Source organism: Seriola dumerili, unplaced genomic scaffold, assembly GCF_002260705.1.
Source record: "Seriola dumerili isolate Sdu_G_001 unplaced genomic scaffold, Sdu_1.0 BDQW01001449.1, whole genome shotgun sequence".
NCBI classification, from domain to species: Eukaryota; Metazoa; Chordata; class Actinopteri; order Carangiformes; family Carangidae; genus Seriola; species Seriola dumerili.
Genome location: NW_019175704.1, coordinates 1,411,328 through 1,483,416, shown reverse-complemented (window position 1 = coordinate 1,483,416; position 72,089 = coordinate 1,411,328). Strand labels below are relative to the sequence as shown.

At 40.3% G+C, this 72,089-nt stretch overlaps 3 protein-coding genes across 6 annotated transcripts in view; 1 reads left to right on the top strand and 2 right to left on the bottom strand.

The window, feature by feature from the left end:
* LOC111238633 (bromodomain adjacent to zinc finger domain protein 2B-like) overlaps positions 1–22,146 on the bottom strand; it is a 66,366-nt gene extending 44,220 nt beyond the window's left edge. For all 4 annotated transcript variants that reach the window (XM_022768231.1, XM_022768233.1, XM_022768234.1 and 1 more), the window contains exons 1-2: positions 21,964–22,146; positions 9,088–9,133 (exon numbers count right to left, since the gene is read on the bottom strand). The gene's annotated coding sequence lies outside the window, so the exon portion shown is untranslated. The remainder of the gene's footprint in view (positions 1–9,087; positions 9,134–21,963) is intronic.
* Positions 22,147–36,155: 14,009 nt separating this feature from the next.
* march7 (membrane associated ring-CH-type finger 7) lies at positions 36,156–45,255 on the top strand. Its single transcript, XM_022768332.1, has 11 exons — positions 36,156–36,196; positions 38,213–38,412; positions 39,605–39,751; positions 39,917–40,088; positions 40,601–40,789; positions 40,879–42,061; positions 42,992–43,161; positions 43,265–43,368; positions 43,884–43,988; positions 44,291–44,339; positions 44,543–45,255. Exons 2-11 carry the CDS (start codon positions 38,227–38,229, stop codon positions 44,632–44,634), a joined length of 2,397 nt encoding a protein of 798 aa, XP_022624053.1. The 5' UTR covers positions 36,156–36,196; positions 38,213–38,226; the 3' UTR covers positions 44,635–45,255.
* A 374-nt stretch (positions 45,256–45,629) lies between these two features.
* On the bottom strand, positions 45,630–70,365 carry LOC111238683 (lymphocyte antigen 75-like). The gene is made up of 35 exons (XM_022768318.1): positions 70,162–70,365; positions 68,615–68,974; positions 67,027–67,200; positions 66,532–66,693; positions 64,825–64,944; positions 63,868–64,008; positions 62,930–63,133; positions 62,410–62,570; positions 62,105–62,212; positions 61,569–61,657; positions 61,196–61,365; positions 60,381–60,580; positions 59,960–60,102; positions 59,384–59,462; positions 59,038–59,109; positions 58,325–58,448; positions 57,960–57,995; positions 56,918–57,087; positions 55,163–55,230; positions 54,909–54,985; positions 53,965–54,101; positions 53,154–53,262; positions 52,795–52,955; positions 52,529–52,658; positions 52,055–52,275; positions 51,812–51,974; positions 51,179–51,343; positions 50,925–51,047; positions 50,096–50,281; positions 49,750–49,973; positions 49,360–49,558; positions 48,941–49,102; positions 48,727–48,843; positions 47,647–47,829; positions 45,630–47,308 (listed from the first exon to the last, which is right to left on the bottom strand). The coding sequence occupies exons 1-35, from the start codon at positions 70,262–70,264 to the stop codon at positions 47,133–47,135; spliced, it is 5,217 nt and encodes a 1,738-aa protein (XP_022624039.1). The 5' UTR covers positions 70,265–70,365; the 3' UTR covers positions 45,630–47,132.
* Positions 70,366–72,089: the final 1,724 nt, after the last annotated feature.

The window sequence follows — 72,089 nt, the reverse complement described above, 5'->3', positions numbered from 1 at the left end:
TAGGTGAATTTCATGATTTCTTCATTTAAATATAGCACCACTGGGTAAAGAAGAATCGACACGCGTACAAAGCCGAACCTTTACGTAGATGTATTGCATAATAACACACACAAAAAAAAAAGCTATTTTAGGGGAATGTGACCTCTAAAAGCACAAATCAAACACCAACACAACATCATCCTACATCCTGTCAGTCAGTGTGGCAGACTTCCTGCTTCCAGAAACCATGTGTCACGAAAAAGAAAACTCACATGCATCTACACAAGAGCATAGCTTTTGTCTATGCTGGCAGCCATGACTACGGGCATCTTTTGTCACTTAAATTTTTTTTTAGACTCTGTCGTCTAACTGGCTGGGAGAGGCAAAATGGTCTGTGTAAGTACTGCGTGTGTGTGCATGGTATGCATGTGTGGCGTGTGTGTGTGTGTGTGTGTGTGTCATAAACAGACACCCTTCACGCTTTGTGGCCCAGAAACAGGATAAAAGCGTGAGTTAACCAGCAGCACACTGATATTTTATCTCTACTTTGCTGTCCTGGAATGCCAGCCTGCTCTGAAACTCCAACTATGTGACGTCCTGTCACACTACATAATGTGTATATGTGTGTATGTTTTGTGTACGCTTGTGTGTGTGCCAACTCAGGAAAGAAGACATAAGTGTGGGTGTATTGCTTTGTCTTTCCACATTAAAAGGTCCAAGGGCAAGTATGAATGTCTAGGTCTTAATACGTCTTCAAATACTAGAGACCGTGAAGCTCACAAGAACTATGAAATTATGTTGGTAAAGAAGTCCAAATCCAAAGAACGAATCAAAAATCACAAACAAATAGCTTTGAAATTACAATCTGTAACAGAAACATGACAAGTGTGTTGACAGAGTCAGTGGATTTATTTTTTTTCTCATCTTTGATCCAAGAAAGTTTGCTCCTGTCCGTGCTTACAATCACTGGGCAAAATAAAGCCCAAGCCTGGCCCTTGTGATGCCGATGAGTCTAACATCCATGACTCAAGGGGTCAGGCAGCCCATCCATGCTGAGCATTAGGGGTTAAGGGGATGAAACCAAGTGTGAAATGTGAGAAGACAAGCCAACATGGTTTCTCAGGCAACAAATAGAAAGGCGACAAACATATCGCTGTGACTGCGAGGAACGTGAGGTATGTTAGGAAGAAAGACCGTCACGTCATCCGTGATTCATACGCGTTTTGAACTGGCTTAGTTTAGACATGTTAATCAGTAATAGCCTGTTGCACTTCAGACAGGAGGAGTGTGAGCATTGGCGTGTGCGTGTGTTTGTGTGCGTCTCTGGCAAGTCCAACACCACTTGGACTTGAGCTGGTTGAGGCAAGAGAAAGCTCCAGACCAAGAGATAATCCATCTGGACTGTTTCCTTACAAAACATATGGAAAAATGCAGAAGCTTTTTTTTTTTTCCTTTTCCGCCCACAATAGCTATTAATATCTTGCACAGAACATTTGCTCATGTCCCACTAAGGGCTGGAATTCCTGCTGAAACACCGTCAACTTGGAAGATTAGAAAGAGGCGGTCAGGCATTTTCACGCACTCAACATATGTATTCTCTGTGTGCAACATTGAGCATATAGTCACTTTAACACACATAGTAATGGGTAAGCACTCAACATATTCCTCCCTCCCCCTCTCTCTCTCTCTCTCTCACACACACACACACACACACACACACACACACACACACAGAGATTTAGGTAAACTGAAGTGACGTAATCTGAACCCTCAGACACGACATGACTTATTCTGCTCAAGTTATTTCAACAAAGATAGCCTTCCTTTGCCACCTTGAAAATAATTCACTCCAATATCAACAAGGACCCCTAAATAATCACACCAACCACCTGACAGGAATTGTCCACAGCAGCGCCAAAAACCTGTGTTAAAATGACAGCGCTGTAAATTGTTTTAATTATAGCTGACACAGATAACAGCCTGTGGAAACATCAACCTTTTCTTCAAGTCTTCTGCAAGATCCAAACATACAGTATTCCCTGGAAAACGCAGTTGTTGTGTGTGTATGAGGGTGAGTGTGTGCGTGCGTGTGAATACAATATTCATTTTGCTGCAGGAGGACAATCTATGCATAACAATGAGAGGCGCTAATGAAATCAGCCATCAACCTGCGATACATACATATTAAAGCAGGACCTCAGAGTGTCATTCGCTTAGTGCATCATTTGTTCCCACTCGTTTTTTTCTCTCTGCCACCTGACCTTTAGAGTATGTGCCCCCCCCCCCACCACCACCCTCTCTACACACACACACATACACACACACTTCCCCACGCTAAAAATAGGAAGTGTACCTGCGGTAGTGTGGCATCACGCATACATGTGTATGTAAATGTAGCATTACACTGTCATGTAATATGACAATACATTTTAGAAATTCATACGGGATTGATTTGCGCTCTAAGAGCAGGAACAATGTGCTCTTTTGGGATTTAAATACAGACAACTAATGTTTGATTGTCTTAAGTTTGTTAGAACTAACAACCACCTATTAAAACAAATGATGTTAAGCATCACAAATGGTAACCACTGTCAGAGCTGTACCTTCAGTATAATGTCATATCATCCCAGCTGCCAGGGAACGACGCCCCTCCCTTCCCTCTAAGCATGCTTCACAGCTCTGGTCTCTCTGTCTCTCTCTCCCTAACCCCCACCCCCACGCTGGCAGGGAAATGGATCCCTCCACCTGACAGTGGCCATTTTGAGCCTTCTCTCCTCTCCTCTCTACTCCTGCTTCCTGGTAAACAATGGGAGAGGGATAATTGATCAAACAGCCAGGGAACCCTCCGAGCAGGGGAAGGTCACCGCCCGCCAGCCCAGCTCACTAAGGAGGGGAGGAAGGGGGGAGATGTATGTGTGTAATATGTGTATGTGCATTTGTCTCTGTGTGTGCATATGTGTGTGTGTGTGTGTGTGTGTGTGTGGTGTGTGTGTGTGTGTGTGTGTGTGTGTATGACCAACTGTGCAAAAAAGAAAAGACACAGAGGTAGAGACAGACAGAGAGTGGTGTGTGTGTGTGTGTGTGTGTGTGTGTGTGTGTGTGTGTGTGTGTGTGTGTGTGTGAGAGAGAGAGAGAGAGAGTGGGGGGTGGGGGTTAGGGGGGGTCTCTCTGATGCTCTTGAGCTGCCATTTTTCTTCCCTGACAAAGACTCCATCTGCCACAGAGCCATTTGCTGCCTCCCGAGTCGGCAGAGCATTCTGCACGCCACGTTCACCTTGATGTCACCTCTACACAGCTCACGCCTTGCTGACGCTGTACACTCACTCACACACACACACACACACACACCCACACACACACCCACACATACACACACATCACACACCACACACCACACACCACACACGTACATACATTTCTTTTCCTCTAGTATATGCACAGACATATATACTGATTGTCTCCCACTCACAGACAAACACACACTTTCAGTTTCTGTCACATACTATCTTTGCACTCTCTCTCTCTCACACACACACACACACATTGAATGTGTATGTGTCTAGGCAGCGGCCCTCCCTTTCCTCTGCATGGCTGATATCACTGTGCAACCATCAGCGCTGTGCATTGTGGGAGTGTCTGTTGGGGCAGAGAGACGCGACAGGGGCTGAGGGATTCACACGCCTCTGAAAGACAGCCAGAGGGAGAGAGAGAGAGAGAGGGAGGCAGGAGGGGAGGGAGGCAGAGAAAGAGAGAGAGATACGGAGGGGGCCGGTAACTGGAAATGAGAGATGGCATTTTAAAGAGGAAGCTGAATTTCACCTGCAATTACCGTAGCTCCGGGGCACATGGCTCGGTTAAGAGACATTTCATTCCAAAGCCACCGCGTATAGCTGCCGCACTGAGCCCTGAGAGGCGCATAAAGAAGGAGGGAGAGAGAAAATAGAGCGGTGGAAAAACTCTCCTCTGCCCAAGATGGCCCTCAGCAGATGCAGTGATGAAAGAGAGGAGGCAGCCAGGGATGTAACTGGTAAATGAAACCCAGCAAAAAAGGCTAGAGAGACTAGAGGAAAGGAAAGGAAAGGAAAGGAAAGGAAAGGAAAGGAAAGGAAAGGAAAGGAAAGACAGATAAAGAGACAGAGGAAAGAAAAAAGGTATCTCATTCAGCAGGCCTGAACTCGGCCATCTGTACACCAGACCAGACAGCTGAACTGGGCCTCAGAGAGCACACAAACATACACACACAAACACATGCACCCGCATGCACACGCTGAACAAAGAACAAATCAAATCCAACAAACACAGATACTCGCCCTCTCACAGTTAAGAACAGGGAATGCTGGACGTGTTTAATGATTAATATCATTCTTAGTATTCGTTGTCCTCTTGGATGAAACCTTGCTCTCTCTGCCTCCTCCTCCTCTCCCTCTCTCAGAATTCCAAATGGAGCCGAAATGGTTTCCCCGAGGCTCAATGTCCTGGCTAGTTTCACCAGGCACGCTGCTGTGTTTCATAGGAGAAGTGTGACTGCACAAATACAGTAATGAGCTCTCACTGGGAGCTGGGGGCCTCCTGGCACTGCTAATGGCTCCTCTGGACTGCAGCTGTATCCAGGTTACAACCTGGCCTGGCCCACAGGCCTTGGGACACACAGGCCCAGTAGGGACAAACTATTCCCAGCCACAGGCACGCACTGTAGTCAGAAAACCAGATCCACAGCAGACTTTGTGTTTGGTGTGTGGGTGTTTGAAGTACGGAGAGGAAGAAAGAAGATCTGGGGTAGGGGGTTAGGGGGCAGGAAGCTGTGAAGGATGTCAAGAGACAAGGGGGCCATGGTAAAGACAGAGACGAAGGAATAAAGACAGTTGAAGAGATTTGGTTTGGCCATAAACGCGGCAGATAGACCCAATAAACCTGGAGGCTCTCATAGGGCAACAGCTGGTGTTGGGCGAGTCTGATGCGTGCATGTGTGTGTGTGTGTGTGTGTGTGTGTGTGTGTGTGTGTGTTTGTGGGGAAAAGAGAGAGAGAGAGAGAGAGAGAGAGAGAGAGCAAGAGAGAGAGAGAGAGAGAGAGAGAGAAAGTGTGTGTGTGGTCTGCTTAATTATCCCCATAAAAGAGTAACCCTGCAACGCTTACATACATGTACAAACTAAGCACAGAAAACAACAACAGCTTGCTAATCGTAACTGGATTCACAGTCATAGTAACAAATTTTGTTAGTCTTTGAAAAATTAAAGCAAAATGTCTTTATTCAGTAAACACAACAATAGAACCGGCAAGGACAACAAACAATAAAATGGAAAATGTCACTTCAGGTTTTAACCTTTGAACCCAATTAACCATGTCATAGATTCATTATGACGATGCATTGTTTGGACAAAGGCTGATCAACCCTAAAGAACTTTATTTTAGCCAAAATAACATGCGTCTCATTCAAGTACCAACAAATGTTCTAAACTGACACTTATCATTACAACAAATCTGTATTTTATGAAAAAGCCAGCAATAGAAAATGATATCTTAGATTTGACATTTCACTCAATGTGAGCATGATGTGACTGGTAGGTTGGTAGGTAAGTGGAACGATGGCAAAGGCTTGACCATCTCCTGTTTTCAAACCTAACAGCGAAATAAGCATTAGGGCTGAGTCCATGGGGCTCAAATTGCAATCCTGTTTGTGTGGGGCTAAAAGGTTTGTGATGTACAGGGCTTAAAGGTCTACTCCTAATGTTTCATAAATTACTGGCATGCAATTATGTTGCATTATGACACCCAAACTCAGCATCGTGTGCCCAACATCTTCCCCCTACTACAACACACATTACAAAACAGATTAACCCACACACACACAGACACAAACAGACCGCTCCTGTTGTTGCCCTCTCTGGGAAATCTCACAGCTTGGGTTCTTTAGCTACTGTTTTGTCTGGCCCTCCATTCAAAATGGCCCCCTCATGACCACGCACATTATCGTCCGGGCAGGCAGCCCCCGAGTGGACTGAGGCTCCCCGGGTGCAAGCAGTGATTCATGGCACAAGGGTCTGTAAAAGAGCAGCCTCGCCCCACGCTGCAGCCCTTCAAGGGGACAAGGAGAGCAGAGGCTGTTTGGCAGTGGGGGTGAATCAAAAGTCTGGCGAGAGGACTGAGCCCTGTTGAGACCACGTGGGCCCGGGGAGGTGTTTTCTTGTGTGTGTGTGTGTGTGCACTCGTGTGTGTGTGCGTGTGCATGTAGAGAGAGAGTTGGAGTGACAGTGAAAGAGAGAAACACGGATGGGTAAACCCAAACTAATGCTGTGTGGAGTGCGTCTGTTGAATCTACGCTGCTCCCTATCCTGAGGACAATCTCGCAGCAGCTTTTTAACAATCTTAGCTCCGAGGCAAGTACAAAGTACTAAATGTTTAGGGGTTATCTCTAACACTTCCCCAATCTAACAGAGCCCCAGTTTAAAGGGCACTGGGAAAAAGACACTGTGAGAAACAAAGAGGGCTCATGAATAAGAGCTGAAAAATGATAGTAGTTCCTAGGATTGATGAAACCCTATCAGGTTTTGTGACAGGCAGCGAGACACACAAATTCTTTCCCCTCAGGCAAGAAGGTGTAATTTCCCCTTCCACTGTCACAAGAGCCTGTAGCTCAATGACTGACTGATTCAAGGTAATTTGTAATGTACAACATGTAGGCACAAATCTATCTATCTATCTATCTATCTATCTATCTATCTATCTATCTATCTATCTATCTATCTATCTCTGTTCTTGCAGATCAAGACACTCAGAATAGAAACACTGGCATGCTGCTCCGTTGTAACACACGGTGGGATGCGGATGAAAATGCTGGCCCCACAGGACACACACGTACACACACACACACACACACACACACACACACACACATACACACACAGATACACACACACACATACATAAAGAGCGGACTGCTGTGGGGCTGACGCAAGACTATCTCTGTCTCACGTGTCTCTCCCCTACGGCCGCCCGCTGCTCCTGACCTTCGAGATGTTTTTCTCTCTCCTTCTCCCTCTCCCTTTATTCCTCTCTATTTCACACTCACACAACAGACACACACACACACACCCTCACTCACTCACTCTTTCTCTCTCTCTCTCTCTCTCACACACTCACACACTCACACACACACACACACACACACACACACACACACACACACACACACACACACACACACACACACACACACACACACACTCCTCCCTTTTCTGCACACCTCCAAGCCACTCAGTATTTTGTCATTAAAAGGCATTGCATTTCAAGCTTGGATCAAGCAGATGGGGCTGCGTAAGCATTGCTGCTCCTTCACACAGCACCTTGGCTTAAGTACAGATAGTCCACATGCATTACAGCACTCTCCCCTAAATACATGCACACAAACACACATGGGAACACACACACACACACACACACACACACACACACACACACACATATGCACACGCACACGCACACGCACAACCTTCCTGGAACCAGAGAATCAGCCCGGTTGTGGATGGCTGCTTCATGTGGGTAGTGTGTATCTCAGCTGTGTAATGCCTAGCTGATGTAGTTGAAAGCCTTAAGATGGGCTCTACAAAACAACAACGCTGAGCAGGAGACAAAGGTATCATCTCTTAGCAGAGAAATGTCCTGGTTAGTCATTCTTATGCTAACATACTTATTAGTCCATGCTGGAGACCAGTGGTTTGTGCCTTCCAATGGCAAAACACTGACAGGAATACTCATAAAGTTCAATGGGTTCACACACACACACACACACACACACACACACACACACACACATATACACATACGTGAATTTAATATAATTATATCTCGCTGCCATTAGACAAATTTCTCTGTCTTTCTTTCATTTTCTCTCACTCTCAACATTTGCATATTCCTTTGGGTGTTTGAGTTGAGCAGCTCTTTCCTTTTCCCTTCTCTTGTCTTCCAAGCAACAAATGTCAGCTAATTACACCATAGCTGTTTGGACGAGCTCCATCTTTCCCTGTGCTCTGCTGTGCTTGTTCTCTATGGGGCTGCAGGAAGAGTCAGGCAGCCAAGACACCAGTCAGTGACAGCCAGCGGTGGGGGTTCAGCTACAAGGCTGCACCCCCCTAGAAATTGATTCCCCAAGAGAGGACTCATCAATACTTATCACAAATGATACAACCAGCTCACACCAACCTGCGGGGGATATAATGTATCATTCACAGCCAGAGATGAAGCAGTAATGGTTAAACCTGATAGAATCAGGTCTGGTAACACACAAGGCTAAAGAGACAGTCACAGGCGAAACAAGTATTTCCCTGAGCTCTGCATTCAGTAAAAACCTTCTCATAAAAGATCCCATTTGATCTGGTGACACACTTGCAGGCACAAGGCCATCAAGTCAGGCAGCAGAGAAAAGTGCAAGTCATTGTCTGTGTGTGGAACAACAAACTGCCACCTTGGTGTGTGTGTGTGTGTGAAGTGAAGCCTTGAGGACGCAGCCGCGCCCCAGAGTACAGCTAGCTCTCAGACAGAAAAGAAAAGAGAAAGAAAAAAGAAAGAAAGAATAGGACGGAGACAGGAGGAGAGCAAAGCTGCACGTAGCAATACATATATGAACAACTAAACACAATCAAAGATCCTAACCTAGAAGCACTGTAGGGCACGGTTAACAACCATTTACATTCGCCGCTGGCTCTGAACAGATAGCAAACTCAAAGGATGTTTATTAGGCGCGTACGTTTCAGACAAATATTCTGATTAGAATGGGAGAAATCTAATTAATTGCTTGATTCACTGAATGAACCCCGAATTTGTAATGTAATCATAACAACTGCTTTTCAAGGGGCTCTTGTTAAATTTAATTGGGGAGAAAAAAAAAACATCCTCTTTCACTGAATGAATGAAAATCAAATTAGGCCTGAAACTGGAGGAGTCTGCAAGTTTGTTCTGGCGTGCCATAAAAAAACTGTAAAAGCAGGAATGTGTGACAATATATATTTTTTAAGTCACACATCAACTATTTTGTAACACGCAAACATACACCGGTGGGATAGAGAGACAAGAGAGAGGAGATGTGAATACTCTTTACTATAGTGGATACTCACTGACGTTAGAGATGTCTTCAGCTCCTTGACATAACTGCTGTAACACCTGGAGAAAAAGCAGAAACAAAAGATCAGTGTGGTTCAGGTCAAAAATACAATCTGAGTCATAGGAATAAAATGTGTCTCCACTACTTGTAAGATAGTCAAATGATTAGATTATATGCATTATATTTGAGATAATGCTGGAAGTTTTCCTTTTGAGAGCCTGAAGAAGATGAAGCCCCTAAAACTACCTGGATATCAAAGTTAAAAGTTGCACAGCTTAGTATTTGTGATTTTCAGGCACATCGGATAAAAAAAAAAAATACAGTGACGTCTGAAACACAGCTGTAGATACACACACACACACACACACACAGTTAGATGTTCACACGCACAAAAAAAGTCTTTCTCCCCGAGCCCTTTCTTGTAAAACCTGTTTGTTAGAAATGGATCTAGACACTGGAGCTTTGAGTGTGAGGATATTTTCCCCAAACACAAGACAGTTCTTGCAGAGAACCAAGCCTTACCAACGTTCTCACGCCCATCTCTCATGCATTGTCTCTAAGGCCCTCCTGTGCTCTTACAGCCTGAGCCTAATCTAAGTAGCTCACCATAACAGATGCCACCCTGCAACATATATCATACTGCATAGACACATAGAAACTTTTATTTACGCTAATATACTCCTATTCTTGAACATAAATACAGACAAATACAAACTTCAAGCCCTCTCATACACGGGGAAGCAGTTTCTTATAGACATTTCCAGACACACCAACACACATAAAGTGTTATAGCGCTTGTGGGTAGCTATCTAACAGGGTTTTGTTGACAGTAAACACGTCCATCTGGTCAACAGCAACAGAATCAAGTCTGGTGGATACTTCATTAGCTCAGATGTGGTCAACTATTGCAATGACATATTTCTCTCTTTCAGTTTAGGGACCAAATCTTACACACAGTTTAAAAAAGCTGTGATTGTCACTGCAGAGTTTTAGTAATTCTTGTAAATGCCACATGTTGGAATGACATGCCTTGATTATGCCACGATTAAAAGAAAATGGGTGTATTGCAGTTTGTGAGCCTAAGTGATTTTGTCTTTTCAGATAACCTCCAGTCATGTCAAAGTCTGTGGCACATAATGCAACACACATCTGTCATTAACGCTCAGTTCATCACTGAACAGAAATCACCTCCACTGCCTCTGTTGATAATAACCAGAATGATCGAACTGAAACGGTTCCCTTCATTATCTTCACTCTTACACAGACAGACAGACAAACACACACACACACACACACACACACACACACACACACACACACACACACACACACACACACACACACACACACAAATACTTTGATAACTCATCTCAGTGATAATGATAACAGAGAGCCAGGTAGGCTGAATTCATCTTCAGCTTTTTCATAAAGGCTTATTAGTGGATGATTAAAGGATCTCTGCTCATAGGGCTTCAGCACAGAAAATGATTTGCCAGCCACGAGGCAGGTGAATTACACTGGATAAGAAAGCCAGTGCTGTCTGCCATCATTTGCCTGACTGAGAATCTGGCTGTTAGTCTATTAACCTCATTTTATTCTAAGATCTTACCAGTTTTACATCAACTAGAGATGGATAAAATATCACAAAAAAACACTCAATTTTAAGGCTGCCCCCAAACAAAGATTTTCCTTGTCAACTGGTAGTCTTTAGTTCAAGTGATCAGTCGACTAGTCATTGCACATTTATGATATCAACGTAATTATTTAGATATGTATTTTTGGGAGGCATCAGAAAATGGTTTGAGTTCCAATAATATTGAAAGCAACGTTGCTGACACTGTGCTACATTACAGAGAAATACAAAACCGTATTAATGAGCCTTTAAAATACAGATTTTACAAGTGAGCAACCTGTTAACAACATTGGCAAAGCGGTAACTACTCTGAATGTGTTGAAACAACCACCACGGAGACTGGACATTTTGATGATGTATTTCAAAAACATCACACAACTTAAGCTTGTAACAACACAATATAGAGAGAAATGCACATTGTGCACAGGTGCACAAACATGGAGTCAACAAGGTAATTTAGCGAGTTAACAAGATAATTTAGCATCTCCCGTCCCCATGAACACTTGGATAAGCCTAATAGTGCCTATTTATCTAAGCTATCTAACATTAATGCAAGTGGCCATGCTAAGTGGCTAACGTTAGGCTACCTACATGTTTCAAATGATGAACCATGTTTATCAGGCCTGTTTATACCTGCAGAGTTTGCATGTCACCTTCTTGGGATCGTCCTTTACCCTCTTGAAATGTTCCCACACTTTGGATTTCCAACCTCACAAATGTAAATACTGTCTAACACAGGGACCAGCCATATACAATGTCTGACTGAGTGACTGAGTGTTGCCACTTCCTTTGGAGTTTTTTTTTTTTCCTGCAACAAACTGACCAATCAAAACTCGGTCGACTAGGACTCCTATCATCAACTAATGTTTGGTGGACTATTAGGAGGGCAGCCCTCCACCATTTCCCTAAGACTTAATTTAAACAATTAATTGACTCATAATTGTTGTATATTATATTTCAGTTGACTGATTTTAGTCTACTAATTGACTACTAGTTTCAACTCGATATGATGAACGTTAAAAAAACATCAAAACATTTTTATCATTGAATAATAGAATTAAATCAAAATCAAAACCGAAACAACTATGAGTATTTTACCATTTTATCACACAAGAAAAAAGAAGGTTCACCCAAGCATTACTTTAATGCAAGAGAATACATGTAATCATGTTTTGGAAAGTGACACAAAGCTATTTGTTATTGCCTATAAGAAAGTGATAAAACAAATTACTGCCCTAAGTTATTAAGTTTAACACTTTTTGAGTAACAACCTAAATGTCATTTTATAATAGCCATCATTACTTACTAATTTCCATCTAATTAACTTGAAAGGCAAAAAAACAAGCAAATGCAAAAACAGGAACTATCTGCAAAGGTATAATTACCTGCATTTACACTCCAGGCATGCTTACACATGGACATTGTACAACCTAACTGTTGTGACGTCTCTCTGAATTGTCTTGTTTGGTTTCCCTAATCTACCCCCCTTCCCTCAGCTACACTGATGTTGACTTTACTTTGGTAGTCACACAGCAGCTCTCGGGCATCTGTACAGGGTTAAATACAAGGGTCGGACTTTTGTATAGCTACAGAAAGAAAGAAAGAAAGAAAGAAAGAAAGAAAGAAAGAAAGAAAGAAAGAAAGAAAGGTCACACATGCTTCATGTGAGTCTTCTCTACAAAAAACTCTCTTGATATTCAAACATAGAAAACAAGTGTAATCTGAAAATACACATATTGAGATTGGCCTAAAATCCCTTGCTTTTTAATATTTGATGCCTTGTTAGAGGAGCGACAGTGGTGAGGTGTTTGTCTCTGTTGTCTCTGTTGATCTCTGGCACACCGGGTCCCTGTGGGAGTGAGCAAGTGAGACTTGGCCGCAGACATTTTCCTGAAGCCCCCAGAACAAAACAGGCAAGTCTTGACAGTCTGTCCGCCACAGAGTCGTCACACAATCAGTTGCAGGAAACCAATCCCTAAATAGCAGTGATTCATCTCTTCATCACACACAATGCCAGTACACAGTGCACAAAGAAGCTCTCTCTTCCTCCCTCTCTCTCTTTCTGTCTTACCCTATCTGTCTCAACCCCTTCCCCCCCAGTATGGTCTCTCATGCTGCTTAAAAATAAGTGCTTCTCCCAGCTTTCTTTGCCCTGTGATTTACTGGCAGTGTTTAACTGCAGGGCAGCATCTTTTATCGTTACATGATCTGGGGCTGAAACCTGACAAAATGGAATCTCTGTGCAAGTACCTTTGTATGTGAGTAAGTGTATGTTCAGGGCAAAGTAGGGAGCGGGTGGAGGAATAAAGAACTTGTGTGAGAAACGTTTGTCTAAGTGCAATTCAAATCCTCCCAGCCTCCCGGTGCTGTGTATGTGTGTGAATATATGTGTGTGTTTGTCATTCCGCTAAATGGTTTCTTCCTTGACTTGATGGAGCAAGTGCCATCTCAAGGGAACGGGTTACACCACACACACACAAAGTAAAGCGCTTTGAGACTGGTGAAAAGCTCAGAACATTAGTGCAATCCACTTTTGAGAAGTAGAATATATATGAAATACCCGGCTTGATTGTGTGCCTCTGTCTTTTTGTCTGTGTATGTACTCATGTTTTGTGTTGCCATGATAACTCTTCTCTTAGTGGCAGAGAGCCCGTTGTTGCATTAGCCAATCCACTTCCTTTTTTGCTTTTTTTTTTTTACAAGATAAACCTGATTCAGATATGCAGTCAACCTGGCCTCGCCGGTGACTATCCACAGATGCATTTGGAACAATGATATCAGTACAGTATGTGACCAGATCATCACCAGTGGATAATCAGGCTAGCACAGGCCTACACAACAGGTTCAGTGTATCGTTACAGCCTTGATGATCCATCAAGATGACGTGTGAAGGTCAGAATAGCCGTGACCAACACAGCTGTCACATCTCCTCCCAGCACCCTCTTGGCTAACTGGCCTTCCAAAACACTCAGCACAAAACATGGCCAACTGGGGAGCACAGGGGCCAAGGCCAACAGAACATGCCTATAACCCAGGCTGGGCTTGTATCATGACATAATTGCCCTCCATACAATAACACACAGTGGTGAAGAGGTGAATCAGAGCTGTTCTGGTGTAATGACATTGCAAATATGAGGAGGAAACTGTTTGAATATCCTGTAATGAAAAACAGTGTGATGTCTATTAGTATTGGCTTTAAAATTTAATTCAACACCCAATATAGCCACAGTTTTAAATGACTACCAGGTCTGTTGTTTGAGCAGAAAAGGCTACAGTGGAGCTGTGTGTGGACAGCAGATGTGAATCCACTTTGATTTCAATGCCCATGTGTGTGTGTGGAGTTTCTATTAAATGGATCTGCTGTCTCCTTGATCAAGGGAGTCAATAAAGGGCCAGTCCTGTCAAACCCTCAGGGGTAAGTGTGTATGCACATATGTGTCCGTGTCCACACGTGTGTGTGTCTGTGTGTGTGTGTTATGGACAGAATTTGAAGTACTCTGACAGGTGAGTGATTGAGTGCTTTCATTTCCCTCCAGCGACAACAAGACATGCACACACAAACACATAAGTAGTACACACACAAACACACACACAAACACACAGTGGAGGATGGAGAGAGAGAGAGCTGTTGTTTCCTAAAGGATGCTGCTCCTGCCTGCATGCTTAAATTAGCTCTAAATGTTTGGATTACACACGGGAGCTCTCACAGAGGATTTAGCAGCCATAGCCTAGAGTCCGGGGGATGTGTTGATGTTTCCATCTACATCCACACACACACAAATGCACATGCACACACATAAAAAGCGTTCTTGTACGGATCACAGACATATGTCACTCAAATATCGCACACTATACAGTATTGTGTAAATCCTTGAGAACATAACATAAATTGCATTAATCTGACCCTGATAAAAAAGACGATGAAGAGATGCTAGAAATTTAAAGTCAAAATGCAACTGTAAATGTAGAAAACCGCAACAGCATCCACTATTTCATTCATCAGGTTTCTGCTATGGGGAGACTGTTTTCACATTACACTTTTTTTAAGAGTGCAGTCCTGGCTGCTGTTGGTGGGGGGAGGATAGGATATGCTAGCAGACGTAAAGACAGGGAGAGAAAAGAGGAGAAAAAGAGAAGGGGAATGAGGGAGGTCAGCGCCCCCAGTCTCAGATAAAGGCCCTCTCCCTCCCTTCTGCCTCGGCTTTCGAAGCCCCTGCCAGGATCGAGAGGCGTCTCACGTTACAGCTGTCTCTCAGTGTCATCGTTCAGAAAGAGAGCACAAGCGAGAGAGAGAGAGACAGACAGAGTGAAAGAGAGACAGACAGACAGAGAGAGGGGGAAAGCGGGACAATGCCACAGACTGAGCGAGGCTAGGCTTTCAGAGCTGGACAAGAGAAAAACAACAGCAGCAGCAGCAGCAGCAGGTTCAACTGGATGAGGAAACCCTTGTGGTTTGGCTGCCCGGTGGTGTTTTTTTTTTTTAAGTAATGTTAATGCAACATAACTTTTCACTATACTGTAGAAGCATTTCAAAATCAGTGAAATGTGCGTTGACCTTTTCAAGACAAATTATTTTGAAATGTAGTGCGAACAGAGCTAGTCAGATCATTTCCTCCATACCATGTGGGACTAACTGACAGTTGCCTAAGAAGAAAAAAGGGAAATACATTTTTAAATACCTTGTTTTGCGTGCAGTGAGAACAGAGAAAGAGAAACACACTATAGTCAGAGAAGAGAGACGGTAATGTCTGTAAGACTACGTGCTATAGGGCTCCTGTGGATTAGACATCGCTGTGTTGCCTCTATACACATGAGTATCCTTTTTTAACCTTAAAATGCTAAAAACAGCAGCTTGTCCCAGGTCCAATAATGACTAATCCAATGGCTGCTAGCGTTTCAGTCTGTGCTGCTAACAAGGTGAGGCCATGTAGGTCAGTACTGAGTTAAGTTCAATTCAGAGTGAATGCCTTTTCTGGAGAGACAGAAAAGGATCCCCATGAATTCCAGATAAAAACTTCATGAAGGAAAGTGTGCTGTATATGCAGATTTTTTTGCCCCATGCTGTAGTGCTTCCACAGTCAACACAGTGAGAGCTGATTGTACCAGTGTGGTTTACATAAAACATAGTCCTGAACAAATACATATATAGCTATTGCACAGCTCAAAACTGCTTTCCTATTTGTTTTTCTCTATCCCTGTCATTTCTCATGCCATTCCGTAGGAGTTAAATATTTAAAATTCTGGCTTAGCTTGGAGCAGGCTTTGCCAGCACAGCTAAAATAAAAAGCCTTTGTGGCAGCAGTGACCAGATTTTAAATGCTGAAGAAGATCAATAAATGGGGGCTGTCGAGGCGCAATCTCATGCATTTGTGTGTGTATGTGCGTGTGTGTGTTCTGTCCCTATGCGTAAATGCCTGTGCTCTGACAGGAAGTGTGTGCATGCGTGTGTAGATGTTTATGTTTGTGTGCGTAGGTGTCTGTGGGTGTGTACATCTGTCTTAACACCCACCGAGGCTCGCAGCTTCCCTGCCTGCTACAAGCTATTCTATAGTATCATCAAGCACCCCACTGACCCAGGAGGCACACCAATAGAAAACCAATATCATTCCCATTCCCACATCCGAAACCTTCTTCCTATTTCTTTTCCATTCCCAGGATCCTTTTCCCATCTGAGCACAGCCAGCATGGGTGTATTCTAGAGAAAAGTGTAAATAGAGGGCCCCCTGCTACAGATTGAGAATGTCAAGGTGTGGTAAACATCAAACTAAATAGCAGGTTTTCCAGACCTCGTCGGCATTTCCATAATCAAGTTCCTTCTGATATAAAATGATGGGCACTTAGACAAGATGGACAGAGGGGCGAGAAAAATGATCGTTTGGTTGGTTTTCTTAGGAAAACAAAATCTGTTCCAATCCAACCTAGTTCAGCGAATGTTAAGAGACTCCCCATTTCATGAAGCCAAATAACACCAAAGCGTTTTCTTTTTATGAAAAGAAATGCATTCATGATGTTGCCATGTTTTTTTGTTTCTTGTCACTTTTGATTTTTATAAAGACCACATTAAATTGATGCTTTCGGCTCACATAAAGTGATAACCTTCTTTGCTATGTCTTTACCAGACGAGTATGTAATGGAGACAATCAGTGAATCACGAGGACTTGCATGCATGCTGCTGTATGGCTCCATAAAACAAGAAGTACATCTGTATTTTCACCTCCTCGCTAATGTACAAAACAAAAACAGCCCTGAAGTGGAAAAATCATCAGGACCTTTTGAGACTTCATTAAAAGAAACTAGCCTGGACTTTCCAAACAAGGCATCTCTTTGGAGGGGAAAATCAACCTTTTCACCTTGCTGGTGGAAAAACAGGCATCCCAACGAGACAGAGCATGCACAAACAACCTTGACTTTCATCAAGGAAATTCTCACATTGAATGATAAATAGAGGCCCAGGGGACGAACAGCAAAGAAGCAGCTTATCGCCTTTCCCTCCCAAATTTGGCCGCTCTGTCTTCTGTCTCCTGAAAGTCAACACGGGGTGACCCACTTGCACTTTACTGCTTATTGTTTGGTAATTAATCCACCATATGTAATCCACACAGAAACGCACAGAAAACTAAAATGGGTGTTGATTTGTTTAGTCTTAATTAACAGTTGAGCTTGTTCATGTGTTTCTACAACATGAGGCATATGTGCCCAATCTCATTAGCTTAGTTTACAGATGCATTTCTCATTATATAGACAGAAACACAGGCAGACACTTCTGGTTAAACATAGCCACGATATTTGAAAAGGCTCATGTTAAAATCGTCTGTCACTGAGCATGCACTTTAGACAATTATTTGTGTACCCTGATTATTATCAGGACATCAAGTGAAAATGCAGCGTTACCAAAATAGCAAGGTAACATAAGGTTAGGTAGATCATCTGAGAGCTAACCAACTTTCCAGCTGAGAGGACATTAACCTGCAAGGCCATGTAAACACGTATCAATAAGTGAGCTGCCTGCACGGGCCTGTAACACAGCAGAAAACAGTAGGCCAAGACAAACACACAGCAGCACCAATTTGATCTGTAACAATAAGAGGCATTATCAATCTAATGCCTAGAAGCTTTTAGGGCTTTTGCTAAAATGCGGCTTCTTCTCAAAGGACCATTAGCCCTTATAGGATTAATGTCTACTTCAAAAACATCTGTTTAAGTCCTCAGTTTCTTGGTACATTATTTAATTTGTCATTATTGTTTTCTGTGTGTGTGCATGCACATTCATATGTAAATGGATGACTGATGGGGAAAGATTAGGAAATACGATCAGGACTCTGTCTAGCATTAGTTCTTGAATTATTTGGTTAACACAGAGCAGACCTCTACTTCCTCTCTAAATTTCACAGCTTTGTGTCAGCACTAACATGCAGAGATTTGACAGGGCTCCCAGATGGCCATTATTATCAATAGACTGTTTGTAGGTCTGATTAATCTCAGTCTAAATATAAAATACTGACATCAATTCCATGAAATATTTAGGTTAGGACTTACCCACAGACTGACACTGAAGCACTTGATATAGACTATTAAAATGTGTCTTAGTTTGATACATTTACATGATTATGGTAATGCAAATGTTTAATTTTTCTGTCAGTATCAATTTAGAGTCCTATCATGCCTAAAGCATGTACCATTTACATTCTGATGTATCTTGTCACAGAATCTACAGTACACACTGTGGCCCAGGGTACAGTCAGAAATCAGTCAGGCTTAATGAGTGACAAACTCACTCATAGGGGTGCACAACATTGCACTATGTACTAGAATTTCCAATAACTGATCATTTCAATGGCCAGTTTCAGTGTGATCCTTGGTACGGATGCAAACCCCTCAAACATTCATGCAATACTTTTAAGGTTTGTATAATCAGTCAAGGGAATGAGCACAGTTTAGGTACAGCATTTACTTTTTTACGTTTTTGTATTTTTCTGCAGCAGGTGAACCTTTGAAAGCAGACCATCAGACAGTCACCACAAGTGAAAACAAGTTTTGGTTATTATCAAAATGTGGAACTAAGCTCTACTGAATCATCACAAAAGTTTTTGGAAACACAAGAAAAGTGTTACCTTTGTTCTTACAAAACAGACTAGTGGTTGTTGCATTTAAAAGAAGCAGTGTGTTATGGAAAAAAATAACTCAGTGCATAATTGTAATGCACTTGTAATTAACAGATGAATCATTCACATGTCCAATACACTGGACATAATTTTGATCCCAACACGATGTGATACTGCAACACATTTTTAAGCAAGCGTTGACTCATAGTGACGACTTGACCGACATATATTGCACACCTGATAAATCTCGCTTCACTTCACAAACTATGGGTTTCCTCAAAAAAAAAAAAAAATGATAGCCCCATATTCAATACTAAAGGATTATAGAGAATACAGAATTGTGTGCACATGGGATTGTCTTTTCAAAAGCTGTCCAAGTTCTGTCAGATTCAGCACCCCCCGACACAGAGCTCGTGAACCTAATTTCACCTAATCAGCTTAGTCAATAGCAACCGTTTGCTGTGACTTTGGTAGACATGCAAATAGGGCTTAACTATGTCTATCCTTAATTCCTGAATGTTCAAGTCAAGCGGAAGTCCTCCTTTATCTCTTCAAAAACAACAGTTCCAATTTGAGAGAGGGAAAGAGAAGCAAAGAGAGAGAGAAAGAGAGAGAGAGAGAGAGAGAGAGAGAAGAAAACTCCAGCCGAGAGTTGTTGTTTTTTTTTTTCTTGGCCTGGCAAGGAGAGACATCTCTGATTTGAGTGTGCTTGAGGTAGCACAGTGTGCTTTCATTTCAAACCAACATGGCAAACAAACTCTGACAGATTTGTTCCCCTTTTTTCACTTTTGCTCTTGCTCACTCTCTCTCAAATTATGGGAAAACACACTGCACAAATATATTACTACTTCTTGTTGGTTTGTATGTTCAGCTCAGCTGCAGCACTTGTAGGCTGCATACACACGAGTGCATGCACAGACGCACTCATATTCAAACAAATCTGCAGAAAATGACGCTAACAATAGACAGTTGTAATAGTGGTAGAAAACTGGGAGACACTGTTCCGTTTCAATTCACTGATACCACTAATGGCTTCTTAGCAGCTCCATGAAATCAAGCAGCTGTCATATAGATGCATCAGCAGTGAGAGGAGGGAAAGCCATCCCCATAAGGACAGAGGCACCGCGCCTTCATGTTTGGCTAAACATCTGCTCCTCTGCACTCCAGCTTTGCAGCAATAAACGGGCAAACAAAAGAGGTGGGAGGTGAAATGATCAGATTTTCCATTTCAAAGCATTTGTTCGGTTTGTTTTCTTTTCCCCTCCTCTTCCTTAAACTGCTTTCAGGACATGGGGAAGAAAGTGAGATCAAGTTTTAACTCTGACGGAGAGAGCAAATGCATGGGTTAAAATAACACCTTTTGTAAGATGGATGGCAGAAATTAAATAAGGTCACCATTTTCCATTCACTGGATAATTCTTTCAGGGAAGAGTCTCCCGTCTAAACTGTTGCAAACCGGTATTATGGCTCATCCAGGGGTGAATCAAACTGTGCGTGTGTGCACATGTGCGTGTGTGTGTGATGATAAGAGATGCATGTGTGAGTGTGCACGTCCTCCAACTTGTCAATCCTAAAAATCTATCAATCACAATCACAATTCAACTTTGCGTAAACAACAGTGCACCATTTGCCAACTTACCAATAAAGGTTTCTTTAAAGAGCAATAAATACCTTTTTACCATCACATAATTATTTCAAACAACTTTGTGATTCAAAGGATGACAGTATTTGGCAGTGACATCCAGTTATATTTTATTTTTACTGTTCTTCCCTTAATGGGATTCTTGGTAATTAATATCCTTCCTTCCTTTCTTTCTTCCTTCCTTCCCTCCTCCTCCCTCCTCCATTCATTCATGTTCAGTTGCAAAGACAAACATATAGCAGCTCCCTCAAATCACATTTAACAACATTTTCGCTTGAAAATAGCGTCAATGCTTAAGTTTAAATGCGGCTGTACCAAAATCCCACCATATCCACCTGTCTCTCCAGAAATCACAATACTGACCCGTAACACAACCTCACTTTATATTTGCTTTTTAAAGCAAACGTCTCGACCTCAAATACAAACTGCTCCTCTTTGGGACAAAACTGGCTTCAAATCATCGCTCACAATCTCATCAGTCGCCTTAAAATTCTTTTTAAAATCACACACAGGACGCGAACCACCGTGTCATTTTTTTCTAACAAGTGTAAAACTTTGGTAAAACTTGCGAAAAAAAACGTGGATCCATTTCCTTTTAAAGTAGCCAGTGTGTTTGTGTGTATGTGAGAGAGGGGAAAGGTAGGGGTGCTTGGGGGACGAATTTAAAATAACCAAGATGGCGAGAGGCTTGTTGTTTTGGAAGGGGCAGAAAAAATGGAGGATATTGTAATATACACAAAGGGATAAATTTCAACAACTCGGCCAAGCGGCTGCTAGCTTGCCTGCACGCCTCTCGGTTTGAGGAAGCGACCGCGATAGCAGCTACCCGGCAGGCTGGCCAGCAATACGAGTAACAACACGAAAAGCTCAAACTCTCAACCCGCTGTGGAAAAAGAATATTATACGTCCAACTTAATCTGAACCGAAGGGGATATTTATGTATTTGTCGCTAATTGTTTTATTTTCGGGTCGAGGGACTATTAAACTGGATGGATTTTAACGGACGGACAGCGAGGACCAACGGCAGTCCAGTGTCTCGCAGTTTCCCCCTTTACGTTGACGGTTACAACTATGCACCCAAAACCCGACAACTGTACATTTACACGATTGTTACAAGCAAAACAGACAACAACACAAATCCTTTTAAACTTTAAATTCTCAACGATTTAACAAGTTATCAGATACGACAGCCTGGTTGAACGGTGCGAGAGAAAAGGAGAGAGGGACACAAAGACGATTCCCACTATCAGGTCACCACTCAGAAGAGGAAAAAAACACTTCGTCTTTATATAAAAAGAGAAAAAACTTTACGGATTCGACCAAATCTTCCACTGTCTATGTGCGGGATACACCGACTGAATGAATTACATCGTAACACAAAAACAAGAAACTATAAACCAGTTTACACAAGCTGGAAAAAAGCTAAGAAACTAGAAACGAAGCCAGCTCTACGCAGCTCATCGCTTGTTCTGTGATGGGGGTAAAACAGCGTCAGTGAAATAAAACACTTACCTTTTTTTAGTTTCGACACTTTACTTATTTCCAACGTGGGTTTTTAGTTCAACTAACACTTCGGGTCGGTCTTCTTCTCGCCTCTTTTTTTCCTTGGTCGGTTTTGGTTATGAAAGAGGTCGGGGACGAATGATAAAGAAGGGAATTGGGCAGTAATTGAGTCTCGGTGTGTGAGTGTGTGTGTGTTAGTTACTAACAGCAGATTGAAGGAGACTCTTCTCAAGGTTTATTCAGCTCCACTTCAAGGAACCGACCTGACGTCAGCTCACTACTGCCACACAAAGAAAACTTATTATTTGTGCAGCGGCCGTAGTAAAGAAGGATACAGCTATTGACCGTTATTACTTTAAATGCGACACTGTCATTGACAGGGATGTAGCGGTAACTTTATTTATCATGTTAGTTGCATCTTAAGCCATGCACCTCTTATGGCGATGATCGGCCACTAGTGTAAACAAATAACATTAATAAAGAAACAGGCTGCATTTTAAAAACATTAATTTATGGTTTTTTCCTATTAAAAGTCCAAACTTTTATAGAACTTTGATCACTCTGATTAATTATTATGATGTCGATTATGGTTTGAATTTCTGCTTTACAAGGCGGATTAAAGAGTTTATACTAGAGCTTCAACAATTAATGAATTAATTGATTAGTTGATTGACAGATAATTCATTTAGCTTTTTTGACATTGTATAGACAAACTGATTAATCAAGAAAAAAATTGGCGCATTAATTAATAAGACAATATTAGTTAGTTGCAGCCCTGTCTTCAATACATCAAATCATACCTCATTTGATATACTGCAACTTGGAGAGGAAAGGAAAGGTGTACAGTCCTTCATATTTCAGACAACAATACTTGATTTCTTTAAGGATTTATTTTGAAAGGTGCTATATGAATAAAGTTCAGTATTAGTATAACCTGACCCCAGAGAATATTTGGCATTTTTTCTTGGTAAATGACTACACAGTTGTCAAATTAGTTGTTGATTCATTTTCTATTGATCAATTATTCCACTAATAGTTTCAACTCTAATTGGTATTAAACTGAAGGCTGAGTTGATGTTGGACTACGGTGGAATTATCAGTGATTGAATCTGTTTTAAAAGCCTGAATGTACTATTATCATCCACACATTAGGTATATATGTAGGCTAATCGTGTATTTAACTAGTTAAAGAATAAATCTTCAATTTTCCTCTAGGATCTAGATCTATCTATTTAGCATACCTATCAGTAAAATCATGTTTCATGAATTAAGTTACAGTCATTTATCAATACTGAGTCACTAAAATCCCCCATGTGTTCCACAGAAAACTGACCAAATGATGATCTCTCAGAAGATGATACATGATCAAACAAATACAAATCAGACAGATAACACAGGCTCTAAATTAGAAGGCATTTGCCAAACAAAAACAGAAATGGGACAGATCTTCCTCAGGATAGGATCAATACATTGCCTGGCAAAGACAGCCATCTGTGCCTAATTGTATGCTTTACCTCCTCTTCTGAGCACACAATAAGCAACAGGCTGAACGCAGGCCCTCTGACCCAGACTGGGTTTCCAGACGGGGGAAGATTATTTCATTCAACTGGAAAACAACAAGGGGGTGGGGTGGAGGAGTGGTGGTGGGGAGTTTTTGCAGATGGAGTGGGCAACTGTTCTTATATGCCCCACCCTGTTGAGGATGAGGATGGGTCACAGAGCCAGAGCCAACTGGTGTGTCTCTATGCATGTCATATCACCACTGGTTGTATCCATTTTAACTGGTATTATACGGGATTAACAAACTGTTCACTGTTAGTTTATAGACACCTCATAAATCACACACAAACAATGAACTCATTGTTAGCAGCGTGATGGAGTGTTGGTTTACAGGCACATTCATATTAATGCTTCATAAACATTATAAATGACCATAAATGTATCCTATTTCTTTTCTCTCTCTCTCCCTCTCTGCCGTAACGTCACCACATCCAAAAGTGTCACCCGAATGTTTTTGATGTTATTGCAAGAATTGCAAAGCTGTTATTTGCATATCAGTCATTTTTACTTGTTGGAGAAAAAAAAGAAAAGGTGAGATGGGGGTGTCTGTTGAAACATTCATGATCACCAGAGTTTGGAGGATGGACACAGAACCCCTTATTCAGCTTGTGGTGTTCAGTTAAAGCCATTTTATAAGCTTGCTCTCCATGTTCTTTGGTCATTGATTTTTCTCTCTGCCCCTTTCCATTACCTGTTGAGTGGGGGGGGGGGGCGGTGCTCTTAACACACACACACACACACACACACACACACACACACACACACACACACACACATACAAAATCCTCCCTATCTGTCTCTCTAGCCACTGGCACCCTGGTGTATTTCTCCATCTCCTCCACCTCTTGTAGCAGGAATGACAGGCCATGAGGAATGACAGTGGCTCTGTTTGTCATACAGTAGCAGCAAGAAGTAAGGGTTTTTAATTGCATTGGAGAATCTTCATTAAAGAGAGCACATGGGGGCGGGAATAGGGGAGAGGGCTGCGTGGGGTGGCGTCGCGGGGCACTCTGAGCATCGTCATTAGGAGAAGGCACTAGCAGCATAGAAGGGTGGGCCCTCTTTGCATGCACACTGAGAATGCCTGCCGTACCTCGGTCATTTGTAACATAATAAGTGCCAGCACAATGACTGCAATGCGAGAAAGCACACCACAGGGAAGAGAAGGGGGAAGGGAGACAGCATGTCTGTCTAAAAGAGGGACTTTTTTTTGTCTTGATTAGAAAGTATAATGAGCCACTAAAGAAACAGGAAAAAAAAAAGATCTCTCCTGAGACTGATGGAAAACAAATTAATCTGGTGATTTGGATTTAATTATTATTTTTCTATTAGTTCACCATGCAAAGACAGGGACAGCCGTCAGAAGCGAGGAGCTGTGCTTGCATTTATTGATTTTTGCCCAGACACATTCAGGGAATACAGATTCATCTGCTCTCCTCCCCACACAGTCCACTATGTGGGATTCCATTAACACAAGAAGCTTCCAGCAACTCTGAGATGTTTAATTTGAACACCATAAATGGAGCTCAAAATAGTGTTCACACACAAGAAAAGTGGCCTAAGGAAGTCTTTTTATGCAATTGAATTAGGCCTCACTTATTGTTGTGACCTACATAATAAGTATTAAATAAACACCCAATAAATTAAATTACGACAATGTTCTGCTGTATAGAATGAGTCGAGCACTATTGTTCTACTCTGCCTCCGACATCTTACACTGGTATAATAGTTGAGTTTAATTTAATCTTTTGTTTTGGATTAATGTAAGAACCCTGCAAACGGACCGTAATTATTCTTCCCGTCCATGTAGTATCTTCTCTTTGTAGCAGCCTTTCAATACATCAGTAGTCTTCAACACAATGCCTTGTGAGATGTAATGATTTGCAAAGTCAATGATTTGAACTGCCTGTGTGATTAAAGCACAAGGGACCAATTTGTGGCTGCTATATGTAGAATATTGGTGTGCCTCAAGTAACACTCTCTCACTGACATAAAATTCAGCAATTATGGCATATGAACACTGTTATTGATTGGTATCTTACTATCCCTTACTGAAAAAGGTTTGCAATATGTGTAATGGCTTCACATGTGTAGAGCCAGTTACAGTTATTCTGAAAGCTGAACCACGCCTAATGGCATATGGGAATCCATGTGACAGTGAAATATGCATTAATCCTTGACCTTTAACCCCAGAAGCATCCACAGGAGGCAGGTTAAGGGACGTTCAAAGTGTTTTTGCAACACAAATGTTTCTAGCCATCCAAATGCCAGCCTTATGATTCATTTTCAGCTTTAAAAACATTGCACTTTTCGGTAAATACAGACAAAATGAACTAGATAAAAAGTTATTTGGGAGATCAACTAAATAATGTTTTCCATGCAAGGCTGACTAATAAACCCCTGCACGGCCTAAATGAGTGCACTCAGATAGTGTTTATTGTGGTGAATGTAACTGAGCAGAACCCTCTGTTGCATGATGTAATACACAGAAGGGAGAAATCATCATAATAGCAGAGTAGTAGAGTGAGTCATTCGTCGATGAGGTACATTCACACTGTCATTCAATGAGGAGATGCAGTCTGTGTGCACATGTTGTCAGTGTGTGACCGATGGAGAGAGAGAAAGAGAGAGAGGGAGAGACAGAGAATTAGTATGTTCCTTTTCTGGGAATGAGGAGTCATTTGTGCCAGGAAAGTGGAGAAACAAGTCCCAGCCCTTCAGTGATGCATCTCTCCATGAAGAATGAGATCACAAGCAAATGTCACCCCAACCTGAGCAAAGCTAAATGACCTTGAATCAAACAGAAACACATCTTTACCCACATTAGTGTGTATACACACACCGCACAAAATGTCAGCACATTTTCCATTTGCTAAATCTGCGCCTAAGTGCAGGGGTTTAGCTAAGGTAATCAACCTAGTATTTTCCTTCAAGTCCATACGAATATCACCCTGGAGGAACCATGCTGTTAAATACAGTTAACTATAGTTAACTGTGCACTTAGTTTTATAATTTAATCAACTTCAAATCAAAGTGGCATAAAATTTCCAACACTCATAGGACCAATACTTAATAAAAAAGACAGAAAAGACAAACAGATGCACACACAAAAACTGACGTTACTTAGGTGACTGCAGTTACTTATTGTGCATTTTGTGACAGATGAAGCTGGGGGGATTTTTCAAAGGAAATGACTTTCACAGTTGAAGGAATTTCAAGCTTCAATGCATTACTTTATCATAGTTTACATATAACAAGCTTTGATTTCTGTCCACTGCAGCTAGCATATATCTGTGACACAAGAGAACACTTTGATAGATAAGCGAACGTCCCTTTTTTTTCCCCCATTATCATAACTTAGGTTTTGCTGTATTCATCTCTCTTCTCTGACCCACATAGAAAGCATGGTTTTAGTTATCACTGTTGTGCAGTTGTTACACCAGTCACCAGTTTGTTTTATTTTTTGATTTTCTTACAACAAAGTGTACATGGTCTTTTATACATAAATACGCAGACATTACTTGAATGCATGGTCATTACCTGGAAAATAAGAAACCTTATTGTAATTCCATGGAGACCTAAAACTACTTCTATTAAGTCACCCACTGGTGATTTGTAATACAAAGGTAAACTACCTCTCATGAGATTCCACTCAAATGCTAATCTGCAGGAGGCTCTCAGCTCATATTGACAGACATCATTGCTGGAAAAATCAGTTTTTACATTGTTTAGTGTATGCAGGCAGAATTATTATTTTTTCTCTTTTTAAGCAGCAAGTTTGGCAGAGAGTTCCCTGAAATTTGGATCAAAGCATGGAAATGGAATACAGTTATTTACACTGCACTGTACTGAAAGTGGAACTCGTAACTAATCTCAAATTAGCTATGCTTTGCGGTACATGATCAGCATTTAGTGTGAACACCAACTCTTTAAGGACATACCAAACTCATGTCATTTGGCACATTTTCTGAAGGGATATGAGCCCTAATAGTGCAACAACTCCAGGCAATTATAAAAAGTGAATCATTTAATATGAAAAAAAAATTAAAGACAAGTCCCTGGTATAAACAACATTTCAGACATGTGATGTGTCTTGTGCTCTACACTAACTTAGACACCCTGGAAATTCAGAATTGCAAGAGTCATGTTGAAACTGCAGACAGGCTTTCTCAGATTTTTTTTCTTAATTGTGAAATTAATCAGTTCAGTTCCTTGTCCGTTGAAGAAACCATCATTCATGAAGAAAGGCACTTCTAAAATTCTAAAGGACATCTTATATTGAAACTTAATTTGGTGAAATAGAAAAGAGACACGAGAAATAAAAGTAGTGTAAGTGTTTGTGTGTGGAGATTAGTGTTTTGACCACAGAAAAATAATTAGAATAAGATAATTAAATTAAACTGCACAGCAGGAAAGTGGGTAAACAGCTATATGAATGTTTCTTTCCCTTTGAACGTCTCTGTTCAACTATATTCTGACCGATAATGTCTTATATATATTATATTAAAATTGTTATTGTTGTCACATACAACCATACTGTGGCTTCGGGATGATGTTTAGCGAAAGTGAAATCATTAGTCGGATCTGACATATGTTTTGTGCCTGTGATTAAATAAGATGCCTGGTTTCAGCACCCACACATAACCACATGTGACAGAAAGTACCTGTGTGTATCTTGATGTGGATACCATAAAGAAAAAATCTTTGCATTCAAGATACCGTGAGCCTATATTTGTGAATTATGCTTTGGGTTTCCATATATGTTGATTCCCAGAGCTATTTATTTGTACATAAAACCAGAGAGCACTAAAAACTAATCCGAAGTAACATTGATGCCACGACGATGTATCAAAAATTGTCTAATTATAGACCTTAAAGTCTAATTTAAATGCGGAAAAAAGGTCCAGATATACCATACGAGCTATTTTCAGAGTGTCAAGGCCATCAAAAATCCATTTATTGAACAAGCTTTCATATTCATTCTAGAGGTGTTTGAACTGCGTATAAACCCTAAGAGCTATTATAAAATGTATGAAAACAGACCTCCCTGCAGATATATATTTCCACGTACATAATGCTGGCCAACGTCTGTGCACTTTTTAAATCAGTAAATGCATAAAATAAGACAAAACGTTCAGGACAGTGGGTTATGGTTTTAGTGTTTGGAGGCGTCTGAGTCACTGTAACATGTGAGGTCATATGCTTTTACTAAACTTCCCTTTATAGTAGTACTGAGAAAAAGGAGCAAGTTTTACACCAAGATTGATTGTTTGATATGAAAAATTTAAGTTTAAATAAGCCATATAGAAAACAACTTTATCCGCAAGATATATCAAACACTATAACTCAAAGCAACTAATTTTAAGAAGAATCACCATGATGCAAAATTAGAAAACGTGTGTAAGAAATAGCTGTGAAATGAGAAATATTAATGTATTTTTGTTTCGTTGAAAACAACTTAGATTTAGTCCGAAACTTCGGTCATTTCAATAAATGTATGTGATCTAAAAATTTGTCTTCATTTATGTTTTTAATATTCAGCAGATCAAACAGACCTTTTAGAGCCCTTCCCACATTTTAAATGAATTTTAAACTAGAGTGCTCAAAGATACTTTAAGATTTTTGACAATCTTTTCACTCCTCAGACTAGTAACAGTTTGCTTTATCTGCATCATGAGTTGACATTTGCCTCGAGGCCTTATTCCAAAAAGCCCCAAAACTTTGTGTTTAACGGCACACTCAAATCCCCAACGTACTTCAGCTCGATGCTGATATTTTGAAACTCAAAACATCAACAGTGAGCTCAGAGGAATGTTGAGAATTTATAGCTGTTATTGGTCACAATAACAAAATCATGGCGTGCATCTTTACAGACTTATTCACTGGTAACCTCTCAGATCCTCATCGGAGTAAATTATTTATGAAAGGCAGGTGCAAGGAGAACTTCAACAATTAAGTCTACAGTATTAAAAACGCGACAAAATATGCACCATACTGTCTGTGCGCTTAGAGTGACAGAAATCTGGAATACTCATGTCAGAATGTGTTAACATCTGTCAGTCAGCCTGACACCTGTATGTTTGAAAGTTTCATTTTGAATAATTGCTGGCAAATGAGGCCTTAAAGTGTGATAAGTATGATAATGTCAAAGAGAACATAGTCGCTGTGAAATTAAATGCACGTTTGGTGCACAACGATGATTTCATTTACAACGATACAACTCTTTATATGCAGATCTAGCCCATAGAATTAGTAGAATTTAGACTAAATAGACACTTATTTATTCCCTGCAGCAAATGTGTGCATTTCTATTAACGTCACTGTGCGTATTTGTATTAATTTAATAATTAATAGTCTCTATTAATTTCTTTGATTGGAAAAATAAATTATTCAACATTGGATAATTCATTGACATGTTCACATTGAACTGGAGTGTTAATACAGCCGGACTGGACTAGTTATTAGTCACTGAATAACAATATGAAAAGCATTAAGTTAGAAATTATTAAAGATAAATACAAATCTTGTTTAATCTCTTTAAAAAAAACAGTTCTCCATCAGCAAATGCATGCATGTATGGAGTAGATAGATAGATAGGGATTTACTATAAATAATGAATGAATCATTTATAAGAATGAAAGACGAAACTGACTAAAACAAAACAAGAGTCAGGACCATGAGGTTAAGAGCACATCCTCAAACCTTCCTCAGACTACTCAAATGATCTATTTGTTGACGAGTATCTGAACATAGACTTAGGTGGGCCTGCATGTGGGGGTGGTCTTAAGAGGGTTTTAGGACTAATGAAAACCGGCCCTGTGTTAATTAATACTGGCAGGCCAGTGTTCCTCCTGGCAGTGTGCAGGCAGACATTCTGGCCTGCCCTCAGTGACGCCTGGTCAAAAATAGGGCACCACACAGCACAGTAATGATCACAATGGTGACATCATCTTTGCCTTCAATGAGCTCTCTCCTCAGAGCTCTTCTGAACAAAGAGCAGCAGGCATGCAGGGAGGGAGGCAGATGTCACTTTGTGTCTGGGGAACATTAAGACCAACAAATGTTCTTTGAATCCTTGAAAAAGCCTTTTAGTGGTTGCGTGGGGTAAAACATTGCTTTGCTAAAAGTCACTAACTGAAAAATGGGCTCCCTCTCATCCCGAATCAGGCGCATGATTTTTTTTCATTTTGTCTGCAACACATTTGAATTGAAAATAAAACATTGACAATGATAGGATATGTATTCACTGACTGCAACAGAGCAAACCTATGGCTAGAGAAGAATGTCCACAAATAGCTCACAAGCATTTCAGATGGTGCCCCTCAAACATGTGACCTAAAGTGTTAACACATGTGGCCCTGCTTTTTCACAATTGTTACTCATCTGTTCAGATGTATGTTTTCATTCCTGTGTTTGAAGCAGGTTCATACACACTTTAAATACGGCCTCATCAAGTGAACAAAGAGTTGCTAAATTATCTTGTTCGCTGCTCGGCCACAACACCGTCCGCATTGTTGATTTGCGGATAGAGGACGCCTTCCTCGATGCAACCCTGGGTTTAGGAATCGAACCGTCAACCCAGGGATCATCAGCCAATCTGCTCTGCCACCTGAGCCATGAGGCCCTAAAGAGTTCCTAAATTATAAAAACGCCTGTCCCCAAGTTGCCGTGAGATCATCATCAGCGGAAATACTGCACTGTAAGCGCACAACACAAATCTTTGGCCGCATTTAGCCTGCAGTTTGTTGTTCTACACAGTTGTCATCTCTTGGTAGGAAGATTTCTGAAAGCAACACAACATAATAAAATTCCCCTGGGACAACAACATGTGCTTATGTATGTGCTTCGTTCACTCAACTCTGCTGTGTTGCGTGTTTGTTTCCACGAATCTTCTGTTTGATTTACACTGGAAATAACTCACAACCTTTGCCTGGATGTTCCTTCCTAGAGGTTTCTCAGAGGGCATAGACTCTTGCTCTTTGTGCTCCTGAAGACACTGAGCTTGTATTGTAGTCCTCCTATAAACCAGCCTTTGTGGTATTCATGTGTCTCCACAAACAGAGAGAGGGAGGAAGGGAGACAGAGGGAGGGAGAGAGAGCAAGAGGAAACAGATTCTCAAGACCTGGACAAGCCGTGGGAAAAGAGGGGTCTTGTAGAGGAAAAGCAGAAATGTCTCAGGACATTCCTTTGTGATTACACAGTGCTGGACAAATCCAGACATTCTTGCAGTTTTTTCTGTGTCTTAAGGCTCGAGTTAAAGTCAATTTAGTGAGCAGAGTGTCAACATAAACACCACTGTATTCCTATAGATGGCCTTAAACATTGTTATATTGCAAATATTGTTTCTGAGTGATTTTCCCCAAGCAATTTGATTTTGATGAGCACAGTCCAGCTGAAACCCGAGAGAGAAATCCAGCAGCTGGAATAAATGAACAACAGCTCAGAGAGACAGGTACGTATCCATCTCATATCCACAGCACATAAATAAGAGAATTTGAGTGAGAGGACGGCACTGTGTGCAAATCTCAGGTTACATGTCCATATTCTTAGCTGAGACAGTAAACAGCCCCCCCAGTGGAAAAAAAAGCATGTTCCTCCCTTGTCACAGCTAGCATGAATGAGAAACAACCCCAAGGAATGCTCCATTATCGTCCCATCAGCAGCACTGGGGGAGGAGAGCTTGTAGTCCCTCTTCACGTAGCAGTGTGCAGAATCATGTGTCTGAAGGGGGGGGGGGGGGGGGCAGTGGCATTGGCCTACAGACCCACAAGTGGGTTGAGCAGCCTCCTCCCCAACTCACCAGACCTTGCACTTCCTCATTTGTCTAGGTCATGTGTCCTTTTTGTCAGCAATTAATCTGCAGCACCGCCCTCCTATATTTATCCCTTTCTCTCTCTGTTTCTCCTTCACCTCTTGTTCCGTTAGCCTTGGGTAGATTTACACTTGGTTTGATCACTGTTCACTGTTGTATGAATGCGACTAATAATGGATCGCTGGGCCTGTTAAGTGCTACATTTTACCAAGCATGATGAGAATCTTGTTGACCTTCACATTATTATGCATCTGCTGTGTAACAGTGCTCCCTCTCCGCTCCAAACTGACCTTCCTGGACCCACACACACTTAACATGAATTCAGTGTGTTACAGTTTTAGATGGTAAATTAATTTCAGTCAGTAGAAAAGAACATAATAATGCCTAGATCTGCAACATGAAAACAAAATGAATTTTAAAAAAAAAAGTATGTGTTCAGACTTATCTGTGATCAATGCTTCCTGAGGTCTACTAAATTAGATGTTGAGTTAAAGAATGCAAATCAAATGAATGCTCCTAATCCTGGATTTACTGTGATGATGGGATCTACGGTGCCTTTCAAAAACAATTATTCAAATCAATCTAATTAAACCTGTTGAAATTGGCTTTAATTGCCTCCCTGACTAAACAAACACCACCAAGTTCTGGCATGCAAATAATAGTGAATCTCTACTGCGTCCTCCAAGGATGTTGGGAGAAAAGTGTGAACTACAGTGCCTCTTAGTGGCTATTAGCTTCCTCTCTCCTTTCATAATGACGTCACCCCTGGACAATACTGTGTATACACCGTGTGTGTGCGTGTGTGTGTGTGTGTGTGTGTGTGTGTGTATATGTGTGTGTGTGTGTGTGTGTGTGTGTGTGTGTGTGTGTGCGCGCTACCTTTGTTGCAGATGACCCAGATTCTGATAATTGTCAAGTGAACTGAGATCATCATCAACAGCAACAGTATTAACAAGTGCAGCAAATGAAAAAACGAGCAACAGCAGCATCAGCATACACTATATTACAATTTAACAGGTGCATGCTGATGAACCATACCATTTTGTATACACAATGTCTATATTTAGAGAAAAAGAAAATAAATGCTCCTTTTTGGAATTAATGGCCTTTTGAGGACTGAGTCTTTGTTACATCTTTACTATTGTCATTTTGTTTCTTTTACAATATCTGTCAGTAAAGTTTGCAGCTGCAGTCAGAAGTGTCATGCCAGGCTGCAGTGGTCTGTTTACATGCAGTCAACCCTATGACTGTCACCTTCATGCACAATCAATTAGCAAGTTAAATAAAAAATTTAATTGAATTATTAAACTACAGAACTTGTAATGATGATTGACCCATGCATTTACTTATTTACAATGACCATTACATTTCAACTCCAATATGTTAGATTACTGATATGATTTGCTGTCTAAACTGTTAAAGGGTAGGTTTACCCAAAATTCTAAAAATAATGTTGTTGAACTTTTGGTTTTACTTGCCCAGGATTTGAGATAGCCATTTCTGAGATTTCTGCATCCATCCCAATAATGGATGTAATTTCATTCGTGCTGGTAAAAGCATCAAAGAGTCAAATTTTTAAAAAAGCAACAACTTTTTCCAGAAACAAAGTTATTTTAGTCAGTTCACAAATAATCCACAGACAAGTGTGAACATTTGTCATTAAAAAAAAGAAAACTTGTGGCAAAGAAATAGTCCCTACAAAGACAGTTCACAGTGTTTTCCGTGGATGATGTTATCACTCCTCTCTAAATCCTTTGTCTTTAGGAGGAGTTGAGAAATTATGAGATGTGTCTTGTCATGTGTTTGGCATTTGTTCAGTGCTGCTGGAAAGCATCTAAGTAGCTGTAAGAAAGGTCTTCACTTATTAATTTTGACTTTTATTTACAATTTTTTCCTTGGGGCAGTTTTCTGAAAATGTCAGAATGCTATGATGCATCACATGCCCCAGTTTAGTCAAAATCCAATGACTGGTTTGAGTGAGGTATTTTACATAAAACATAATTGAAACCTGAATCTAATAAAAAAAGTGACATTAAAATCCAAGCAAATACATTCAATTTAAAACTGCTACAATTCTGATGTTTTAAGGAATTTATTCAACATTTTAATGGCAGATAACACAATTTTTGCTGCCTCTCTTCCCATATCATGATGGCTAATATACTCCTTCATCACATGAATTGTATAAATTGCTACACCCTCTCTATTCTCATTCTATCTACTAAATTCAAAGTCATATATTACACGTGTCCTGGACTTCATTATTTTTCCTCATGTCTTGGCTGCCCCTCACATTTGGAAGTTGACTAGTGTCTGGTTTATCAATCGGCCATAATCATCATAATTAGATGTCAAACAATGATGGAAAGAAGATCTCATTGCTGTATCACACTGTAAAACACTTAATTACAAGTAAATGTCAATTATGACTTTACTTAAGATAATGTAGAAGTATTATCAGCAACATGTATGGAAATATCAGAAGTGAAAAGTGCTAATTATTCATGACTGCAAAATGACCCATTTACATGATGTTATGATATTTTCACATTGAATTTTTCTTACTGTTGCAGATATTTAAACTGCATTTTAATATTGATTGATATTTTGTGTTTGTTGTTGATGTGTATTGATCTTTGTATATTTAGGATGTAAATCTTAATCTGCGGAGTAACTTTAACCAGTTGTAAAATAAATGCAGAGGAATAAAAAGCAATACTTCCCTGTGAAATGTTGCCAAGTAGGAATATAAAGTAGCATTAAATGTAAAATACAATGTAAAATGAAAGGAAATGAAATGTCTGAATGATCATTTCAGAGGGGGAACTGCATCCTTATATAGTACACAAGGTCAGATAGTTACAGACAGCCAACTACACAATGACTTTAAATCCCAAATGGCATATTTTATTTCCACCTGGATTCCCTGGCTGATGTTTTGGGCTGCTTCAGGTGCAGCCTTTGCTAGTATCTCAAACTCAAAATCTAATGACGCTACAAACCATGGCACATACAGCACTTTCAACATGAAATACACATCTCTAATGCTGTTAATAATGCTGGCTTGTTGTGACTTTTTACATACCTCAGTTCACAGATGTTGCAAATCACTTAAGTTTCATACCTGGACTCAACTCTTCAGTGAAAAGAAGAACAAGGAGTCCTGCAACAGATGGTATAGCCCCAACAGAGCCTTGATCTCGACATCATGGAGTCTGTCTGGGATTACATGAAGAGAGGGAAGACACATAGGCAGCATAAACACAGAGAAAATATACGTTATTTTCATTTTACTGCATTGTGTGACGTTAATTGATAAATAAAAACAATGCATGGCAATATTTTTGAAAGATCCTTGCCTTTTGCACCTATACTGTATATGTGACATTATTTTAGGAAGGTAGCAGACTTCCATTGATCATTTGTGAAGATAGTTATAGTCACATTATTCCAGAGCTTAATTGTATTGAAGGGGCCACGTTCTGTGCGCTTGTACTGACATAACTCATATACAGTGGTGATGGAATTACTCTCCTTAAAATAAAATATGATTGGATCTCTTGTTTGAGCCACATGGAGACGCTGTTTGGCTTTGACTGGAAATTTTTGTGGTGACAGAGATAAAGTCGGAGTGATTTTTTCATAAATGTGTCTATTATTCTCGGGCTCAAAATTTACTCAAAAAAAAAAACAAAAAAAAAAAACGTGGATGAACCATGTGCCTAAGGATAATTAAGCACCTGAAATCAATCTTCTTGTAAACCACTCCCACCGGGTCATTGCAAATCAGCTGATCCTCTGTGTCAACAGCAGTCACCACAGCCGCCATAGTTCCTGTTGTGCTAAAGCAAGAAAGACTCAAATCAAAGGTGAGGATACGTGCTGACAATGCATTAATATGTTATGGATTTAGTCTCGTTAATTTGTCACTTGTTGCTGAAACTGTTTCAAACGAAAATTACACATCGTTTTTCTTAGCGCTGCTTATTAACGTGAATTTTCAGGACTTTTTAACGTCAGCGTGCAGATGATAAGCTAACCAGCTAGTTAGCTTACAGCTAACTGACTTGCCAGCTCTGCCCAGTCGTCGGGAAACAACAGCCGAACTATTCCGTTAGCGCATCTGAACAGCCAGTGGCCAAGGAGATGGTCAATATTCAATGACAGTTAACTTTGCAAATGCTAAACACTCAAAACGGCCTTTTTTAATTTGTTAGCTAACGTTAGCAGGTCACGTTATTCTGTGGCTGTTGGATATGAAATGTAAGACGCTGCCCAGTATCCTCGGCAAAACAACGGTTATGTTAGTTTTCGAGCAGGAAACGTTCGCGGAAATAACGTTAGGTTAAGGTTAATACTCATTATTACAATCAAATTTATCTAACGCTCGATAATCAGCAAGTCAATAAGATGACTAACATTTTACCTTGTTTGCAATTTGGTTGCGAGAAGATGAATTGCAAATTATCAATCATTTAACAGAAGACGAACAAAATAATGGCTCACGTCGAAAACACAAGACAAAGTTATTTTTTTAAACCAGTGACTTCTCATTTCAGGCTAAGCTGCCTCTGCTGAGACTAAAAAAAAATTTGAATTAAGGTTCTGACTTACCTATATGGTTACTAATCGGTGGTGATGCTTGGCCATTTGCCCAGGTTAGTGTAAGACGCACGAGTTAACTTCCGCCAGTTAGGGGAAACTTAAATGACAAATGTAAAAAAAAAAAAAAAAAATCCGGGCACTATTGTTAAAATGTGTTAGACATCCCATTATCTGATCTGATTGATTTTAATATTTGTGAAAGCTGTATAAATTAATTACTTAAAAAAAAAAAAAAAAATCAGATTTCACTGCCTTTTCCCATCTACACCATATCAGACCAGATGTATTTATCCAAGGTCACATGACACCTTCAAATTGTTGCATAGACCCACATGCTAGTAGTGAACCACAGCAACACGTCTGTAAACACCATATGCAAAATGTTTAGTGCATATCTTGTATTTTCATTGTCCTCTAAAGACTTTTGTTCCATGAAATTGTCTATGTTCGTTGTTTAATAATAAACCCGTTGTGTTTCCCTGAACTTCTTGTGTTCTGTTGTGGGTGCTTAAAAGGTTTGAGTGCTGTGTTAGGGTTAAAAAGGTTTTTGTTATCTGGCCTTATTTACTGCTGTTCATTTCGGTCTGACAGGCTGCTGACTTGCTGAGCTATCTTTGACCACAGGTGCTGTAGCTAATGTCCATGGATCCATATCACTACCAGGGAGTAACTCAAACTGTACCACCTTATGTCAGAAACTCTCAACTCTCCTTTTCAGGTCCTCTGGTATATTTGACTTTCAGCTGATACATCAACTAGCACTTGAGGTTACTTAAAATCTGAGAATGTGTGTTAGATTTAGTAATGTAGCTTAATAATAAATGATCTTTGTATCTTATAACTGGTAAAAAAGCATCTAGCATGTTTAAATGCTCAGCACACAGTGCTGCTGTTTGCTCTTTGGTAGTGTCATGTTCATGTGACAGAGTTCATGGTCCCAAAGATAGGCACTGTGACTTTGATACCAAGACCAGGAAGCAGCATGGAGCAGGTTTTAGTGTTTACAGACACTGTCACGTGTGCTCCAATAACAAATCAGAAGTGCTAGCGCACCAGAGCACCAAGCCTTGTTATTTAACAGAATGAGAGGTTGCAGGCCCTTTTAAAAGTCTGTGCTGCTAGACCTGCCCTGTCTTGTCACTAGATGTGAAATAACGGCTGCATTTAAAAGCAAGTAAACTTCCTGATATCACGCCTCTGCAATATGTTACATTAGGCTGTGATCTCAGATAATGTTACGTTTTGTTCTGAAGTTATATCTTTGGGTTTCATCTCACAAGGTTCAAGGAAATCCATGATGGACTCCAGGTCTCGGAGACTTCCCTTTTGTCTGTCCGGCTCAAGGTCGTCCTACACATCCAGTCCAACAGTCTCCTCCTCATCTCTGGGCTCCAGTAGGTTATACGGTCGAGAGACGGTGCTGAATAATGACCGCTTCCCAAGGGCGTCATCAGCTTACAAAACAGATCTGGAGCAACAGGTAGGCTGATGGCACAGCCTGCAGGCTTGTTGCACAGAAATGCCTAAAGACTAGGATTGATACATAGCATTGCCATTTTATACACAGTGTGAAACCCTTGTTATGAATTTACCTGCAGCATATATAATTCAAATTGACCGCAAATGCTTCTAGTTTCACCTTATGTTCACTTTAGTTTTTTTGATACGTGTTAAGTTTTTAGCTGTCATCATAAACAGCTTCATCTTATTCAGCCCAAATTTACAAAGGCCTTTTACAGTGATGATGTTGGGGAATATTTTTTTTTTAAGTTACTTTAAGTTGGATTAAACGGTCAGGAACAGGAACTATGTTATCCTACTGTTTCTGTGTATCTATTCCACTTGGGACTTTAGTCATGTGCCTTTCTACTGTATTCCTGAGAGGGCATTCAAGTAAGCTTTTTTTTCTGACAGGTTCCCTTAGGACCATGGTACAGTAGCTAACTATGTGTATCAGTGGTGCAACAGCAGACACTTTGAAGGTCTTTTTTTAGGGCAGCCTAGATTCCTTGGCACACGATGTGTGTATTTCAGTCCTGCTGCTCGTCAAGGCCTGACTCAAAAGATAGTGTTACTGTTTGCCTGGGATCTGTATGGTTGTTCCTGGTCTTTCCAGAAGAGTCCAAGCTAGGTGCAAAGACCAAACAATCCACTCACCTTCCATGATTTTATTTATTGTGGATATATATTAATCTATCCAATTAAAATAGTTATATGAGAGAAATCACACCAACCTTTTAAAACCTATTGTTTATCTCTCTATTGACATCAACTCTACCAATTATTTATTTGATCAATCAATTAATCATAATCAATCATGTCTACAAAATGACAGTAAATGAATGTCTGTTATAATTTCCCAAGGTTGCATCTTGTTTTGTCTGCAACCACCAAAGACAGCGTGAAACTGTTGGCAGGAACATGTATCACATCACCCACGTGCTTGTGCCTGTGTTAGCTGAGGATGAGATTCACACAAAGTGGGGAATCACTTATCAAAACATTGCTCCATAGCGCCACTAGTGCCTGTGTGATTCTCCCATCACTAAAAGATGAGAAAAATAACTTGAACAGTATTTCTTTTTTTTCTTTTTTCTTTTTTTTTTGTAATATGCATTTGGTCAGACAAGTACTAACTAATGCTACATGTTTTACCTTCTCTCCTTTTCAAGAACTCTCGTCTCCTGAGCTCATCCAGAGACTACAGCAGCTCTGACAGTCGCTCCACCAGCTGGAAGTTACCCACTTCTCTGACGTCCTCCAGCAGATCTTATGATCGCCCGTGGGTTGAATCCTCTCTGAGCAGCAGGAGCAAACTGGTACTGAAGCTGTACTCTGTCATTTGTTTGTAGCAGGCAAAATACAGTCTGATCAAATAAAACAGAAAACAATATATGATAGAGGTTAGAGGAATATCGGTGCCATTAAAACATATTTATATATTTGTTTTTTTGTTTTTTTTATGTCTGCCTTCTTTTTCCCAGACTGATTCTGAGGGGAGGTTGGGGATGCGCTCAGGTTTGTTGAACGCCAGTGATGATGGTGATTCTAAAAGGGCCAAACTGTCATACAGCAACAGAGGTCTGTACTCAAGGACGCCCAGCACCTCAGTTACAGGATCCACCTATTCCAGCAGTGGGCTAAGCAGTGGCAGAGGTACGTAATACCAGACGTGTGGAGGTCATAAGGAAAACTGGTTCTGTGGTTGTACTAATATTATTTTTATATGTTAGCAAGCTAATGTTAGCTTTATCAGTTGGTTCAGTTAGATAGACAGCAGTTACACCTGGCAATTAACTAGGGTGTAAACATTAAATAACAGCTAATCTCTGTGTAAGAACTAGTTTGTGTGGTGCAACCGGGTTGAATTTAGTGATACATATATCTCTGCTCAGTAAGTACATGCTACAGCTAGGCTAAGCTAAGTAGAACTTACAAACATTTCTAGATACTAAATGTGCTGTAACTTGGGAATGGGTAGTAGTGAAAGCTGAAGCACATGGTCTTTGTCAGCAGTAGATTTAAGTTGGTATTCATATTAAGTTTGATGAAAATAAGTTAAATTCTGATATTAATCAGATGAATATTTTATTAATCTGATTTGGAAAATGAACCCAGCAAATGTCAAAATAGTTTTTCTGATCTTAATTTTTGTTTTTTTTGAACAGGTATAAGTGAAAAACAAAATGACACGTTCGATTCGTCATGGAGCTCATGCCGTTTTCTCTCACGGTCGTCATCATCCTCCTCCTCAAAGCCGTTGTTGTCCAGGAGAGAGCAGGAGACAAAGAACGAGCCCAGTCTTTCAAGTTTGGGAAATGGAAGAATCAGGACGCCTGGAGTGGCTTCCTCCTTATGTATGAATATTTTGTGATGTAGACACACATGCAGAGTACGCAACCTGTCTAAATGCATTGTTACAGTCTCTTCTCTCCCCTCATTTCAGATCAGACAGACAGGGTGACCTCCACATATGCACAGGGAGCTCGGCCTAAAGAGTCTGCTTACTCATCCTCCTCTTCCTCCTCCGCTGCCAGAGAAAGCTCCCTAAATCGCCACCTCTCATCCTCCACCTCGCACCGGTCTTCTCCTCTGGTGCGCGACTTCAGCAGCAGAACCACAACCCGTTACGGCTCATCCACCCTCCACTCATCTCAGGAACAAACAGGAAACCCTGAATCTCCCTCAGATATCTCCTCCTCTTACTCCTCTTACACCCCCTTGTACACCACTCCCCTGGCCAGACCACAGGCGACACTCCCTCCAAGGCCGGCCCCCGAAGGCGGTGAGCCAGAGGGTCGTCGCTCCACGCGACGGCTTTTGTCCCGTCTATTTTCGCGGCGCTCCAGCCAAGACTCTTCTAGTGGCTCTTCCAGTGTTCGCTCGCTTGACGATGACAGTCCGTCAACTGGTGGAGAGTCTGTGGACAGTGATGAGGGAGCCAGGATGTCTAGTCTGGACCCTGACGCTGGAGGGTCAGAGACGACCTTGGGTAGCCTCAGGAATCGTAGAGCAGACCTCGCCCCTATCCAGGAAAACAACAGTGATGGCTATCGTAGCGGCCTGGCTAGGTCCAGAATGGCATCATGGAGAGAGCCTGGTGTTGGCAGTAGTAACACCAGCAGCAGTGGAGCAGGCGGCAGCTCCTCCTGGCTTTCCTCCTCTCTCCGAGGCCGCTGCCCTCCACTACTCGCTCGCCTCAGAAGACATGCAAGGGAGAATGAGAGTGCACACTCAGCCGCAGGCTTAGAAGAAGGCTTCAGCCATCCACAGCATTTACTGAGAAGGTGGGACAACCTTGAGCATAAAGCATCACAGGAAGATGATGATGATGATGATGAGGATGATGAGGACGAGGATGAAGATGAGGATGAGGAGAATGAAGAAGAGGAAGGAGCAGTTGGTTTAGAGGCCTTTGGAGCAGGTCATCCCTGCAGACTGGAGGATGAAACATTACCTGAACTTGAAGATGCCTCAGTTGAATTTTCGCCACGCCACAGAATGGCACTATATGAAAACATTTCAGTTACTAGGGGTCCATTGAGTGGTGTTGAGAGCCAGCTGGACATTCAGAGGGAAAAGCCCATTTCCAGTAGGGATCAAGAAAAGCTGCGCAAGATCAAGGAGAGGTAATGGATTTTGATCTCCCACACAATTTGCATTTATTACCTCTTGACCTTTTTAGAAAACTAGTAAATATTTAGTAATATATAAGGAATTTAGGAAATGTGTTTGATTGCTTTTACAGTACAGGAGTTATGACAGGACAGTATGAATATCAGTTTATTTAGTATTTTCTTGTATAGTGATACGTAGTCTGTGTGATGTATTGAAGCTAGCTTAGCCTTGCTCAGTTAGAGGCGCCTTCCAAAACCTAAAACAGTCTCATTTACATGTTGTATCTTGTGTATTTAACATTTAATAGAAAACAACAGATTCTGGGACTCTTCCAGGCCAGTTAACTATATGACACTAACTGCAAATTTAGAAATACACCTGGGACATTATACAGTTTGTCTTTTCAAGAGACATAGTCAAAATAGCTTTTGCAATTTTGCTCACTTTGGATTCTAACAAATATCATTTTTTATCAGGGTGCACCTTTTTTTAAATACAAATGCACATATTGTAGAATGATCTGAGCCGACAATAAAATAATGAATAACTGTCTCTTTATAATCCATGACCGTATAATTTGTCCAATATTATTTTACATTACATAAATTCTCTAGCAGTGCCTCTTGGGTTTGACTGAAAATCAGTAATTAAGACAAAACACATCCTGGACTGATAGTATATTAGTAACGAATGCACAAAGATGAAACTGATATTAATATTGTGTTTGAGGCAGGAAGTTCTGTATTTTCTATAATTCCCTCAATGTAGTTTTTTGTATTTCTTTTTTTAAGATTTATATATGCAGTTATTAGGTTATAATAGCCACATTCTTAAATTTAAGGTGTTTATATATATGAAACATGAGATGTTTTAAAAAAAAATTTTTTTTAAATTGGTACTTAAGCAACAGTAGAACTAACTATCTTCTTATCCTGCTGCAGACTGCTTCTAGAGGATTCTGATGAGGAAGAAGGCGACCTGTGCCGTATCTGCCAGATGGGGGAGGAATCAGCATCAAACCCCTTGATTCAGCCTTGCCGCTGTACAGGCAGCCTCCAATACGTCCACCAGGAATGCATCAAGAGGTGGCTTCGCTCCAAAATCGGCTCAGGTAAATACAGACCTCTGATATGGCTGCGGCGCCCAACAGCACTATATTTTGTCAACAAAGTCAATGACTTTTTCCTTTTCCTTAACATTTTTTTTTCTCTCAGGCACAAACCTTGAGGCCATCACAACATGTGAACTCTGCAAGGAGAAGCTGCGCTTAAACATAGACAACTTTGACATTCAGGAGCTGTACAGGACACATGTGCAAGTGAGTCATTTCACTTTCCTTGGTATGAGAGTAGAAATGAACCGAGCTCAGATTATACATAATTAAAACAAAAAATGAATGAACTCACATTTCCTTAGGCTGATTAATTTTACATATGGGGATTTTCATAAAGAACACAACTAACTGAACTATAAAGTGTGGTATACTCGAGAGGAATTGTATGATGTGTAATTTTGATGGATCAAAACCATGTTAGTTGCATATATATATAGATGGATGAAAATTAAAGGAAAAATCAGAGTAAGTGAGTGAAACACTGAGAGGTTTGAGTATGAGTATGTGAGTCCTATGCCATGGTGTTTCGCTGTCACCAGATCTCAACCCAAATGAACATCTACAGGACATTTTGAATCAGAAAACCAAATGAGGAAAAGTCTTTTAAAAGAAGCTGTTCACCCCTCCAGTGGAGTTACAAAGACCTTACCAAGGCAATTTTATGTTTGAGTTTCTTGAACTGGACAGTGTGCTAAGAGGGCTTTTTCTCTGCTCTGCAGTCAGAATATGATGAGTTCATCAGCAGCGGTCTCTATCTGGTGGTGCTGCTGCATTTCTGCGAGCAGAGGTTCTCTGATGTCCTGGGAGCCGTCGATGCAGCTGGGGTGAGAACACACAACAGAACACACACATAAATGCATACATACACAACCACACTTCTAGATCTGCCCGTAGTGCTAATTCAGCACCATGGCAGGTCATAGTAAATTAGTGTTTCTCAGATTACATCACAGCATCCAGGGGTTCCTGTTTTTTCTAGTCAGTATATATTCATGTTTCCACATAGCACCACGGATGTTCAAGTCAATACTAATTTAAGCTATTTTACACTTTAAAAATGTTGACGTATTGAATTGTGGTAGACTTCACATCTTGAAAAGAGATAACTCTTCCCTCTCTCACCCAGTTATTCAACCTGGTGAGAATCCTTCATGAACACATGGACAATCTTGAAAGTATGTCGCTCGGCCCTTTTCTCCTATGGTGTTGTATTTGTTGATAGGCAGTCCTGATTTGCTACCAGCGAGCTTTCATCTGTAATTACCATGTTTAAAGCTACCAGCTTTTCAGTGCATTACAGTGTTCTGTAGATTGTGTATTTTCATTGTTATATTTATTACTTGGCTACAGAATTTGACTTGATGTCTCTGGATTGCAGGCCCCCATGGAGAAAGTGACGAGGAGGTGCGAGACAACAGACCGTCGATTGAGTTTTCTGACCTGGATGACGATCTTGAAGAGGAGTACTAATTATGTGAATGTGGTGGAATGAGGGTCAAAAAAGTGGGTCAGATTACCTGAAGTTGCAGGGCTACACCATACCATATGGTAGCTCACCCCGTTTTCACATATGCTTTGACATTGTCACGGTCATCTGAAATGCAAGTGAGAAATGCCAAGTGCACAGAACATGTCTTGCCTTTGTTGCAGGTGGCTTTTGCAAATATGCAAACTTGAATTGAACTAGTGAGTAAAACATTCTGTCTGACACCACTGTATTTCTGTTTCTATGAGTGCACTTTATTCACTTATAATTAAATAAAAATGCAAGTCTTTTTAACTGTTATACCACAAGTGCTTTAATGTTGAAGTAAGGAAGGAATAGAATAGAAGGAACACAGAGGTGAGTGTGGATTTGTACTTACGTTCTGATGGTAAGACGGATGCTTTTGGGAGAGAACAGAAAGAGTGGCGATTATTTACTTTTGTTGTCTGTTTTCCCCTGACTTTTCACACCGAGTTAAAAAGAAAAAAAAAAAAAGAGGACTTACCCATCAACAAATTTTCTTCATCTATGTTTCAGTGTTTGAAATGCTTTATGTATGTACAAATCTAGTTTCATGCCTCTTAATTTTGGGAATAAAGATTGAATGCAGACTGCTTTTTCTGTCAAGTCTTATTTACTATTATATTGATTTTTACTATTATCTGTTGATGTTGCAGGCACAACAGAGTTCATACAGAGGTGCTTCTTGTTAGAATAACATTAGATTTGACTTGTCTGTGCTTCATTCTCTGTGTTAGAAGTGAATTAATACACAGGAGTCAAAACATGCAGCACTTGTAAGATGCTGCCTCCTCTGATATAGAGGCAATTCTAAAGTAACCTGGTTCCAGACCTGAGTTCAGTGTGATCGTCAGGCAACAAACTTCAATAAGAATATTCTAAAGGCAGAAGAGAAAAATCCATCCTAAGGCAGAATTTGCATCTGTTTTTATATATAATATTATACAGAGCTCCTCAGCAAGGGTAAGAAATGTCAACAAGATTGAAAAAGACTTCAAATAAATAAAAATAAAAAAAGATTGAAAAGACTAGTTTTTGAAGACAGCTAATTTTATTTGAAGGCTACTGTACCTGATTTGAGCTGATACACGTGTTTAGGAGTGGTGGGAAAGTTAAAAAAAAAACAAAAAAACACCTTTAACATTTGGTTTGCATCTTGGTATGAATGGGTTAAAAAGCCATATTGGGGTATTTCCATTGACTGAAAGGAAGGCTCAGGCTTTTGACATTCAAACAAGTCAGAGCGTCTTTGGTTCATTGTTGTTATAAAACAAAAATCACATATTTACAAAGCCTTTACAACAAACACCAGTGCAATTCAAACATATTTTTTAAAAACTTCTCAAACTTCATTGTGCTTAAACATAGTGGGAACTGTAGCTCCATGACATATTAAAGTGCGTTCTTGATCAGTAGTTAAGTGCATAGTTAAGTCAAACCTAAAAAAGCAGAGAACGTATACAAACAGGTGTCGGATTCATTTTGAGGCTAAGACTCTGTGACATACTGTACTTTTAAAGCAATTCGGCAGAAATAACGTTTTCAACTCTCATCGTTTATGTATATTGACAACTAAAACACATCGCAGGTATTAATAAGTCAACTGAATTAAAATAACCCTCTTCAGTGGATTAAAAACTCAAATTATGTAAAGATGTTAAGAGGCACAATCAGTGAGATGTTCATCCACGAGAAATTTTTCTGCTAATTTAAAGGCACAGTCCATCCAAAAATACTAAATTATTTCCTTTAAAGAGTGCAATCTGTCATTACAGAATACATTTACATGAGTAAATGTTTACACAAGACTTTGAGGTCTTCCTTTTTAGTTTTACTGTATTTTCAGGTGAACTGTCCGATAAAACTCTATGAATGTATTGATTTCTGTTCACCACGGTGGACGGGAATCAAACCATCTGAGGCTGAAAAATGAATTTGGAATAGATTGTATAAATGGTATATATAGTATGAATAAATAACTGCACATTTTGTTTGTGATGGTTTGGAGTCACTCATACATCAGTGCAATTTAACCTTTTAAGGCTGAATGGGAGTGTAAGACAGATTTTGTCGTCAGGTTGCATATTTCTGTAAATCAACTCAAAATCTAAAAAAAAAAAAAAAGAGAAACAACCTAAACTTTACCCATAATCCCACATCTCATTAATGTCAATGATCAACATTCACCAGAGAGAATCAGCTCGAGTATTTACATTAGGTATAACACAAGGATCTAAAATAACTCAAATTAAGAATCTAAACTGGCACATATTCACAATATTTACAGTTTCAAACACGATTCTATGTTTGCTAGTTTGAGCAGGACAAATAAATAATAAAAAAAAAAAAAAAAAAAAAAAAAAAAAAGGGGGGAAGGCCTCATCTGCTCTTGCTTAAAAGCCCTAAAATGCACACAAGGCAGGCACATCAATACTCCCTGAGGCTGATTACTTAAGCAATCTTAGTCAGCATCTGTTATAATACTGGTGGTGTCTGACTCATCAAAGGTCCTCTTGTAGCGGACCGTAGAAGAGAAGTGGGCTCTTTTCTTCTTATAAATGATAAAGCCGATGACTGAAAGGAGAGCGAGGAGGATGACGATGAAGAGACCCAGTGCCACGGGAGAGCCTGCAGACTCTGAGGACACAAAAGTGAAGTTAGTTAGTGAGTTTTTAGAGGTTTTTGTGTTCCCCACTGATCAAGATGGCGTCATGTTTGAGTTCACGCAGCTTCTATCTGACAAACTAAGTAATGTAAAGAATATTTGTTTGGGCTTAGACATGCAAAACCTCTACTGCTGTCAATTAAGTTGCGTAACTTTTAAAAAAGGTGGAGCTTTGCTGATTTTGCTGGCTACAGATACACATTTACCACACAAGCATGAGCGTGGTATCCATCTTCTCATCTAACTCTCAGCAAGAGAGTGTATTTCCCAAAATGTCAAACTATTCCTTTAATGCAGTTGTGACACTTACTTGCATCAGTTTTGCAGACAACACGACTGTGGCTTGACTGGCAGCTAACAAAATTCCAGACTCCTTTTTCTCCTGCCATCATGACGACACAGTCGGACAACGATTTCCTCCCGGTGGCAAAGGCCTCATCTTTCCAGTTAAAATAAACCAGAGCTGAGCCATCCTGCCAGGATACAGGCTTACCTGAGAGGAGGAATGTGGAGATAATAAGGGAGGGGGGACTATCATCCCCAAGGCAAAGCACAAATGTCACAAACAATGTGTTTCTGTATGATAATGACAGTTCATATCTGAATTTAAAAAAGTACACTGACAGATTTGTTAAAACATAATTTCATTTGGCCACTTGGGGCAGTGCAACAAGCCGTAAATGATATTGTTTGATCTGTTTTGTGTTTCTCTCTGCTTAAGAAATGTTACGTCCAGTATTTACTCTCCTTTTAGTTCTGTTTTCGGGTTAGGGTTACTCCTGAGGGGAAAATACCAGACTCTTTACTTGGTAAAAGTCACTAACTCTGTCTGTCTGCTGTTTGGGGGTGGGAAGACTTTCTCGGGCGGTTGGGTGAGGTGGGGGGGGGGGTGCAGAGTCGGGTAATAATTCTCTGTGGGTGTGTCACTATGAGTTACACCTTTCACATCATACATAGTCATTTGATCTCTTTGCTAATAGACAAATATTGACTGCATGGCTTTAAAGGTCCTTGTCATAGTGTGCAAGCTGATGAAGTAAACTGTGGTCACACTGAATTGAATTTGGTGTTTTCAGTCACAAGTTTCCTCATTAAAATGGGGTAGGAATAGTCCTGTGGTCTCCTTTCTGCCACAGGCTGAACACTGATGTAATCACAAGTTAGCTCTGAAAATGTCTTCCTTTGATCTCTTCACATGTAAACAGAAAGGTCAACGAGTTTAGGATTCAAAACAGGATTGGAATCAGCCTTCACTCCCAAATTAATTGACGACTATTTTAATACTCAGTTATCCTCTTCTTACTCAGAATGCTAAATCCAAGTTAATAATGTTTTACTATAATGTTTTACTATATCCTCTATATCTTCTATATCTAATAATGGGGTTCACCTTGAGTATCCAAGTCCATGTTGAGCCATACACGACTGGTGATGAGAGGGTTATCAGAAATGTACTTTGACACAAAGTCGTTCTCCTCTTTGGTTTTTATGGTCAGCAGTTCAGCACCTGTCAACACAGAAAAAAAAGACACAACAACTGATGGACTGCAGTTGCCTCAGGTGAATACTGATCATAACCTTTCATACGCCAAATAACCACTCACTCATGCCCTGACAGATGCTCCTAGCCTGCTGCATGCTGTAGACGCTGTAGTTGTAGAAGCTCATGTTGAAGGCGTAACAGTAATCCTCATGCTGCACCCACTTGGACATACCGTTGGTCTGAGGGCAGTGACTGGCCTCTGGGGTAGCATAATATTTGGCTCCTGATTTATAACAACACAAGAATAAGATGGAGAACTGTCAATGTCACTCAAAAACAAATTAAGTCACAGGTAGATGCATCACTTTTACACAATGGTCCAATTTTGCTGCAGGGATTCAGAGGTGCTATTTTTCTCCTCTGAGCCATGTCTGCACACTGAACCATTCAATACTGACTGATTGCAGTACCCTGACTTTTTCCTACACGATGAAAGAGGAACAATGTGACTCTATATTTCAAAACAGATAGGAGTCTTACTCTGGGAAGTGGTAGTGATGTTGGTGTAGCAGATGGCTCCGTCCCTCAATGTACTGCAGCTGGTCTTCATCCAGTCTCCAGCAGGGGTGACATGAACACAGCTGGCCTCTTGGTTGTTGGATCCCTCCTTTGAGTCAGAGATGGTGACTTTGTAGTCAAGTTTTGTTCCATCAGACCATTCATAGGCCGAGCCGCTAACCTGCATGGAGAGAGAGAGAGAGACGTAGATTGTCATGATGGCACGACTGGCTGGCAGCTTCAGCAAGGAATTTACGAGACACTATCATGTGAAAGTAATCCAAATGAGACGTGCCGTTTCTGGTAAACTCGATTATAATTCATTTTAAAATATTTTATTTGCTCAGATCTTGGTTAAGCAAAAATTCTTACGTCCTGATTTGACAGGCCAATCCAGAGCGGGAAACCATCCGTCTTGGCGAGGAGCTTCACATGTGCACTGTGCTGGACGTCATGGACACTTGCCAGGTGGCCTCCACGCTTACCGCACTCTTCCACAGCCTGGTACCAACTCAACTTTCGGGTCACAACCTCATAAGTTAAGTTACCGTAGTGTTGAAAATCCAAAGCCGACCGGTTGTACTCCTGTTTTGGTTCTTCGGAAGAGGAGGATTTAAAAACATGTAAGATGATTTCAAGCATGAAATATTTCCAGTATTGAGAATAAGAGAGGTGGAGACAGAAGTAAGATTTATGTTGTAAAGTGTGATACACCAACCATTGTCCAGTTTGCAGGTCACAATGGTCCTTTGTTTGAACTCTGAGAAAAGGTTTTTGTTTTGAACAAGAAGCCAGTTGCCTTCAGTGGTGAGACCAGCCAAGAAAGGTTGATCTAGATCTGGTCTGCCATTTGCCCAGTTGGAGTATTGGACATTTGTGCCATCATACCACTTCATCCGGTTATCTACATCAGAACAAAATCACTATTAATCCTGGTATAATGACATAAATACACACACAGACGCGCGCACACACTAAGGACTAATGTCAGTGTTGATGTAATGTAGATTTTTATTACACAAGCCTAAAGCACTGCCTATGGCACCATTATGCTGTTTCTGCACTACACTAACATATAGAAATCAAATAAAGATTAAAAAGGAAAACAAAAAAAAACCCATTGTCAATCATGTGTTCAACATTTCAGCCCTCAGACATTTATCAGGTAAAATTTATTTTAATACACCATATATTTTTACACCACCCAGTAGAATCCCACCAGCTCCTAGCATCCATACTAATCAATCAGTCAATGAGCTCTTTGATGGTACTGGTGATGTTAGTCAGTTTATGATCCCTTCAACGCACCTGTCTATAAGGCTTTTCTGGTGTAGAAGAACTTGGTAGTAAATTAAAAGAGAATATTATAATACTGGTATGGGTCAATATTGGCCAATAACCTGGGTTTAGGTACCAGGGTCTGCATTAGTAGGAAAAAGTGTTGCAAAAAAGGTCGTGTCGTGTAGTGGTCACTGCATGTAGGTAGAGGTACTAACATGCAGTGACCATTAAAAAGAGATTTGTAGTCAAAGTAATAAAATACCAACCGTTTTCATCTTTAAACAGTCCCAGCCATACGAACTGGGCCAAGGTTTGAAACGGTAGCAGCTGCTGCTTGATAAACTCATTCTCCTCTGCATTTCGGATAGTTAAGATGTCTGCGCCTGGATCTGAAACATGAATGCAGCAGCATCAGCAACTTAAGCAACATCAGTAATATAATAAAAAAATTAAAAAAAAAAAAAAAAAGTTTCCGCAACTTCGACATAACAACATGTGTCCCACGCTGTAAAATTCTTACTGAGTTTTTTGCAGGTGTCATAAATCAGTCCTTTGTCGAACTGTTCCCATCTGGAGGCGACCAGCTGGAAGGAGTAGCAGTTGTTCTTGAAGGGGATCCAGTTTGGACCATTAATCTTATGAGGGCACTTCACCGCAACATCCTCTGGTGTGGTGATGATCTCATCTGTAATAAATAAGTTTACGTATTTATTTAGATGCTTTCCAAATGTGAATACTTGCAAGAATACTGATGCATGTCAACTGAGAAGGACATTTGACACAATTTTTTTGACAATCAGGCCAAACAGGAAGCCATGGCTTACTATTCTAGTCTCTAAAGTTCCCCTGCAACAGTTTATACACCCTGTTACCACAGAAAACTTACCAGCAGGGTTGTAATTATAAACAGTACAGTATTTCTATAATATATATTATAACTGTTAAACTCTTTTCTGATTCAAACACCACCCTGTACAAGTGCAACCCCAGAATTCCATAGGTCTTTTATATTATTTACCACTTTTCCTGAGAGAATTTTCCCCAATTTTCCCTGTCTAGAAAAAAATGTTTCATGCAGTAGTTTCATGCAATTAGCAGTATGAGGAAGTATAACAGGCATTTCTGTTTAACTGTATTCCATTTCCCCACTCACTTTGTGATTTGTGGCAGATGGCGCCTCCCAGCTCCTCCTCGCACTCGGTGGCTTTCCAGAAACCATCTGTGTCCAGGTAGACGCACGAGCCACTGGTGACATCAGAATACCACCGACTGAACACAGTGTGGCTGTGGTCTGTCCAGCGGTAGTGGATCCCTTCCTGAACACAAAACGAAACATAAAAGAATCTTGTAGAAATGGTGAAGTTAAATAAATGTAGCCCTTGTTTGGTACACTTACATCTTCACTGAAAAGGCCGATCCACATGGGCATGCGCGCACGGCTCACATTCACAGTGAGGGCGGACTGGAGGGAGGTGTCGGCCACACTTGCCAGGTCCATGTCATTACTTCTGCACTGCTCCAAGGCCTCAAACCAGGTGAGATTTTTGACAAGCAGCTGGAAGGTGTGGTTATTGATGTGGATGGGCTCTGTGAAGACCTGGGGCTCCTCTACTTTATCTGAAACGAGTAAGCCTTGTGTTTAAATGACATCATCTCATGAGAGCTGCAATACCTTGTTTTTTTTTTTCCACTTATTTATCTGGGCATTTGATGCATTTAATTCAAGGGGTTACAGTAGAGGAATGACAGGAAATTAGGGAGAAAGAGAGAGAGATGGGGAACGATATGCAACAAAGTTGTTATGTTAAGTAAACGTATGGTCTGGAGCAAAATCAGGATAATAATGTAGAAATATTAAATGGTGATTTACCTGCATAGTGTTGGCAAATGGCCACATTTTGATATTGTGTGCAGGAAGAATAATCCCAGGTACCCAGCATGGCAGAGTTGGGGTTATTGATCAAAAACACACATAAATCAATACTCTCTGGATCCCATGTCTGATAAAAAAAAGGGAGAAAGTACAAACTGGAAATGACATTGTGACATCACCTAAGGCATGTTTTTTTTAACCTCTGATATGTAAAATTGGTGGAGATTCCCTTTTACACAGAAGTGAAGTAAAAGCGGACTCACATTGATATGTATAGCCTTATGCATGCCCAGAAGCAGTGGGTTAAAGTTCAGGTAGTTGACTGGGGACTTGTCCGCCCATTCTGGGTTGTTCTGCTTGATTTTTAGACCAATCCAGATCCTTTCCATTTTATTCATGCTCGGTAAAAGTGTGTTGATGAAATCTAAAACACACACATATAGTACGACAATTTTTTGTGTTGCATTTTGACTCTGAGAAACTTCCATTTCTTATTTGAGTGGCTGAATTAACAACTTTATCAATCATGAGAAAACAAGTTATCTAATGTCATCCGAGTCATAACAGGCATGTTAACCATGCTTTTCATGTTTATTACACATAGAACTAGAATAATCCTCACCTTGCTCCACCTGATCTGATATAGTGACCAGTGTTCCTTTCACTGACTGGCATGCCTCATTGGCAGACCTGAATGACAAAGACGTCATGTTCCTCATCAGTGTGTAGCACTGAAAAAAAAAAAAAGACACCACCGTTATTATCACTTCAGTATTTATGCTTCTCAGGTCCTGTGTTTTTGTACTACACTGTGTGCCAAATCTAAAAAGTTGTAAATGTATTTTTTGTGACCCTGTATTAAACACCACGCACTACAATTTGTAAGAGGGCTGTCTTATAAGAGATTGTAATTGTCTTGTAAGTGTCAAGAGACTTCCTCTTTTAAATCAAGATTAAATATCAAAACACACAGAGATGTACGGAGGGCAGATGCCACGCAAAAATGTTGAAATGAATTTAGCATTTGCAATCAATTTCTCTAAGTGGACATACTCTCATAATCACCCAGGCGGCAAATAAATGTTGGTGTAGAATAATGATTTTAAAAAGAGGCCATAGCTCTTCAGTTCTGCTGGGATAACACAGAAAATTATATTTAAATTTATTCAATCAAACTTAATTGCTATTGCTGCTGGAAATATCTCAAACTGAGATTGTCTATGTTAAGACATTTTTTCATGGGAAATGCAAGACTTTTCCTTTGAAGTACAAAATTATCATCATCCTCTTTCCTTAGGTTTAATCCCTCTTAGTTTTAAAAGCAACTCCATTGAGTACAATCACTCTAGGGTTGCAGGAGAATGACAACAAGAGCAAGAGGTAATCTGTTTTAAAGCGTCATGCAGTGTTAAGAGATGTAGATGAATGTAGACCTTATTTCTGAAGGACAGAGAGTCCTTTTCACAGGGCAGTCCAATAGGCCGAGGCTCCAGAGGGTTTATCTCCACTGACGTGATGTTGTGTCTCTCACACACAAAGGACAATCGCTGCTGGCAACTGAGTTCATGGTCTAAAAGCAAACATATGACAGTGAATGTGCCTATTATGAATCAAGTCAAGTAATGTGCATCAGAGCTTTTTTGCTCTCCGAGATGATTAAAGCCAGATTAGTTCTAGCTCATTTTATAATGTTATGTGCTGTTCTGGACAATTTTACAAAACATTTTTAAATATTTGCTCTTTTCTGCTGTTAGAGCTGTTTTCCAAGTGAGCACTTTCAAAACAATTATTGTGTAAAAATTACACAGTTAAAGGTAAAATCCAGTTTATTATTAAGTATTTCTGCAGAGGAATAGCCATCACTAAATTGAAGGATTGAAGTTAAAAAAAATTAAAAAAAAAAAAAAAAGAACTTGTGAAGTGAACTTCACCATCTTTCTCTCATCAGAGTTTGACAGCACCTTTTTTCAGCTAAGCCCACTAGCTTCAGATCAGTGAGAAGAGCAATAACTTCATTAACATTATTTTTTATTGTCATTTTATTCTATGGATTTGACCTGCTGGAAGCTGTTAGTCTGGTATGTGTGTTGGCTGAACCAGGTGTTATTTAGGCCAAGAAAACAGAGAAACATTTAACTGTTCTTATTATATATACTGTATATGAAACACATTCTGATTCCCAAATTTGTGCAATACTTACTTTTAAATTGTAGCAAATGTCTGATTACCACATATACCTGTCACCTTCTAATTCATATCAATGGTTTTCCTTTGCTGACTGCGTTTGAGTGAGTTAGGAACTGGTATTAAAATCTAAAGATTTAAAAATATCCTTAATCATATTCAGGTGCATAGAAACACAAAGATGTTTACTCGCCTGGAAAGACGCTTTCAGGAGTGATGGAGATGCATCTACCCAGGAAAGCTGCATGGTAAAAGTACATCTGGGGGTACCTAGAAAACACATTATTTCAATCAACACATTTTTCCAGATATATACAGGCATAAGAGTCATGAATGTGTGTGAGTGTGTGTGTGTGTGTGTGTGTGTGTGTGTGTGTGTGTGTGTGTGTGTGTGTGTGTGTGTGTGTGTGTGTGTGTGTGTGTGTGTTTGTTTGTTTTGGCACTTACGTCATGGGGAATATCCTTCCAGGCTCTTTCATATTGACCCACCAGTTTTGCTTAAGAGAACTTGAGATCTGTTTAAAACACGCAAGCTTAAGTACCACATCATAAAATAATGATATAATCGGCTTTATTACCACTTGGCTCAGAATTTATGAAGTACTTTATAAAAAACAAGAACTTGTCAGACAGAAAATCAGAAGGATGCATCAAGCAGGCAAGGAACTTTTATGGCAGTGATGACTGTACTTTTTAGTGCTTAGCTTGGTGGCAGAATTTAGTGCTATTGTACAATGTATATTGTACTACATTATATATTTTTCTATTCTACTGTTTGACTGCTGTATTCTCATGAAAAAAGCTTTCCATGACCAAAAGATTGTGGAAAGAATTTCCACAGTCATTAGGCTGTACAAATCAATTATAGATTCCCCTGGGGAAAGAAAAATGTAAACAGGGCGAACTGCTTAAAGAGAGGAAAACAAAACAGGGAATTCCAATTTATTCAGTCATCCCTTTTTGCTGTCTAAAATAATCTTAATGTGTTTTTTTTTTTTTTATGTATTGTTAAAAATTAATAGTAAGAGAAAATCTCTTTGGGGAAATATCAGAAATATTCCTGTTTGTCTCAGCCGACTGGAGAGGTGTGTTGGTGTCTGTGTTTGATTGACAGTGACTGGCAGGCTGGCAGAGTGCTGTTGACTCCCAGACAAAGTAAACAAACCTGTGCAGACAGCTTGTTGTAAGCTGGGATTCTGAAGAGTAAGGACCACACCAATCATTCAAGGTACTTTTGAGGTGCAGGACAAGACATGTGTTCATGTTTGTAAGTTAGATAGGAAGGAAACTTAAGTAGGAAAACTGATGTGGGTTGTTGGTCAGAATCTGTGGCTCTTGTGTTGCGTAGGAGTTGCAGTCTGACTCAGTGTAACCATCTGCCCTGCCCATGATACAACACTGATGTCAGTGCTTTATGCAATATTTAATTGAAAAATATCAAAACAAGGTCTATGTAGCCAACACTGGAATGGTATTCTGTCCAATTCATGCAAAAGCAGGGGCGCCTTGACGAAACCAAAAAATATAAATTCAAGATTTTGCATGCATGTTGGAGCAGACAAAACTGCTATTTCAGTTAGACTTTGAGTTTTGTCTCTTTCTTTCCCCCAAACAGTGATTGTCCAATCATAGTAGAGCAGACATGGCAGGCCTGTCAGGACCTCTGGATTTCTTCACAAGCTGTGGCTGAAACACATGGGACTGGAATAAGAGCTATACCTGGTACATATAGAGTTTGGAGTGTGGAAGGTGGTGTTCTTTTTTAGCCTTTTAATAAGCTACATAGGTTAGCATGTCCACTTAACCACTTTTGCCTCAACCTTTTAGCATAATATCATGCATGTGGACATCAAGTGAACATTTAAATGGTTCTTGTTTTAAAATAAATGATCTGGACCATTAAAGTCATCTGGAGGGAGTTTTCAGCCAGCTTGATGAGTTTTAGCATTAGCTCATGCTAGGTACCTAAAACTAACTGATAGTGATAGTGACTTCAGTCGAATTACTGTGAATTTTGAGTCATATATCTGCCACTGTTATCAGTGTAACTTGCATACGTGCTGTCCTCGGACCAAAAGCTAGACAGGTGTAGCAACAGTGACTGAAGGAGATGGGGCTCATCGAACAGTCACTCGGTCTTGGTTTGATAGCACTCTCATGAGCCCATCATTACATGGCCACATATAGTCTTGTCTCACTTACAGTTTTTAGGTACTGGTGGATCTTTATGGCAGCAGTGGAGGTAGTTGGTGTAGCCAGTTTGCTGTCGTTCACATGGCAGAAGAGCTGTGCCCCCTCAAAGGTAAGCTTAGGCTCCTGAACAAACCAAAACTCCGCTCCATCCACGAACACAGACGTCTCATGGTGCCCAACTGAAAGGCACAACAAATAGCTTTAAAATCGTGACACATCTCAGGCTGTGACAACAGACATATCACACCCAGCCACAGACATGCACAGACGAAATTATTCTAATACTGGGTTTCTGCATCGTTCATCAAATCATTATCATTATATATTATTTTTGTCAGTACCTTTCAGCTGTATATTGTTTATATAATTCCTAGTAATATAATTGATCAATAGGATTACTGAACAGGCTTACACGGGCACAGGCCCAGGGGCCAGAGCCTCTGTATGAAGTGACTGTTAATATTTCCTGTTTGAAAGTCACAGAGCTCAGTTAAAAGACTACAGATACAAGCAAAACCACCATGAAGAGACTCACAACAACTACAAATAACGCAACCGCATGGTTTTGTCTCTGTTGGTCCGGGGGTCCTGTATATTTTACTTGTCTATGACCAGGGCCTTATTCTCTCATAATCTCTCCATGCCTGGACCCAGATAAACAGCAGAATTTGATGGATGGATCAACTAATTATAAAGTAAAAAAAAAATGATTTCTTAATTTCTGTTTTTGCTAAAAAATCAACCCATTGTGAGTTGACAAGCTTCTGTCTCAAGAGCCAAAGGTTACAACTATTGTTTCTGTTTACGAAAGGAAAGAAAAAAAATATTTTAATATATAGACTTTTTAATACCTTCTCAGATTTTTCTTTGAGGGTAGTGAACTAAGTGCTTTTAAGACTTTTCAAGACCCTGTGCTAGTAAGTTGTCAGAGAAAAAAAAAAACATGAATAAAAGAAATTCTGGCCTCTGACAGATCTGAGTCACAGTTGAAACCCAGATTCAAAAGATAATCAGACTTTAATCACAAATTCTGGAAAGATTTAGTCATTACCGGGATTGTACCAGTCTGGGATCTTTGGTGTCTTTCCTGTTGAAGCACCAACAAAGAATGAATTAGAAGCAGAATAAATAAACAACACCACGCAAACAACAAGCTAATGTTACATTCCAGTAGATTTATGTATAAGAGCATACGGTTTTTAAATCACATGTGGGAAAATTTGTCTTTACTTCATTATTGTGTTACAGGAAACTGTACAAATAACTCAACTACTGGGTGGTCGCACCATTCTAGCCGCATTACAAAATCCCTAATTAAGCATCTTGATGACAGGTTTTAGCTCTCCACAAACAAAAACCAACCTCTGCTTTGTGCACTGCTACACTACACAGTAGGGATTGTATGTGTGGTCTTACCGCGGGGTATTTGGCAGACCCACTCCAGCCTGGAATCACAGTGAAATGGTGTGGCGTAGAAAGGTGTGGCAGTTAAGTCATAGTGCAGAAGCACGAAAAGGTGCTTCAAGGTGCTCTTCATTGTCTAATGAGGACACACATTGTTGACACAAATATTGTCACAAAGAAAATATACAAGAGACGTTTCATAACTGTGAGATTGCAGATCTTGTTCCTTCCTGCAGCTCAGTGATAGTTTCAGAAGAGACTGTCTGTCTGCCAACACAGTCACTAACCAAGACAATCTAAATACGAGCAAAGGTCATCGTCTGAGCTGCATGATGAAAAAGAACTTCTTAAAACGGAGGGAAACAGCAAGAGACAATCAGCTGGCACTCCGTTCTGTGTGAAACACAGGAGTCAAATTAAGAGAAATGATATTCATGGTCAGCTTGATGAATAATAAATGACAGTTTCCTCATGATGGGAAAAAACAAAGCAGAACCCCTGCTCTGACCGACTGTCTTCAATGAGATTTTGTTTCAACACAGCATGAAATCATGCATGAGTCAAATGGGGGCGGATTTCAGCTGTAGCTCTTCTGTTGAATCCCACAAACAGCTGCTAAATGGCTTTGATTCATAGATCAATCTGGACAGTATGGATAATCCTATCTTACAACACAATAATATAGTAGTATGTAGTATAATGTAGAGTAAACCTATCCAGCCCACCTTGAATGCAGTGCAGTCCCGATTGTATGCATCATCCTCATGGAAATCCTGGTAAAAAACCTCCATAGATACCTGTTGCGAAGACATTGAATAAACACACTTCACACTTGGTGCGATAAGTCTATCTAAAGCAGATATAGTGTGTTTGAGACAAATAAAGGTGCCGTTTCAGCTGCAGGGTTAAAGGCTAGAAATTAGAGTAAATTAATTTGGCCAAGATATGATTCTAATTGTTTTCAATGCACTTTAATTTGTTTGATTTGTTAGAATTCGCCGTCTTGAAAATTGCACTGAATTATCTGACACCTAAAATGTTATACAATACTATACGCTACACTATACTCACAGGCCGGCCATCGCTCCACTCCCAAGAGCGATCAGATGGGTTTCTCCTGTTCAGGCCAACCCAGAAGTATCGATTATTACTGCAACAAGAACAACAGAGCAAACCATCATCACTCCTGACAATAGAAACTCTTCTAATCATTTAAAAATCCTCTTAAGTGCTGAGAAATTTTAACAGCAATGTTGGCATCTTATTCATAGATACAAGATTAAAAGCTTAAAACTGATTCAACCACTCAATGAACATGTGTGAGTTGTGTGTCAGGAGAGGGTCTGTGTTTAGTCTAACGTTCAAGTGAAATGCTGAATGTTGAAGTGAACAAAGAGAGGAAGTGGAACTCTGAGGTATGCGCCCACGAGGACAAAACAACATGTTTAACGTTCATCTCTTTAAGTGACTGTTACTGCCCATCTGATAGGTAATGAGTGTGTCTATAAAAGTTAAAGCAACAACCAGTTTTTATTTGTTCATGTCAGAATGTTACAAAATAAACAATGACAAATTAAGTAATAAAAATAATGCTAATAATGCTTCATAAAAAGAATACATACAGTACACTAATGCATGTGTGTATACCTGATGGTCTCTCTCATGATGCTGTGCAGGGCCCTCATCTCAGCAGTATTTGTGAAGCTGGGCAGGTTGGCTCCCAGAGCCTGACAGAACCTCTCAGCTTCCTCCCAGGAGCGCTTCCTGCTCAGCCTCTCCTCATGAAACACCTGACAAGGTGAAACAACAGCTCACAACAGCTGCCAAAACAGTACCAGTACCTGGTTTCTGTGGCTTCCTCTGAAGCCACAGAAAGCTTTATACAATTTTTTTCCCCCACATACAACATAGTACTCCCCATCCCCTGTGAACAGACTTCGATGTGTAAAACTTTTTTAACTCCTACTACAACCATCATCACCTTTGCCAAACGACTATGGCTTCTAATGGTGGAAACAGTCTACAAGACCAGAGGCATTCAAAGACACAGTCATACACACATACACACCTTGTAGCAGTATTTGATGTCTGGTTTAGACACCCATCCATCAGGACAGGTTGCATTGGGGTTCGGCTCTGGCTCTGGGGGTGGAGGTGGACTGAGGTCTGTTCTACAAATGGAGCCGGCCGTAAAAATGGTACAGTTCTTCACCTCCCACTTGCCCAGGGGTTTCCCGGTGGACATCACTGCACAACTTCCATGCCGAGCTAAAATACACATGAGGATAAAGCACTAAAAAGCTAAATATTATGTGCAAAATCTGTAATATAGTTATTTTTTTATTTTCGTTTAACATATACAATCTAAGTTTTACTTTTACATGAAAAATCTAAAGTGTTTGTTGTTTTTTAAACTCATTAAACATGAAAATGTGGGTCTGTTGTCACGGTATACGGACATTAACATAACGATGATGATAATGATAATGATGTAAACTTTAGTGAGTCAGCAGACTAGAGCTGCAAAAACAACTAGTCATTCCACAGAAAAACAATCAGCAACAATTTTGGAAATATTTATATAATATTTATTATTACATATTTGATACTGGTTCCCATACTGTTTTATTATATTAAACTGAATATCGTGGTATTGGACGGTTCCTTGGACAAAACAGGACATTTGACTACAACACCTTGGGCTTTGGGAAACTGGAATATAATCTATATTCTGCAAACAGAGGTTCAGAATTACATACAGCACATTATAACATTATACTCTGTCATCAACCATGAGTCTTTTATGACAAGCCTAGTCCTCTAGTCTTTGCTATTTCTGCATTAGGGTCTGAGTTGTGCAGAAGCTGTGTTGTTTTTACTAACCTGGTTGAAGCCAGCCCCAGTTAGTGTAGGTAACCAAACCTGGGGACCCATCCTGGCTCAGCCACTGGTACTCTCCTGTGTTCTTAATGTCCTGCAGGCCTATCCAAAAATACTGAGTTTCCTTGCTGATGTGCTCTCCAAGTAGACGGCTGATGAAGGCCTGCTCGAACCTGGAAAGAACGGTCAAATGTCAGTGACTTGACAAAGACCAGCTACAATTATGTTTAAGAAGCATATGTCATGAATCTGCCTAACAGTTAAAAATAGAGGGACCATAGTACCAGAGGTATTCATCAGCAGTAGTCAGCAGCTGATGAGTATCAGTGTCTATTTCTGATCAAAGAGCAAGGTCACCTGCTCAACAAATTCCTACCTGTTTCTTATAGTGATGTTACAGCGATCTTTGAAGGACACTTGTTTGGTGTTCACTTGATAACAGGAGTTGCCGTGTCTCCTCCAACCCTGGGGGATTGACAGCATTAAGACTTCAGATACATTCAAATTACAAAGCAAAAGTGGCCCAGTACCCCAGTTTCTGTTCTGACACACACTGTCCTCTGCGATGGTGCTTTACTGAGATCAGTCATGTGGTTTTTTTTTTGGTTTTTTTCTACCACCACATCTATTTAGGACAGTTTCATTTTTGCATCCACACATCTCTTCCGTTCCTGCAAAAGCTGCCAATACAGCAACAGATCAGCCTTTAAATGACTGACTGTCATCTGACCTCCACAGCCGTAAACACACTTATATGACTATTTCCTTCTTTGTCTCATTTTCATGATGATTGCAAATGTGTGCGTGTAGCCTCGGTCATGCACATTGTGTTGATGTGTGGAAGGACAGATGTCACTTCCAAACAGGGATGTGAATAAACAAAAAGATCACATCTATAGACAACACACTTACATCTTCAAAGCGGCATCCAGCCTGTGTCACTGATTGCTTGACCTCTCCTTTCGTCTGACACATGAAAGGTAGCCTCTGTGTGCAGTTCCCAACCCGCCAACCATGAGACTGTGGAGAACAGGCACAGGTTTGATTTTGCAGGCCTCATACATAAACAAACATGTATAGAAGATCATAAGATGACAAAAACCCAGCCTTGGCAGTACACAAACACACACACACACACCATGCAAAATGGCTGACTACAATACAAGTGGGGTTACAGAAAAATGCATGCCCTCAGAACCACATCAGCATAAAGACACCTCTCCAGAGTAGAAGACGCAGCTGGTGTCCTGAGTGGGCTGGACTGGTTCGTTTGGAGCCCAGTAGGTGAAGGTGACGGGTGCATGGTCGATCCACTTGAAGACCGTAGTGTTCATGTTGGTCCCGGTCAGACCGATCCACACATCCAAAAGCTTGCCGTCTGATGGATCATAACGCAAAAATAAAAACATCACTTTATGGACATATTTAAAATCAAACTCCAACGGTCAAGGCAGGGGTCTGTTGATTCACATTCTGAATTTAATCCTCATTCCCACAATGTTCAGGAGTGCAAAGGAAAAAAATAAGGCAGCAGAGTGTAAATCAGCTTGTTTCATGAAATCCACACGCGAGTGATTACTTTGTCTGTACCGTAAATCAAGAGAAAAGCAAAGAGGCCTCACCCCATTCAACACAATTGTCAAATTTGCGTTAGCAGATATTTCACTTGTTCAAAGAGAAATGACTAGTTCATCGCCAAGACATATTACATTAGAAAAATGAAAATGAGAGTTTGACCTGCGTGGAAATGAGTGCTGATCATCTCTTTGCTGTCGATGGAGTGGAGGCTGGCCAGAAAACCTTCTCCTCCTCCCTCTGCTTTGTTACAGAGCTGCTGGGCATCTGTAAAGTTTTGAGGCTTATCCTTCACTAACTTGTAACACCAGCCATTCCACGGGACCCAACCGTCAGCACACACTGTTTCATTATACAAAAAAGACTCTGTAGAGAGGGAGAAAGACAGGTAGAGGCCATGAAGGGAAATCAGGTCAACCGTATCTCCATATCCCAAAATCACAAAAAAAAGAAGAAGAAGAAGAAGAAGAAGTGGAAGCATCACCTAGTGTATCTATATCAATTTTATTCCCTATTGGTGTGTGTGTGTGGGGCTTCAAGGATCCTGTCACTTCATCCATCAGTTGGATCAAACAAGGCGCTTTGGATGTACTGTATGAAGCTATGGGCTGTTATCGTGTTTTTAGCAACGCAACGGCCTGACTCTATGGATGGCAATATTGTTCCCACCATTTTGGCTCCGAGTCCGAATGAAATATCTCAACAACTACTGAATAGATTGCTATGAAATTTGCTAGTTATTCAACTTCTGACTTTGGCGATCCCCTAATTTTTCCTCTAGAGGAAGAGGTGGGCATTTGTGATATTTGAGTGAAATATCTCAACAACTATTGAATGGATTGCCATGAAATCTATAGACATCCATGTCCAAGTCCGGATGAATTACCGCTATTACTGACATTCCTGTCAGCTTCAGCTGTACTTGATGTTTATTACTAAGTAGCAAGTGTTAGGATGCTAACACAACCATTTAACTCAAAACGCCACTGTGCATAAGTACACCCTTGCAGAGCTGCTAGCATGGCTACAGACTCTCAGTCCTATTTAAATATGTTCAGAAGAAATATTTGTGCAGACAGCGAGGGCACCAGTTCACCTACCTGTTGTTGCTGTGCGAGACGCATTGACACTCTTCTTGCAGATGTATGGCAGCCGTTTGTTGCACGCCTCAGATTCAAAGTTCTGTTTAGAGTTGAGGACTCCACAGTCTGACTCAATAAGTGAGGGGGTGGGTGGCATTCCTGTCAAGCACATTTCCCCCACACACAATGAGTAAAAATAAAATCCCATATTGAATGTGACAGCAGAGAAGAAGAGCGGCATTTAACACTGGGTATCTTTCTCGATTCAGCTTATCGAGGTTTCGTAAAAGAAACGTTTAATGCTGCAATGCTGGTTCGACAGGTTAGACAGTGCTGCCAGCAGCAACACTGACATGTTGTAAATTACAGCAACCACAAAGAGCTCATATCAGTAGAAGGCCAGATGGCTGCAGTATCCTTCATACTGCAGTGTAAGAACAACACCTTCCCCTGACAAGAACAGAAAACATATTACAATAGCTAGAAGCTTTATAAAGCCTTCCATTCAGCACTATTAATGGGTTATTCAGCAACACTAACAATCCCAATGCCACACTGTGTCCAATAACCATGCACAATGAGCTTCTTTAGCTTTAACACTGGCCTCATTGTTTCTCTGACTGACACCAAGTCACAGTTTATAGAAGGGCAGCAACAACAGCCGAGCACAACAGGATGCACGTTCTGGTGTGCTAGGAGAAGCAGGTGTTTTAGGAAACCGAAACTGGTTTATTGTGGTGACAACATATGAACTTGCAAAAATCTACATGCATTTTTTTTTTTTTTTTTTTTTATCGAAATGGTTGCACTTTAGCAAAAGTTAGGTTTTTTTACCACCATGCATTCTCACAATCATTGCTGTCATCGACTGAAGGGGCCTGAATTTACGGCGGGATCGCTCGCAGAAACTGAGCAAATATTGAAAAAATAACACAGGGGAAAGACATAAGAGAGAGAAGATGTAATAATCATTGCCTTTTTCCCAGCGCAGGACTGAGAGAGGGGAGCCATCCGACCACTGCCAGCCCTGAGACACGTCTAACTGCTGAAGGCCGATCCACATCCTCTCAGGCATTCTGCCAAGTCCGTCCAGTACTGCACAACACATCACAGCACAAAGGGCAAGTAAATTCAACAAAGGATAATCTAAGTGTATTTCAATATGAACAACATAACAAAACACAAACACGGGGATACACAAAAAAATTGATTAAGAAGGATAGAGAGTAGAAGAGTGGGTGAAAGAGACGACCGTAAAGCCCCAACAGTCCTGGAAAACTGTCAAGAATCTCAAATGTGTCCTGGTGCAACCCAGGCCAATTCGAAATCTATCACGAAGTTGCAGCTTTAAATGTCACTGACAGCAGTTGTTTACGGATGGACGGAGCTGCTGCTGCCCCAGTCACACTTTGTCACATCGATTGTGGTTTTCAACTTCTCAAACTGAGATAGTGTCACAAACACAAAGCAGGACTAGCAACAAATATTTTGGATGGAAGCCATGTGACATTCTGAAAACACAAGAGAGGTTAGATAATAATCACGCACTCTACAAATGTTTAAACAAAAGGCTGTGCTGTTTGCCGTGTCTTTGATATTTCTAAAGAAGTTCTTATGACCCACAAATCCAGAGAAGATATCAAGGACAACAATGCATCTTTCAATCTGCAAGACTTCTGTTTTCTCCTTCTGTATTAATGTGTCACATGACAGTTTGATAAACAGGATTTAAGAAAGAAGAATCAAGAAAGAGAGGAACAAAAAGAAGAAAAGAAACTGTCTCAACATCCACACTTGCAGTATTTGCCAGTAGTCAAGTGCCACCTTGTGTAACAAATCTACAGAAATAACCAACAAAACCCCAGACCCCATTTAAACTGAAAAACTGCAGAACAACTTATGAGGAACTTATTTGAAGAGGGGTGGAAGTGATAATAAGCTAATGCCTTTACTCAGCTAAATGAATGAGTCTTAGTCATTTGCGCTTCCCTTTTTTCTTTTCTTTTACTCCCACATAAAAGAACAATGAGCAGGAAAAGCCGAGGAATAATAATGATGGAATCCACCCACGGAAGGTAGAAGTAAAATATTAAATAAAGTAATTTCATGGAAAATTCAGAAGCTGAATTGTACATAAATATCACGCAACACTAAACATTATTTTTGTGTAATGAAACATAACAGAAATGCAATCGGTTTTTATAAAAGATTGTGTATGATATTAGTCATAAAACTCTTGAATCACTGGTTTTGGGCGGTGTGAATAAAACAGATGTTTCTCTTTCTGCTGGGAGCAGGAGTTAAACTCGAAATGAAACTATTTCCTTCAAAGTTCTCAGGCAGTATAAATATTGTTTCTGGGCTGTGAGAGACACAGGTCAGTTGACATATTTAAGATTTATTTTCGTCATTGTTTCTTTTTTTTTTTTAAAAAAAAGCACCAAAAATGTTACAGTAGAGCATTTAAAAGCCCTGCCAACATAATTATCATTATTGCAGTTGTTACTGTTATAAATGAGGCATCCCTGTCATATCAGAGCATTTGATCGTGTTTATGCGGTATTCAGCATGGCAAGCTGATGACTTTGACTACTTGGCATTTTATTTTATCTTATAAATGGAGAGGAAGAAGGAACAGAAAAAGAAGGAGGTGATGGAGCGGTAGTAATAAATCAGTCTTACAGGTTTTGGAGTGGAGATCTTCAGGTGCAGATAGACTGAACAGATCAGCTCCCTGACTGCGACATGAATCCAAAGCTTCCTGCCAGGTCACCGCGGCACTGGAAACAAACTCGTAACAGAATTCCCCTTCTGGCCCGGCAAACAGAGTCTGGCATCCCTCCTCTGCAAAGTCAAAGAGACCGTGTGAGTTGTGTGAGCATGTGCATCTGTGCGTGTTATTCAGTTGTGTAAACGGTGGATGTATTTTATTGTCTTTTATCAAAAAGAGAAAAATGAATTAAAAAGAGAAAATAACTTGCACACAATCAGCTCCTAACAGACATTTTAGGTCAACAATATCACAATTGCTACATTTGGAGACAAATGTTGATTCTCTTAAAGTGATACCATCATTTTAAAAATAGGCAGCTGAATGTCTCCATATTCGATGTCTCGTCAAGTAAAAGGGCCAAAAATGATGAAACTGATGTTTTTAAAAAATAAAGTGCAACATGCCAGGTGTTAGACAGTGTCCCTTTTTTCCATCTTGGTCATAGTCCAAGGAGGTGGCACACCAGGACAGTCCAGGGAAATCTGTGTCAGGGAGGCATCCGTGGTGCCAGCTGCTGTTGTATTTGAAGGGGAACACACAGGGACCGCCGGCAGAGTTCCCATTGGTGGTGTGGACAACTGCACAGAGAAGAGAGGTGAGCAGAGAGCACAGACAAAGACCTACTTCAAGCTTCTACTACTAAGTCATTTCTAAGGAAAAAACCAAAACCATGCTGAAAGTGAAATCAAGTGTTTTGTTCCTTGCACCAAACACTTCCTCTTCTCAGGATAAACAAACTAAGTAAGTGTTTCGTATGAAAAATTGTTGGACAACTTAGTTGGAAAAGAAGGTTTTATATATTGAGGGCAATAAAACCACAAAGCCAGTAGACCATTAGACACAGATAGTTCAGTGTTCAGATCCTGTATATTGGTAACAAAAAAACAAAAAAACAATGGAATGAATGTGAAAAAGGAGAAATAACGTTCTTCAAGAAAAAACTAGTGAGTGAAATAAGAAATTAAATCATCCTGGTGCAGAATACATCGTGGAATATGTGACAATGTGAGTTTGTTGTTTCACAGACAGAAAGTGATGGAAGAGAAATAAATTGTTATTGAGGGAATACTATTTGAATTTTGACAAGTCCAAATCTTAGATTTAAAATAGCTAAGAAAAGCAGCATGAGGATGCATCTTTACACCACTCTAGAGCCTTTCCATTTCAGTTTTTTTCCTTTTTAATTTATGCTTTATTAAAAGAAAAAATACAAAACTATTTTTCTGGGTCATCTGGATATACATCTAAACAAGTGCTGTTTTACTTGAAAAAACCACTCTCATTTTAAAAATGTGCATGATCTAATATTATTCAGCAGTGAAACTTTCCCTGTCTACACTTGTAGATAATTTTGAATGTAATATACAGAAAAGTATACATTTATTGCAAATTCCTAACAATTCAACATATGTTTCAGGGTAGCATGAAACAAACAAACCATGAAGCAAAACTGAGAGCTTTTATGCGTCACTTCACCACAAAACCCTTCTGCAAACCCTGCAAATGCACAATCATAAAGCACTAGCAAAGGAATTCCCCACAAATTCAAAAGACAGTGTTTTCAGTCTGAGTTAATCAGGTTTCAGAGAAGTCATATTCCTTAATTTGACACAGCGTGTTGTTACTTGGCTTCAGGGGGAATAACTGATGGGAATGACCATAAACCACCAGGAGTGCTGTTTAAAATGTACCAGAACCTGTTTTATCATGTGGCACAAATGCCAACAGAGCTAAGACATGGCCACACAAGGGTGTAATGCATCACAAGGTTGGAGTTAATTCACATTCAATTGAGGAAGTGGATCCTCTGACAGAATGTAATGTGTTAAAATCAACACAAACTGCATTTTCGCTCCTTGACTGAAAACCTCCTCAAGCATTAGTCAATCCTCAGAGCAGCATAATGGACTGCCCGGAGCATGGGCTTGTGGCTATGATGAGATCTTTGTAAGCATTTTCTCTATCAGATAAGAGAAAGAAAACCACACTCACCATGGTATGACTTCTGGCAGATGTTGTCCTGGGAACCTCCTCTCACCCACACATCACTGGGGTCCCGTTTGGCTACAACTTTGCTTTTGTTGGCCGCCAGGCCCATCTGATACGCAGTGAAAACAGCCCCATCCAGGCACTGCCACCGCAGCAGGACGTCGCTGCCACAGTCAATCAGGGACAGTGTCTTGTAGCGTACGTCCAAAGCCAAGCAGTGGGACGTGGCCACGTGGAAGAGCCGGTGACCCATACCCCATTTCCACAGCTGGGATTTGCTGTTTGGATCACAGGTGTTGAGGTTCAGGTCTGTCTCCAGGCACTTCCCTGTGCTTGAGTGCTGGATGGTGAAAGCATCTTCATCTGTGATGATGGGACAGACAGAAAACACCTCAGTTAAAAAAAAAACATATGACTGACTTCACCTTGACATCTGCTGAAAGATCTAGATTGGGCTCTGGAGTTTGTGTGATCTTTTTAGGCCATGTAGGAGAAATTTCACAAACAAAAATTATAACAGTACTAGGTATAAACCTGGTATATGACTGGTCCATGTTTGGGGTTCACCTGTTGTTATCAACCAGATGCCCTGGCTTCCCGGCTGCTCGGGAGCTACAAGGAAGTGGAGTCAAACTTCAAATTCACTGCAAACTACATTTATTAAATGTGCCACTATCAGCTTTAAGCTACGGTGGGTGGAGTCTACATTCTTACAACATAAACCTAACTATAGAAACTGACTTAAATATAAACAATATGTAAAATAGTGAAAAAATATACACAACATAACATGTGGGCCTATTAAATGTAGCCCATTACATTAGTCATTTTAATACCCAGTTTCTGTATTCTTGACAAGTATTGCCAATGCCAAAATAATAAAATTTAAAAAATCCCTGAACACTTGATGTGTATTTTATAGGGCTGATTCCAGTCATTATACTTAAATTTGACTAATGTCAGGTTTTTTTCATACAAGGAAATACATTTCATATAAGATATATAACTGCATAAACAAAGAAAAAGTATAGAGTTAGTAGGGACATATAATAAACATGGATAAATAGTTATGAGTGGTTACAGCAAAATATGAAGCAAACAGATAGTGACAGTACTTACCCACACATGCTTTCGAAAATAGAAAACAATCTCATATTACAGCTTCACTTTACTGAACATAAACAGCAGCTAGGCTACATAATAGGGGAGCTGAATACAGATGTAACACATGACATACACAGAACTATGAGGAAGGAGGGATGAGTATGCAATTTGTTTGACCTGTCAGAATATGATTTGGCATGAAACTCACTGGGGGATGGGGTCATTATCAAACTACTAATGAACTACTGGGTTTGTATCTGCCACCACTTGTAGTTTAAAAGGACCTTAGCGCTTGTCCTGGGAGTCATGTCGCGCTTCAGTGGACGAAGTTGTTATTATCCAGCTGAGGCAAATGTGAGTGGCAGAAATGGCTTAGTCATGGTCGAAAATATGATAAGTGAGAAAGAAACAAAAGCAAACTTTGGGAGCTTGAGTTAGCTACTTACCAAAGCCTTTTCTGCTAGCCGGTGAGCAAGTTCCCAAGAAAACAGTTGTCTCCAACACAGTCAACAAACAAAGGCAAAGTGTCGCCTCCGTTAATTTCAGCATGTTTCCAGCAGAGTCTTTTGGTCGGATTCATAAAGAATCTGCCCTCCCGCAGTGTTGAGCAGTGAATACTGAGCGACCGATGATTGAGCGCACAACCACAACTGATCAGGTAACCAACCCAACCCAGTCCTTCTCAGCTGTCAGCTGGTTCGTCCAGAGTGCCCGTCGGTGCCAGCCAGAAGTGAAGGACACTTCCGGTTTGACTTACAAAATAAAGTCGACTGCCGACAGAAAAAGCTATAATAATGAAAAGTTATGCACTATAAAAAGTACTAATATCTGCGATAAGCCAAATAATGACCTACTAAATCAAAAATAAGGAGCTAAAATTATACCTAACCAAAAATAAAAACTTAATTAAAACTAAAATAAAAGTCATAACGATTAATTAAAAAAAATTAAATATAAGATAATAATAATTAATAAATAAATAAATGAACATTTTTATAAATAATATTAAAATTGAAATATGTCAAAATTATAGCGCTGAATCGAGCAAAAAGCGAGATACAAGGTCAAAATGATAACTTTCAAAGTCAAAAAACAAAACAAAAAAAACACTAAACTAAAGCGACGACATAACTGTCAAAAGTCAAAAAATATGAGATACTAAGACAAAAATACGACTAAAAAAAAGAGTTACTGAGTCAAAACAATGAGATAGCCTACTAAGTCAAATTTTGAGGATACTAAATTAAAAAATAAAACTGATGTGAGATACCAAGTTTAAATTCTGAAATATTAAATAAAATGTATCGATCTAATTCTTTTTATCTATGTGTTTATAACGCATGTGTGGTCTTCCCTCTTTTGTGCAGCCTGGAGCGAGGTTGTGACAAATTGGCTCGTCCTGGATAGAATTAAAGTTTTTGGTACAATGAAGTTTAGTGTTAGTGGTAATTTGACCCTGTTTGTTTTATTTTGTGCTGCCTCCTGTGGCTATGGGGGGGGGGGGGGGGGGGGGGGGTGGGGGGGGTTGTTATTTGCTTTGGTATGGTTTCAAAACTGCAGTCTCTGGGAAAATGGATCTGGGAAGTATCATACATGAGTGTAGTGTGCATCTTCTGCGAAATTCTACTCCTCTTTTCTCTGTTTTGGTTTAAATTTGGTAAGTGTTACTCCATTGTGCATTTTGGTTTGTTGCAACTTGATCAAAGTGGCAATGAAAGTGGGTAGAGCTACGTTTGGCATCACATCTATGCCTTTCTGAGGGTAACTGCATAGCAGGGACTTTCTGGAGACATTGATCTCCAGTGAATAAGCATCGTCCATCAGTAGCTGCCTGGTGACTAAGGCTGAGCTCACATAATTGTATGTGAGTCAGCTTAGGTTGGGGAGAAAACTCCAGTTTGTTTGTGTGGGCTACCTTTTGGTTTTGTTGGGCTACACTGGGATTGAGACTTTTCAATTTGTGGTTTTGTATCAGGTTTGTTTAATGGTGGGGGTTGGTTGTTTTGTAATGGTGGCTGTTTTGTTGGTTATGATTAAATTATAGGATACTAAGTCAAAATTATGACATACAAGTCAAGAATAATTTAGTCATAAATTAGTTAATAGCTCATAATTTTGACTTTGTACACTTTCATTTTGAAGGCTAAATTGCTTGTTCCGGTTTTGCATTTGCATTTTCTGTCTCTGTGCTGGTGAACTGCCTTCACGCTCTCTCTGTTACACTCTGATAGCCAGGGTATGTTGTTCATTTACTCCCTTCACACCCACTGGGTAGTTTCCGTCATGTAAATGTTGTGTTTCCCTTTCACCAGTTGAAGTCCCCTTTACAACTGACTGAGGAGCGTTTCTCTCTATTTGCAAGCACAGCAGCTGT

Bases quoted from the DNA above. Each gene is read 5' to 3' on its own strand.
- march7 (XM_022768332.1), top strand. From the start codon at position 38,227: ATGATGGACTCCAGGTCTCGGAGACTTCCCTTTTGTCTGTCCGGCTCA. The intron at 43,162-43,264 runs GTAAATACAGAC...TTTTTCTCTCAG, and splicing joins TCGCTCCAAAATCGGCTCAG to GCACAAACCTTGAGGCCATC. The intron at 44,340-44,542 runs GTATGTCGCTCG...TCTGGATTGCAG, and splicing joins ACACATGGACAATCTTGAAA to GCCCCCATGGAGAAAGTGAC.
- LOC111238683 (XM_022768318.1), bottom strand. From the start codon at position 70,264: ATGCTGAAATTAACGGAGGCGACACTTTGCCTTTGTTTGTTGACTGTG. The intron at 58,449-59,037 runs GTGGGCTGGATA...TGTCCTCATTAG, and splicing joins GGGACTGCACTGCATTCAAG to ACAATGAAGAGCACCTTGAA. The intron at 52,659-52,794 runs GTGAGTCCGCTT...TTTTTTTATCAG, and splicing joins ATAAGGCTATACATATCAAT to ACATGGGATCCAGAGAGTAT.